Source organism: Akebia trifoliata, chromosome 10 (assembly GCF_017979445.1).
Source record: "Akebia trifoliata isolate Shusen 1 chromosome 10, ASM1797944v1, whole genome shotgun sequence".
Lineage (NCBI taxonomy): Eukaryota > Viridiplantae > Streptophyta > Magnoliopsida > Ranunculales > Lardizabalaceae > Akebia > Akebia trifoliata.
The window spans coordinates 14,732,377-14,795,161 of NC_141384.1; the positions used below are offsets into that span (position 1 = coordinate 14,732,377).

The following is a 62,785-nucleotide window of genomic DNA, read 5'->3' on the forward strand; positions in this document are numbered from 1 at the left end:
GGAAATATCGAATCCAAATGCACTATAAGTCTATGGTGACTAAGAAAGTGAGAAAGGTTAGACGTGGGTCTATCCCTGATTGGGATTGAACCTTTGATCAGACAAATTAATTTGATCATAAGATCAAATCTTTCTATATAAAGTGGTCTAGATCTTTAAAAGTGAAACCAATTAGTCCAACTGATTTGGTATTGATCAGTTTGATCCATTTGTCAATTGGGCCAACTGGTTTAATTGATTCAAATTGATCGGTATATTTCACTGATTGGGTCGGACAAATATAGTGGGTTTAGTTTGAACAGTCTGGATCAGTCTACCCACTTACCTGTTAGTTGGATTAAATAGAACAACCTGGGAACACCCATAGTCAGTTCAGGTCGTGACCTATAGGAAAGCTTCTAGACTCTAGGTTTATTACGTGCAATGCAATTTATCTGGCCACCCTTTCCCAAGTGCACCCATATACTTCTCAAACGTACTCAATCAGACGGTATGTGGTGACTTGGTTTGATATACCGTATAGGTGATAATCTAAGACTCCAACCCACATCTCTGAAGTCAAAAGTAGACAGTTTAATCCCGAGTTGAGAGGTGGCGCACGATGCTGAGCAAAGGCCTTCTTATATACCTCTCGTCTAGAATAAACATAATCTATCCCCCTCATACAGTAGGGTACAGCGGGGCATGATCCTGCTTAGACACTAATTTTGATCAAGAAGTGCAATTGGTGAACTTAGATTAACTTTGATATACTGTATAGGTACGAGTCTAGGGTTGTAGCTTTCATAAATTGTTTAGCATCCCATGGGGGGACCGACCACGTACTAGTACCACGTTGGTAATCGGGACATGTGACTATGTGGGTTATAATAGGTTAAAGGCTCAGGTCCCTCCAGCCTGGGTGCATCGATATACCTTTCAGAGTCACCTGATCAGACGGTACTGATGCCCCAATTTAGTATACCATAAGGTACGTGACTGGAGTTGTGGTTTTCATGAATGATGTCGCATCTCCGAAGAGACTGGGCCACGCACTAGTGCCATGTTGGCTATTAGGGACATGCAAGCGTGTAATGCAATAAATAAACGTGCTAGTGGTGTGTGCAGAGTAGGGTGGGGTGTGCCCGGGGTGTTTTTCAGATAAATGGGCCCGTGGGCCTGATCAGATTATCACAATATAGATTTCAAATATTAAACAAAATACAAACAATATCTATAATATTCAATTCAAGATCAAAGCATGCACATCATAGAGATATATCAGATCATGGCATATTAAATTGGCAATCACAGAATATTCAATCAGATTTAACATTGAACCGACATAGAATGAATCAAAATAATTTTTTTTTTGTTTTATCTTTATGGTCCAATCAAGGATCGCTTTGGGCGACCATAAACAACTCGAGATTTCAAAGAATATTAGATTGAGGATAGAATGATAGTTGTGAATATAAGAAGTTATGATTTTTTTCTTTTTTTGCCACATGGTGAGGTCCACAACAAATCATCTTTTTGAGAAACATGCATAGCAAACCTTTTTTGTTCAAAAAATCCCTTAAGTTTATTAAATTTGTCACTTAAGAAACTTTGGGGTAAGAATTTGGCTAGCCTGACTAATTCAGTAGGATTTTCAATCTTACTAAAAGTCGTTGGGCACGACTATCCAATGCCACAAATTTCATGGGGAATAAAAGGAAAAATTAAACGATTCCTAAAATTACAAATTTAAAATTCAGCAATTAAAACCCTAATGGCATGGGATTATAAGGAAAAAAATTGAGATTTTTACCAATGATTGAGATATAAAAGGCTCTTTTTTTTTATTTAAAAGGAAACATATTTTTTTTATTATACAAAAAATAGATTTTTTTATTATTAAAAAAACATATTTTTTTATTTAAGAAAAAAATAGAGATTTTTTTTTATTTAAACAAAAACAGATTTTTTTTTTAATTTAAAAAAAAACATATTTTTTTTTATTTAGAAAAACATATTTTTTTTTCAAAATCTAGAAGACCATAATATCAAAAAAAATTTATTCGTCAATCCAAGTGGGCCCAACGACATTGAGTAAGATGTGATATTTTACTAACTTTGTCATGGTAGCGTGACCCATAAAGTGGTTCCAAACCAAATTTGGCTTGCTGTGCAACAAATTTCAAAAGTATTTTGTGATACAAATTGCTAACACGCACACCTACTTATTTCTCATTATTTCTCTCTCTTGTTTGAACTAATGCACTCGTCTCCACTCCTCCTAACAGAAGTTCTCTTTCTATTTATTATTATTTTTTTTAATTTTTTAATTTTTTTTGGCTCACAAATCAGAGGAACAGGATAAATACCACATAGACTCCATTGTAGTAAATAGAAAATGACAAGCCATATTGTGCTGCTAGCAAACCAATAGGGGTAAAATACTAAAATCAGACTACTATAAAAGCACAATAATACTGGTCTAGTAAAGGATAAACAACAATAAGTTTTTAAAGTGGTTTCAATACATGTCCTTATCAACCCAATCCACCATTCCTCCCATTTAGCATCGAATACCATCTTCTTCAATGATACTTGATGAAGCCAATATCATTGGCATTGCTGCAGAAGCATTGCTTAAAGCACATGATCCTGGGCTTCCTAATGACCCATGCGGGTTTCGACAAACCCGGATTTCCCCCAAAATTCAATAGTAATCGATTCAACACCATACTTTTTAACCCTCTCACGTTGCAGGGACCGTTAATCACATTATAAAACAACTCTTCAAACAGAGCATCTATTTTGGCTAAAACTCGAAGTGCATAGGGTGAGATTATTAATGGCGAAAGTCTGAGGAGGTTTCGGGGTGCTGTAACGAATGTGAAATAGTGGTTTAATAGCAGAAAGCCATATGTCTGTGGGTTATTGGTGGGCTGGTATGGTTGATGGAATCATCGACAAGATTGGAGGGTATGCGGGCATTGAATATTCAGAAGGTAAAGAAACCGATGATGTGGGCATCGGAGGAGGGGCCAATTCTTGGTTGGAGGGTGTGTTTGTGCTCAATAGAGCCATCAATCTATAGGGTTATGGTTTAGGGAAGGGAGATTTGAAGGATTGAATAGTTTCTACATGTCGAATGGTCCAACTTGATTTGGATTCCCAGCCAAAGTCATGGAAGGAAAGGAGATTGATCGAGAAGAAGGAAAATCATTGAAACAGAGATTCCAAAGAGAGAAGAAGAGAGAGAGAGGGATGAAGGCATGAAAGATTTTTTTTTTTTCCTTTTTTTTTTTATAAAAAAAATGCCTCTTTAGTATACACAACACAAGCATAAAAAAAATATCCTCTAGTAGCAGCACCCAAAATAAATAAATAAAAAAAACTTCTTGGTATTAATAACAGCACATCACCCAGGCACACAAGAGAAAATATATTTTTGTTTTTGCAGCACACCACTCACGCACAGTAGCATGTTAAAAAAGAAAAAAAAAAGATAAAATAAATTTTTAAAAAAAATTATCGCTTCTTACTTCAATTCCCATTCCATCGTTAGTTCATTAATTTTTGAAATCTTAAACTATTTAGGGTCATCAAAAGTGACCCTCAATTGAACCATAAAAGAAATCAAAAATATCATACTCCAAATCCAAACGAATGATCTATAATCAAGCCACAAGAATAAAAATAAATAAATAAATAAAAAAAATAAACCAAACTAAATAAATAAATAAAAAAAACTAGGTCGATTTGGCAATGTTCCCATACTTGGGACCTTTCAAGTTTGATCCTCAATAATCCCCAGTAGAGTCGGCACATAAAGCTCCCTCGATCCGCGGGGTGCGCGGATCTACTTTTGATTTTTGAGGTTTGGGAGTCGCCACCAAGTTATTACGATCTAGGAATCAAATATTGACTCTAAAAGGTAAATAACACTAATCTACGAAAGAAAATACGGGTTCGGGGTTCATGTTACTAGGTTGGAAGGTGTTAGGCACCAACCCCACCCGGTAAACGCCGGTCTCTACTTTTTCTCAAGAAGAGTACATTGCTAAAAAGACATAAAAAATTTAAAAAATAATAAATATTTACCTTTACGAACGCAATGGTTTTATTCCCTCAGATTTGGCGGAGAGATCCCTTGATTAATATTCCTTGCTTCGTTTTGGCATTGAATTCGCTTCAGTTCTCTAAGACGAAGTACCTCCTTCTTAGATATGAATTTTTCTGATTAGTTTATAGATTTCTGGGTATTTTTGAAGGGTTTCTAGGTGTTTTTTGAGTTAAAGTTAGGGTATGGATGTTAGGTAAGGAGTTAGGAATTCAAAATTAGGGTTTAGGAGAGGCTAGGGAGCCTTTTTGACCTACTTTTTCTAAGATTTATTTTGACCTACGAAAATAAGTTGTAGAGGTCCCTATTTATAGATTTTTTAAAGTCCTTTTTAGATAGAGTTAATGTTTAATTATAATTAGATTAGATATAGTTAGTGTTTGATTAGAATTATTTTAGATAGAGTTAGTGTTTGATTATAATTCTATTAGAGTTAAGGTTTGACTTTGGTCTTATTAGATTGACTAGGTTTATTTAAATTAGGGTTTTTACTTAAGTTTTACTTGATTGACTTTATTAGGGTTTTGACTTAAGTCTTACTTGATTGGCTTTATTAGTTTAAAATTTTAATTTTAATTAAAATTTCACTTTACATTAATTAATATTTTAATTATTAATTTCAGAATTTTAAATTGTTAAAATTGAAAATTTACCGTTTTACCCCCAAAGAGGATTTTTGTGTTGAGAAGTCATTTTTCGATGTTCTGGGATGTTTTGGAATCGATTTTTCGTAAGGAATTCGATGAGATTATCGGTTTGTATCACTTATGAATTTTTTCGCATGAAATTATGGTGAACCCTATGAGGGGTATTTCATAATTTTGTCAAATTTTGTAAAAATTGACGAAATGACTTATTTGATTTCAATGTGTTATTTTACGTGTTCGAAAGGATTTTCCTAAGTGTAATGTAGGCTCTATGATTATTTTGATGTTAGGGGTATTTTGGTAATTTGATCACTTTTTAGTGATTTTTATCGTGAAGCTTCTGTTTGTCTAAAAATGATGATTTCTATATTTTTGGGGTCATATTTTCTTAACGTAGCGTGGTTTTTACAGTTTTGTTGATTTGAGATACTTCATCTAAATTTTTGAACATATCTAGTAACAAATAAAGTATTGGAATAATCATCCATCATTGGGAATCGTCGCAATTGGATTGACGAGTTGATTAATTAGGCGAATCCAAAAATGGGGTGTCTATAAGTAGTTATGTAATGAGGGTAAATGGGTAGTATTTTGATCCAAATGGTTTAGATCTTACCCAATCCATTTGCGTGGAGTGTTTGGTGAGATGAGATGAGTGATGTGAGGTGGAGAGAATAAGGGTGTAAGGAGTTAGGTGTTGGATTGTATGTTAGGTTGGTTGAAGATGTGAGGTATTTAGATTAGGAGAATGAGTTGTGTAAGGGGTTAGGTATTTGAGTTTTTGGGAGGATTGAGGGGATGATGACATATGACAAGCAGAATGAGAGATGAGGTGATTTAGATGAATTAATTGGAGAGAATGAGTATTGGATTGGAGATGAAAGGTGTAGGTTTTGTTTGTAGAAGTGGAATTATAAGAATTGATGAGAGGGGGTATGGGTTGTGATTTGAGTTGGTGGAGTGTTTAAAGAAAGGTGATGGGTTAGGGTGTAGGGGATATGGGTTGTGATGTGGGTGGTTGGTTGTGTTAGAGAAGGGTGAGGTGGGTAGGTTAGGGAAGGGTATGGGTTGAGGTGATTTTTAGAGAGAAGTGATGTGGGTAGATGGATGGTTAGAGAAAGGTGATGGGGGTAGGTGGTTAGATGAGGGAAGTGAGAAGGGATGATGACATGTGTCATCTTTGGTGATCAAAATGGTGATTGGTCGTGTGGATAGTAGTTTTTGGGTTAGGGTTATGGGTTAGATATGAATTGGATATGGATAAGGGTTTGTGGGCTTTTTAGTGTATTGGGCTTGGGTTGTGAAAGGTTTTGGGATTGGGTAAGGTTGTTTTAAGAATGGATTTTTGAGGGTGGGTAGGTTTTAGGGTTTAGGTGATATGGGATTGAATTTAGGTTAGGGGTAAGGTGAGAAATTGATTTTGGAAAATTGAGGGTTTGTGGGTTTTAAACGGGCTAAGGGTTTTTTTCGAATTTGAAGGTGGAGCGGTGAGATTTATGGACAGTAGTGGGTATCCCAATTCTCATTTTAATTTTATTTATCTTTTTAGGAATTTTGGGGATCATCAGGTTGATCAAAATGCCATATGTTGGCAAATTGGGCTTTTTAGGCCCATTGGCGACTTTTATTGAAAATCAAGTATTTTTGGATTCAGGAACAGAGTGGTGAAGGTAAGGGTACGCCAAGTCTTTCTAGATGGGGCCAGTAGACCATTAGGGGGTCTTAGGGGTCTCGATTCAACAAAAATGTCACTTTTGAATGATTTGGGCCGTTGGCAAATTTTATTGAAAAATTAGTATTTTTGGGCCCTTTCGAGTGGGGGCTCGTTCAAATTGGGGTGTCTACAGCTACCTAACACTCAACCCATTTGGGTTACAAATAACCCATTTAACCCCCATTCCCTAAATACCCTTCCATCCCTTTCAATTTACATATACCCCACTCTCAAACCCTAACCATTTTACTCATTTTCATCAATCCATCTCATTTGACCCCTAAAAATACTCTCCAAATCCTATAAAACCCCACTCATTCTCTACTCAAAAAACCTAATGAAAAATTAAGAAAAATCCACTTTCAACTCACTTCTCTACTCTCAACTACTTTCTACTCTACTCTCATACTCTAACATTATTCTAAAATACATCATCATATTTTACTAAGGACTTGAAGTAGAAGAAGAAGAATGAAGAAAAGAAGAAAAGATTTTAAAGCTTCAAGGTAGGGTCAAAAGATACACCCCCTCTCTATCTCTAACCTCTCCATATCCCTCTTCTACTATCCTCTTTCATCTCTTTAATTTTTATTTTAAAAAAGCTTCTAAGATGTAATGCTCCCCTTCCCTTATCTCCGGTAGATCGGATTTTGGTTTGGTCGAAATTATAAGGGTTGTAACCACCTTCAAAAGACAAAACCAATTCAACCCATCAAATTGTATTGAAGCACTCGGCATTCGGGTCCTTCTCGGCCCATGAGAATGGATCCGTAATCAAAGCCAACACTTTTAAAAATGTGTTATTCTCAAGGCTAAAGATCTATAAGGATCATCTCCTTCAATGGAATGATCCTATAATCAAGCCAAAAATAAATCCTTATTTATGGTACAAGTTATCGACACGTGGCACTTATTCTATTTTGCATTTTTCATCAAAAAATAGCCAAGTTGAGTTGAGGTTACCACCACTTGGTGGGGAGAAAAGGGTGCCTAACACCTTTTCTTTTCTCCAATCTAACCGCTTACCCCGATCTCAAGGTTAGATTGGCACCTTATCCATCGGGAGTCACTAAACGCCAAAAATGACACTTTTTCTAAAAAATGTACATCAGGTGACCTTTCACACCCTCTTACAATATGAATGGTGGCGACTCCAAACTTTCGTAGAAGTAGCACTCGTAATCGAGAATCACGCATCTACAGCTTGGCGTCTTCACTGGGTATCAAGGTTTTACCCTCATGTCAACTCAGCCATTTTGAAAAAATTACAAATGTTTTTATTTGTAAGCTAACATTGTTTGTTGCTTGTTATTTATGTTTTTTTTAGTACATGCTCATGTGGTAATATTTATTTATTTGTTTTCTTCCATTACATACTTGTAAGGGGGTCGATGAAAAAATGAATGAAAAGAATTCACGTGCGCTTCCGAGCATAACCCATTACACAAACCACTCCACCCACAATATATCTAACCCCGATGCCTAGTAGTTCTACGGCTTAAGATCATTATTTCAAGTATCAAGGATGAACACATCAAATTCGATCACCAATCAACGATGAGTGTACTCCGGTATGCATCGAGGTTTAAAGATCGAGTAACCACAAACCCACCTACTAGCCGCATGATGTACCCGATTAGATGAGCTAGTACACGTGCTCTCAAGCTTGTATCTACCCCTCAAGCAAAGTTGTATTTGTTTAAGTTTTTCTTTTCGAGGCCTCGAAGCTCAAGTTGTAAGCCCACGAAGGCAGATTGTATCGGCTTAGGTGTTTTTTTTTACTTATTTATTCCCCGAGGTAAGAGGGAAAAATCTGATTTTTTTAGTCATGCATATCATCAAAAAATAAATAAATAAATAAATAAATAAAAAATAAAAAATGTATTTTTTTACTGGCCCAAGCCAAAAATCAGAGGTAATGTGCCTCAATTTTGGAGTAACAAACATTAAAAAAAAATTAACAAAAAATTCGTACTAGTCCGTGTTTCAGGCACGGATAGGTATAAAATACCCTTATCCGTACTTGAAATACGGATATAAAAAAAGAAATTTTTTTTTGCTCATTTTGTTCCTAATATCAGTTTTGACAACTTTTGTTCTGAAGTTTATTTTTTTTTGAATTTTAAAGCCTCAAAATACTTAAATGAATCATTTTTGTAATTAAGTTCAAGGCCTACCACTTGTCATCATTTTAAATAGGATTTCAACTCTCCTGAGTGTCAATTTATGATCCAAATTGAGTCCAGTTATTCACTACCAAGACCCAATGTGGCGCACTATCGATCATAATCAAGTCCATCATCATCCATTACCAAATGTCAACTCGAATTGGATCCATGACCCATATCCACTTCAAATGGGTCCATGACCCGTATCCACTACCAAATGGGTCCACGACCCATATCCATTCAAAATGGGTCCACGACCCATATCCACTTCAAAAATGGGTTAACGACCCATATCCACTATAATTGGGTCTACGACTAATATCCACTTCCAAATGGGTCCATAACCCATATTCATTCAAAATGGGTCTACGACTCATATCCACTTCAAAATTGGATCTACGACCCATATCCATTTCAGATTTGGGTCCATGACCCATATCCATTTCCAAATGGGTCCATGACACATTCCATTCAAAATGGGTTCACAACCCTATCCACTTCAAAAATGGGTCCACAATCCATATCCACTCAAATTGGGCCCACGACCCATATCCACTTCAAATTTGGGTCCACGACCCATATCTAGTTTCAAATGGGTCCACAACCCATATCCATTTCAGATTTGGATCCACGACCCATATCTAATTTCAACCCAAACCATGATCTATCAAGATCAACAATCAATCCAATTAATCCATATATTTTCCAACAAATTAGATTTGAAAAAAATAATTTAACAATTAAAAGAAAACAACAAAAAAAAAAATATTTAGAAGTACTAATTGAAATTCTTGATCAAAGTCGGTGCCTAATAATGATCTTGCCCTGTTGATACGAGAGAAATAGACTACGTTTATTCAAGGAAATGATGCGATTTAAGAGTGTCTTGTGTCACCTCTTCCCTAGGGATCTGACTGGCCCGTATTGATTTCATAGAATTGGATTGGGGGGCTAACAAAAAAAACGTCTTTTCAACTCGACTTGTTTGCAGCAATCTACTTTTTCAAAATGTTATACCGACTCTATGTCGATGCCAGCTCCGTGGTGATGTAATCTTTTTTCAAAATGACTTACCGACTCCGTGTCTATGCCAGCCCCGTGCTGATGTAATTCCTTTTCAAAATGTTATACCAACTCCGTGTCGATGCCAGCCTAGTACTGATGTAATTTTTTTTTCTCAATGTCATACCGACTCTGTGTCGATGTCAACTCCGTGCTGATGTAATTCCCTTTTCAAAATATTATACTGACTCCGTGTCGATGCCAACCTCGTGCTGATGTAATTTTTTTTTCAATGTTATATTAGTTCCGTGCTGATGCCAGCTTCGTGCTGATGTAATCGCTTTTAAATTATACCTACTCCGTGTCGATGCCAGCTTCATACTTATGCTTTTTAATTATACCTACTCCGTGTCAATGCCAGCTCCGTGCTAATGTAATTTTTTTTAAATGTTTTACCGACTCCGTGTCAATGCCAGTCCTGTGCTAATGTAATTTCTTTTTCAAAATGTTTTACCCACTTCGTGTCGATGATAGTCCTGTGCTGATGTAATTTTTTTTTCAAAATATTTTACCGACTCCGTGTCGATGCCAGTCTTGTACTAATGTAATTTCTTTTTCAAAATGTTTTACTAACTCTGTGTCGATGCCAGTTCCGTGCTGATGTAATTTCTTTTTCGAAATGTTTTACCAACTCCGTGTTGTTGCCAGATCTGATTATTGTAATTTCTTTTTCAAAATGTTTTACTAACTCTGTGTCGATGCCAGCTCCATGCTGATGTAATTTCTTTTTTGAAATGTTTTACCAACTCCGTGTTGATGCCAGATCTGATTATTGTAATTCGTTTTCAAAATATTTTACTAACTCCGTGTCGATACCAGCTCGGTGCTGATGTAATTCTTTTTCTAGTTTTTACCAACTCCGTGTCGATGCTAACTCCACGCTGAGATAATTCTTTTTCTAGTTTTTACTTACTCCGTGTCGATGCCAGTTCTAACTGATGTAATTCTTTTTCAAAATGTTCTTCCAACTCTGTGTCGATGTCGGCTCCGTGCTGATGCTAGCTTCATGCTGATGTAATTATTTTTTCTCAAACTATCCAGCTCCATATTGACGAACCACACTTTTTAAATTTATTTAACTAAATTTTCCTTTTAAGTGCCATTTCAAATAATTACCAGACTTAATAAAACATCATGCATTTTTTTTATAAACAAGATAGTAATATTTGGTCTTCTGTACTCATAGGTGGCCAAATGAAAAAAGTACAAACAACCTGAGAAGCCTCCGTATTTTCTTCGATCATCATCAACTATGAACAACTCAGAAGACCCACAACCTGCGGGAAATGAACTAGCCGAGGCTAATGCAATGATAGTAAGGTTATTAGAAACAACGAAGGTAAGAAAGAATGTTGACGACCGTTTTGAGTAGTACTAACTTTCTACAAGCACAAGCCGTTCAGCACCAAGCATCTGGGTCAAACCTTGAACTCCCTGAGCAATCATGACCAAATCAACAGACCACTCCACCTCCTACTGTACCAGTATATCAGGGCCCTCCACTCTACATCCCACAGAATCAACCACCTCTAGTAGTGATCCCAGACGACGAGTGTGACTTCAGGGCTCCCGAAGACAAGAGTGCTATTAATGAAAAAATACCCCAAAAGATCGAATCTCTCCAAGAGGAAATGAGACGAATAAAGGGTACAAATACCTTGGGAGAACAAGATTTAGGGACATTTGCTTCTACCCCAACGCACAATTGCCGGTCAAATTCAAATGCCCAAAATTTGATAAGTACAATGGGATAGGGTGTCCTCTGTCACATCTGAAATTGTACTATAGATCGATGTGCCAATATGGCGAGGACGACAGATTGCTAATACAGTTGTTCCAGAGAAGTTTGACAGGGCCAACTCTTAAATAGTTATTTGGATTAGATCATTCGCTTCTAAAAAACTGGTAGGACTTGACTGAAATGTTCTGGCACAATTACAGGTTTAACATGGATGTTGGTCTAGACCGGAATGATATGGCTAGAATGATGAGGAAGCAGAGGGAAACAATGAAGGAATACACCCAAAGGTGGTGAGAGTCGACTTCCCAGGTACGGCCCATTATGACCAAATAAGAGATAAATACCATGCTTATCTCTACATTGGAACATTCATTCTACACCCACTTGGTGGGGCATACCACGGGCACTTTCTCCACTCGTGTTCAAGTAGCAAACCGGGTCGATGACGGTATCCGAACCGGTCTAATATTTGACTTCACAGCCCTAAGTGCAGTAGTAGGGACATCAGCATTGAAGAAACACTACAACAAATATGGCAATTAGGAACGGTTTATAACCGTTCCTCAGCCAGTATGAAACGGTTGGCGGACCGTCTCTAATCGAGGCGTCGTTAATGGATTTAAACAGCTTGGAGCCGTTCTAGATCTCAGGATTTGGAACGGTTAAAAATCGTTCCAAAACTTAGCATTTGGAACGACTTAAACCCGTTCCAAATCTAAAAGCACTAACTGAAAAAAAATAACTTAGACATCGATTAAAATCCAATGTCTATAAGAGTGATGTCTTAAGTATGAGATTTTAGATATCGATTACAAACCGATATCTAAAGTTGTCATAAATAGATATCTAAACATTTAAAAAAATTTAATTTAATTTTTTTTTTCTACGTACCTATCACTCACAATTAGAGAACATTGAGGCTCTCTATCACATTTATTTATACACAAAAAAAAGTTACAATTAGTAATAATTTTCAAAATTACCAAATACTTCATCATCAAAATTACAAAATGTCGCATAATACTACAAATAAACCGCAATCGTCCCTCATTTGAAGATCCATTGCTGGTTCAGCTGACAAGGGAACTACATTTGGTGGAATAGGTGGAGGTGGTGGCAAAGCTTCTGGTGCTTCTGCTTCGTCTACTCCAGGAGAATCCATGCTCAAAACCTTAAGAAAAGAAAGCAAGGCAACAATGTCAGAAGAAAACCTAAAACACCATGAAAATGCAATAACTATGAAGCCAATGACACTTATCAAGATCGGTAAACATAACTAACAAGACTATTCAATAACAGATGTTTTCCACCATAAAATTAGCTTACATGTTAGAAATCTCCATTATTCAAGCAAAATCTAGCTTAAATTCAAGAAATAGACAGAGATCGTTCTCAAATGGCTGTAGAAAAAAGTGAAAAACTTCAAGATGAAGAGAAACTGAGCATCATTTGTAGATTCGAGTTCAAACTACTAAAATCACACTAAAATATGAAACAAAACCTCAAGAACCTAAAGAACTACTCAAATTTCATGAATAAAAGGACAACGTAGTTGCTATTTCATACCGAATCTGCAGCAGCTTGTAGTATGACATGGTCGCCCCATTCACCCACCCTATTTTCATTCACATTTAAAGTAAGATAAAACATAACATGATATTGAGCTGATTATATCCCACCATTGCATAAGAGAATAATAGAATAGTTGAACCATGACTTTCAAAGTCCTTATAAAGGTAAGGCATCTATGAAACATCAAAGGCAAGTGAAATCTAACTTGATTAACAATCTAGAATTTCAATAACCAGATTCTGCAAATGTGTAATGCTTCAAAACCTAAAATAAATATCAGCCACATAAACCCAAAAATTACGAATATGTCATACAACCATAAAATCAGATCAGAGGAACAATCAATAAAAAATGATGAGGTGAAGAAGTTATAAGCCAATAGTGAGTGAGGTCAGGTGGCGGGGTGTATCATTCTTTTCCGTTGCTATCAATTCTAAATTGCATTCAACATACTCAGTAATTGTTCTGGATACTCCATATCTACAAATAGCATATACTAAGGTATATTTTCTCTTGAATATGAATGATTACTTCATCTATAACTAGAGCAAACAATAGACTCAAGGTCATTCCTTTATGCAAATAAATTGTAACGAAGAACTCATTTGTTTCCACTTCACATGCTCTTAAACAAGTCAACTTTTTTCATACATGTACTTACTAATGTTAATATATTCATTTGAGATGTAGCCTACGCAAAGTCTAGGCATTAATTTATTTGGACAATGTTATTTTTTATCCCAATTCTCATATTTAAAAAAAAAAAAAAGCCATATACATTCTTCCTCCATTCAATCATATGCCTGGACAATGTTTGATTAAGATTCATTTTAGGGGAGCTGCTAACCTAACATGACCCGTCTACTATATCAGAGCTTGAACCAACCATTTCACGTACAATAAACTACATAGGCAGAGTTGGAAATAGTAAAAATAAATAAAATAAAGTAATACTACAAAAATATATATTTATTGATAGATTCCAAAGTTATAGAACCTAAAAATGTAGACTTTAAACTAAGGCTTAAGGGGACCATTATAACAGTAATGTTTCATTGGCATCGAAGTCAATACTTTTTGCTGCTGATTTTTTGGATGGAACAACATATGGTTTATATCAGGGGTGTTCATGCCTTTCTTGTTTCTATAGCCCATTGAAGACATTTATAGAGTTTCAAACTTGAAATTGGGGATTAGAGGGAATACTTACTTTCTCTTTTTCTTTGTCTCGCTCTCCCTTTCTTCCTTTCTTCTTATCTTTCTTCTCCATTTCAGTTGCCTATAATATCAAACAGAATTAGACCACCATATAAGGGTTGGAGAAAAAACTCAAGGTAAAAACCAGCAACCAAGCTTAATTCCTAATTAACTGAAAAAATATGTAAGAGAAAGAATTGAAATAACCATAATGTAAATAGATACTTACAAAAAAAATGACAAAACATTGCTCAATCATATGTTTGTGCTTGGTCTCAGTATAAAGTGTCGAGAATCCTCAAGTAAATGAGGTTTTTCTTTATTTGTTATGTAACAATAGATAAAGAAATAACAATATATGCCAAAGTGCCAAATTTCCCAACCAACAACCAATGAATTGGTCTTTTCTTACACAAACTTTAGACAGAAATAAAACAATTAAGAAATATAATAGTTTCTTATAAAAATATTCATCAATAAAAATAGAATCTTACACTAATAACAGATCTATAACCAATCCATCTAAAAAGGTAACAACCTCACCCTAGAGAGAGCTCATGAGACTTCTCTTCACACCTCATGCAAATGGACTGTTCACCTAGGGAAAGGTAATCTCAATAATCTCAATATCATGGGGTCGATTATCATCTAAAAATCTAATATAAGTTCAAGTACTGTCCGACCATATGATAGGTCCCACCTAATATATCTCTAACTCATAAATAGAACATGATTAGATAACTTCTTTTTTTGTTGCTAAGTAACACGATTAGATAACTTGATCTGTCTCAATCTATTGAAGTTAAGTGCATCTGGTAGAAAGTCACAGAGAGAGAATGCTTGAAATAGATGATGTTGATTATCCCATTAAGTTCATTTTTCTTCTAGGAAACCCCTAGGGAATTACCTAGTTTGAATCCAGCCGAACTTTTGGCCCAAATCTACAACATGCGTGCCTGTGTAAATAATAACCATCACTTATAACACCCAGACTACAGATCTCTATTTTGCTTTAAAAGGCCATTCTTGTTATTCTGAAGAGCCCACTTGGGAAACAGCAATGCATAATAACCTAAAATGAAATACGACCAACAATGTGGACAAATACTTTTTCTCAAGTCGGCATAGAACTGATTGAGAATTGTTTCGTGATTAGCATGGATAAGCATTGGCAGAAACTGAAAAATAACACCAACTAGTCTACTAGGGGTGCATCCAAGCACTTCTAATATGTAAAAAAGAAGTGCAATGGCACTACCTTAGGTACACTAATAAAAAAAATGTCCACCATGTCGTGGTACATTGGATACCTATAATTTTGCACAGATATCTCCATTTCATTTGCAAATTCTGGTAAGGGCATTATCATTCAAACAAAATCCCAGGGCATATATAGCCCACTTTTTATGAAGCATGAAAATTAACAAACCAACGGATATATATATATATATCACAATGTGAGCACCAACCTGTTACCAGTGAGAGAAACAACTCTCAGTCTCTTAAGAAGCCTTTACCTTGCAAGTAGCACAGCTCCAAGAAGTTTGTCATTCTGCACATATCACAACCTATTGGCTCTACTACTTGTAATTGATGGTAAAACAAACCCTGTTTCCAACAACTATGTGTGTCCCGTCTGGTTTATATGTGATGTTGATGTTTTACCCACTGAGCTTCACATGATCAAGAAGTAACCAAGGTGGACATGCAAACTTGTACTAAGTTATCATATATACTTCAATGCAAATTGGATCACATTTATGTAATACATAAAAAGGCCTGTACTATGCAATCCTAGATATTGTTCAAGGAATAAATTGGTTGAAGAAAAACATGCATTGGTATTAAGGGATAAAACATGAAGTGTAATGAATCATATACTTTTATAAGCTGACATTTATTCAGAGGTGGCTGAAAGTTATAATGCAACTTGAAACTTTTATTAGAGCTCTTGCAAACCAACATGAAGTTTATGGTTCACAAAAGTCCATATTCTTGATCTTTGTTCAAGGGAAGTACTATTTGTTCAAGGGAGGAAAAATAGAGAGAATGGTAACAAATATAAAATAGAATCCTAAGAATAAATAATAGGGCTTGACCTCTATCAAGAATAGTTTCCATAGAGAACAACTTCTTCAACTGCTATGGATAGGACAGATTGAAGCACCTGAAATTTGACATCATACAAATGTAGCAGCCTCCAAAAAGGTTCAGATAAACAATATTTCAAGTTTCTCATTATCAATCAATGCTATCAATAAACAATATTTCAACAAGGGGAGCGTAGGATTCTGTAAACCTGACATGTAATGTTTTCATCAGAATAATGCCCTCTTAAGTGTACCTTGTCATTGAATCTACTAGCATTGCATATCCTCTTAAAGAGCTCATCACAAGCAACAAATTCTACGACTATGCCAAGATGAGTAGGTGTAAGTAGGATCTGCAAGAAATAACCCTTTTTAGTCCTAATTTCAAAGAATATAGAACCCACTACACAACACTTATTTTCCAAGAAAACAAAAGAGCAAATAAGTTAAAGCGTCTAGTTTATTTCTCTTCTTCAAGAGGACAACCTCATTACCTTAATAACATTAATTCTGTACACTTGCAAGTTTATAAAAACAGATGTAAGGCTTGAGTCAATTAAAGGGGAGGAATCTAAATCTATTATTTCTTAAATATTGAGACTGCATCAAATTCCTCGAAATGAAAGCTAGAATTGGGTTCTTTTTATACGACACAAATAACCTCTCAATCAACCTAACATCCTGTTAATCAATCACATCAACAATTGCAACAAAGAGTCTCAATTTCACGAACCTCACCCCGGTTTGCTATATTCATTTTGAGTTGAAGTTAATTTATTGGTAAGAGAAAGAAGCATAACAAAGAAGTTTGTGTGAAAAATAGATAATCCAACTAAAAGAATGACGTAAAATTTCCAATATTCATATGTTTATCCTAGGTTTGTTAACTTATTTTACCTCCTTAAAAAATGATAAAAGGAAAAAACTAGACAAATGAATAAGTTTTCAGGACTTTATTAAATATCAACTCATCTTTTTTTTTTTTTTCATTTGATCACAAGCATTCCCCTGTCAATAAGAAGAGGACTAAATGAAGAAGTTTTAAGAACTTTATTAAATATCAATTTCCATCGAATACAAAAGGAATGTGAATATACTAAGCAAATCCTGAATTCCTAAATATAACAAAAAAATAAAACATGACTAAAAGCAAAATACTTCTTGAATGTTAACACAACCAGGGTTCAAACTCATTGAACCCATCTATAGTAATCACTTACCCTCGCTTGCCTAGCAAAAAACAAGTAAAACCCAAAGTTGATGGTTGGAGAATAATGTTGTTGAGAAGGTCTTACTCTTGGTGGTGAGGGAGCTAGGAGGCAACGGAGCTCCAAGGCCTCCATTGAGTTTTTCAAGAGGTGTTGGCACATTTTGAACCGCAATGTCATGGAGGTGTTCAAAGTGTTCTGGTGAAAGTCTTTCACTGATTCAAAACATAATTCCATTTTTACAACTCTTGTTCCAAAGATAAAATATCCAACTCTCTCACAGATTATTGCCAAATCAGATTGATTGGTAGAATATGGAAGATTATTTAAAAAAAAAATTGCATCACGGATGAAAGGGTTGGCTTCGATCCTTTTTCCTTATCAAAAAGCCTTCTTGAAGCTCTTATTACTTGTTCGGTTGAACGATTGTAGACCAATCCCACATTAATAATATATATTATTGAATTGAAGTATATAAAACAAAATATGATATGCAAACAAGTGATAAAGATCTTCAAAAGATCAAAGAAGATATTTCGCTTCACGAACAACGTATAATAATTGGCTAGTATCTTAAAAATCATAAAAAGAATATCTCTTAAACACGTTTATCATTTCTTTCATAAATTTGACTAATTTATTTAAAACTAATATTATTTTCAGATCCTTTTTTATTATTTTGTTTTCAGAAATATTTAAGGTTTTAGAGCATTGGAATGCTCAACAGGAACTTTGTCACTCATGTAATTACGAAAAAATGATAAAATTCTAATTTATCCATTGAAAACATACCACATGCTTATTGGTTTCAAACTTCTCTCTTTAAGAGAAAATATACCAAGAAATCAGTAATAAAAACATTCAATTTGTGAAGAAAAAAAAATCAGAAGGATTCAAGAAGATATACGGTCGTTGGTTTGAAACCCCAGATTTATTAGCATCAAATCAGAGAAAATGAAAATGATGGATCAGAAGGAGAATTATAAATCAAAGAGGGATTAAATGCTTACATCTTGATAGAAGAAATGATGTACTTGATTCCAAATAGGATTTTGATGAAAATGGTGGATCAGAAGAAGATTAGAGTATCTTTTAGGGCTCTTCGGTAAAGGATCCTCACTCGCTCCTTCAAAGTAGCTCCTCGCTATGTAACGAGATCAAGATGAGAAAAATGAAATTGAAATACCTGATTTCAAATAGGATTTTGAAATCGAAGGTGAGAGATTGTTAGGGTTTTGTGAGAATTAAAAACGAGCTTCGTTAGGGTTTGAAATCGAAGATGGTGAGCAATTGGAGATGGGAGAAATCGATATAGAATAAAAAACTTGGGGAAATCGAAGATGAGAGAATTGAAGGTGAAAATTTATCTCCAGCTTTAGGGCTCGTTCTGTTTTATTTGTTCCTGTTGGAATGTGAAATTAAAATGGTTTTCTCTCGATCTTCCTGATCTAAAATCAGCTTGAAGAAACGATCTGTAATAGCGAAACGGCTTAACACCGTTTTCAATAAGAAACGGCTCCAAGCCGTATTAAAGTATTGTTTCTAAGTCACTTTTTTCTTGTAGTGAAATTAGTACCTTTAGTTAAGAAAAGATAGGAGAATCAAGTCAACAATGTACAACCCAGCCAACCTCTCTTTATTCAGGCACCAATTCAGAGGCCACAAGTACCACAAGTCCCTTGGACGCTAGTACCTCGAGCTGCCTGGGCTCTAGCACCGCATAATCATTTCTGGATGGTTCCTCCAAAAGCCATGCCAACACAGCCCGCACCACAATATGGGCAGAATCAGCAAACACGGCTTAATAGAGTTAACAGGGTGTTTACCAGATTACCAATGACACTGTCAAAACTACTTCTTACATTACTCGAAGGAAAGTACCTCACCAAAAGACCACCGAACCCAGAAGCTTCTAAAGGACTGGAATACAATCCTAACTTATTCTACGAGTTCCATATGGGTACACCAAGGCACTCTACTGATCAATGTTGGTAGCTCAAACACTAAGTACATAATCTTATTGATAGGAATGCCATTATATTGGAAGGTCAAGCAAACGAAGCTCTACAGCTAAACATCAATCAGAATTCTCTGCCTGTCCATAATGGAAGAGGTAACGGACCCACAGTAAACATGGTTATGAAAAAGGAATCCGGTTCAACCCTTCAGTGCTAATAGTTCCCATAGGGTCGAAAGTCAAAGTCCACCTAACCAAGAAGTCGGCAATCCCAACTGTTAATATTCTCCCCCGATACACTGAAGACTCCACCCCACTACCTCTCAGGATATCTGGCCTGCTTATCTATTTTAATGACCAATCTACAAGCTCCATCGCTCGACCTCTACTCATCATTCTATATACATCTCATAATCCTCAGAACTCATTATCTCGCCCACCTCTTCACATACCTTACACTTCATCCTTACGACTACCACTTGTCATTCCTTGTACTCTATCAACTCATCAAGCAACTCCTTCCACTACTTTCACATCCAAATCACAACCACCACCCCTCATCCTCCATGTAAAACTTGAACCACCCCCAATAACCATACACTCTCCCAAACAATTCCCCTACATTTCCAACCAGGTAGTCCCATGAAATATGAAATGAGCATTGTCACTTCAGCAGGAGTAGAAACAATGAAGAAAGCTATGGTAGTAGATATTGATCACATGACCAAGACTGGGGCATGCCGCAAAACACTGAAAAAGCAGTGAGGGTCGAAGAAAAGAATAAAGAAGTAGTAGAAGATAATGAGGAAAAGATAAGGGAGAAAGGAAAAGATAAAATGTTTGAGGAAGATATGTCAAGACAAAGAAAAGAACATAAAATGACAGACAAAGAGGCAACAGACTTCATCAAACTCATTCATAAAAGTAAGTCCAATATAGTCGAACAGCTGAACAAGACCCCAACACAGATCAGTATCTTAGGTCTCCTATAAAATTCAGAGGAACATCAGCAGGTAATTTTAAAGGTCTTAAGCGAGTCACACGTACTAGCAACTGATAACTCGATTTGTAACGACTTATTCTATGTAATTTTACTTGACATTTTGTTAATTTGAGAGTGATTTTATTTAATAATCATTTTTTTTATTGTTTTAGGTAATAAATGGCCAAGAATACAAAAAGAAAGCAATTCGGGGTGAAATCGAAAGAAAAGATGAAGTTTCGGAGAATGGAGTACAAGCGGCAGAGGCCGCTGCAGCAGTGGATACATGTCCGCCGCGGCGCTCGTATTTAAATCAACAAAGGCCCCAAGACAGAAGCTCGTCGCAGTAGCGGTGCGTACATTCCTACCGTGGCGTGCGACACTATCCCATTTTCTACACTTCGTCTCGTGTTTTAATCATATCGTTTAGATCCGATTTAAAGGGGATTTAACCCCAATTGTATTCAGAACATATGGAGGCTATAAGTAGTTGATTTTTAAGATTTATTAATATCTTGGAGGGTAGAGAAGAAGGGGGAGACGAGATCAAGTGATTGCTACGGCAATCTCAAATTTTACTGGTTTATTCTTCCTTTCTTTTATGTTTAATTTCAAGATGTTTGTTTCGTATTTCGTTATGAACTAAATTTCGTTTCTAGGATTGAGATGTAACTCAGATACAATTTCGTAGTTGTTCTACTCAAATTCAATTCTTTGTTTTGCAATTACTTATTTGTGTGTCTATTTTGAGTTTAATGTTGTCAATTCTGAAGGCCAAAGTTTTGATTGATTTATTGATCTAGGTTTATAATGAGAATTAGAATCTAGGTTAGATCAATAAAATAGATCACGTTGAAATGAATGAACGGTAGAGGTACTTTAGCATGTTCTAAGAGGTTAGTAATTCAGTTTACGATAATTCCATAGATTTTATGACTCTTTGGTATTTAAATTCACATAGAGATATGTTGAGTTAATATTTAAAGGAGTAATCTAGCATATTTCGAGAGAAAACACTAGTTAGTATAGGGAATAAAACTTTCAAATAAGGCAAAGTAGGAATTACTTTGAATAATCAATTACGTAGGAGTATCTGTAGTGAAGTCGAAAGCCCTAGGTTTTTAATCCGTAAGAATCCATTCTTTCTTATTTCATTATTATTTCAATTTGCAATTCTACAATTCTCGATTCATCAAATAGTAATTTAAGTGATTATTTTTGGTACTTAATAACTTAATCCTCGTGGGAACGATATCTTATATTAGTACTTGAAACGATTAGTGCACTTGCTAGCATAAATCAGACGCATCAAGTTTTTGGCGCCGCTGCCGGGGATTAAAGATTACTAATATTAATACAAATTGCTTTTATTACTAATTTGATTTTTATTTATTCTTACTTTATTCTTTTTTCTCTTTTTAGGTTTTTCTTAGTGTATGAGATGGACAAGTAGCTTGAAGTTAGTGCCAATCGACCTTGATATCAATAAGACACTTAGAAGACTAAATAGGGAGCGCAAGCAAAGAACTAAACAAGGAGTTTTAGCAATGGCGGAAGAAGAGAATAATGGTGGTGGTGGAGATGCAGTCCCAAATAGAGCATTAAGGATTACTATATTCCTAATGTGGGTGTCTCTAGCATTCGAAGGCCACCTATTCAAGCAAACAATTTTGAGATCAAGCCTGCCATCATTCAGATGATACAATCTTCGGTTCAGTTTGGGGGGTTGGCTAATGATGATCCAAATCTGCATAGTGCAAATTTTTTGGAAATTTGTGATACATTCAAGTACAATGGGGTGGTTGATGATGCCATAAGACTGCGTTTATTTTCATTCTCATTGAACAACAAGGCTAAGGCATGGTTGACCTCGCTACCTTTAGGAACCATTACTACATGGGATGGGCTGGTTAATGCCTTTCTGACTAAGTACTTTCCACCAGCGAAATCTACGAAGATGAGGAACGATATAACCAATTTTCTACAGCAAGATCAAGAATCTCTCTATGAATCTTGGGAGAGGTTTAAAGATCTCTTAAGGAAGCGCCCGCACCATGGACTACCGTTATGGATGCAAGTACAAACATTTTATAACGGTTTGCTCTCAAACACTCAAACCATGGTGGATGCAGCAAGTGGATGAGCATTCTTCAACAAGACACCGGAGGAAGGATATGAACTTATTGAAGTCATGGCTAGTAACAACTTCCTGAAATCTGATAGGAATACACAGAAAAGGACAGTCGGAGTTCATGACATTGATGCTTTTACTAATTTGGCTACTCAAGTTGCTATTTTAAATAATAATTTTAAAAAAATGAATGTTGCTGCAGTTTCTAATGTAGTTTGTGATAATTGTGCAGGGAATCATCCTACTTTGGAGTGTCAAGGCCCATATGAAGCAAATTCTTCCGAACAAGTGAATTATGTGGCCAACAATCAAAGACAATACAATCCTAACTCCAATTACTACAATCAAGGGTGGAGGAATCATCCTAACTTCTCATGGAGCAACAATGTGAATATGCAAAAACCGCCTTTTTCTTTTCAATCTCAAGAGAAGAAACCAATCATAGAAGAGGTCTTCACCCAATTCATGCAAAATACCAATGCATTCATTGATGATACCCAAGCCAATTTCAGAAATCAAGGTGCAAGTATTCGCAACCTTGAACATCAAGTTGGAGAGATTTCCAAGTTATTGACGGAAAGAGCTCAAGGAGCACTCCCAAGTAATACTGAGAAGAATCCCAAGGAGCATGTGAAAGCTATAACTCTTAGAAGTGGGAAGGAGTTAGAACAATCAAAGTGGGGTAGCAAGCAAGCAAATGAGGATGAAACTGCTCTTCTTAAAGATCAAGATGCTACCGCTCCTATTCAACAACCTATTCCACAACCATCTTCTAATCCCATTCCTTTTCCTCAAAGATTACAAAAGTAAAATTTAGATAAGCAATTTTCTAAATTTATTGATATTTTTAAAAGCTTACATATTAATCTTCCTTTTGTAGATATGCTGGAGCAAATGCCGAAATATGCCAAGTTCTTGAAGGAAATTCTATCAAACAAGAGGAAATTGGTGGATAATGAAAAGGTTATGCTCACGGAAGAATGTAGTGTTATTCTTCAAAGAAAACTTCCCCAAAAGCTAAAAGATCCAGGGAGTTTCACTATTCCTTGCACTATTGGTGATTTTAATTTTGATAGAGTTTTATGTGATCTTGGTGCAAGTATTAATTTGATGCCTCTCTCTATTTTCAGGAAACTCGGTTTAGGAGAAGTGAAGCCTATTACGGTATCCTTGCAACTTGCAGATAGATCTATCAAGCATCCTAGAGGCATTATTGAGGATGCTTTGGTAAAAGTGGACAAATTCATATTTCCTGCTGATTTTATCATTTTGGATATGGAAGAAGACAAGGATGTTCCACTCATATTGGGAAGACCTTTCCTCGCTACAGGTAGAACTCTCATAGATGTTCATCAAGGTAAGTTGATTTTAAGGGTTCAAGATGAACAAGTAACTTTCAATATTTTTGAGGCTATGAAATTTCCTTCCGATGTTGATGCATGTTTTGCAATAAGTGTTTTGGATAGGGTAGTAGCTGAAAATTTTAATGAATCTTTTCCTCCCTTACCTTTGGAAAATTGCATATTAAATAGTAGAACTTTAGGAACTCTAAGTGATGACAAAGATATAATTGAATGTGTGAATAATCTTAATGCTTTGCCACTTTGTGAGTTTCCAAAAAGGCTTAAATTTAAAGAGTTAGGAGTTGTGCATGTTAATGAACCATCATCTAAAAAGGAACCTCCTAAACTTGAACTTAAACAATTGCCATCACATCTTAGGTATGCTTTCTTAGAAGAGTCTTGTTATTATCCTGTTATTATTAACTCTTCTTTGAATAATTTGGAGGAGGAAAAGTTATTGAGGGTTTTAAGGGAGCATAGGAAAGATATTGGATGGACTATTGATGATATCAAGGGAATTAGCCCATCTATTTGTATGCACAAGATTTTGATGAAAGAGAGCTACAAGTCATTGGTGCAATCTCAAAGAAGATTAAATCCTTCCATGCAAGAAGTCGTGAAAAAGGAGGCTGTGAAGCTTATGGATGCAGGTATAATTTATCCAATCTCGGATAGTTCATGGGTAAGTCCGGTCCAAGTGGTTCCTAAGAAAAGTGGTATGACCGTAGTGAAGAATGACAATAATGAGCTTATACCCATAAGAACGATGACCGAATGGAGAGTTTGTATAGATTACCGGAAACTCAATAATGCCACAAGAAAGGATCACTTTCCTTTGCCCTTCATTGACCAAATGGTGGAGAGACTTTCCGGGCATGACTATTATTGTTTCTTAGATGGATATTCGGGCTATAATCAAATTCCAATAGCACCGGAGGATCAAGAGAAGACCACTTTTACATGTCCATATGGAACCTTTGCTTATAGAAGAATGCCATTCGGATTGTGCAACGCCCCTGCTATTTTTAACGTTGCATGATGTCAATTTTTTTCGATATGGTTGAAAAATACATTGAAGTGTTCATGGATGATTTTTTATTTTTGTTCTTCTTTTGATAATTATCTTTCTAATCTCTCTTTGGTTTTGCAGCGATGTGTTGACACAAACTTGGTCTTGAATTGGGAAAAATGCCATTTTATGGTAAAAGAAGGAATTGTGCTGGGACATCGAATTTCTGTTAAAGGAATTGAGGTGGACCGAGCAAAAATTGATGTAATTGAGAAGCTTCCACCGCCTAGCAATGTTAAGGAAGTTAGAAGTTTTCTTGGACATGTAGGATTTTACAGAGATTTATTAAAGATTTTTCTAAAATTGCTAAACCTCTTTGTGAATTGTTGGTGAAAGATGCAGTTTTTGATTTTTCCAAAGAATGTTTAGATGCTTTTGAAACTCTTAAAGTGAAATTGATATATTCTCCTATTATTGCTGCACCCGATTGGGAATTGCCTTTTACTTTGATGTGTGATGCTAGTGAATATGCTATAGGTGTATTTTTAGGACAGCGAAAAGATAAGGTCTTTCATGTGATTTACTATGCTAGCAAAGTTTTAAATGAGGCTCAATTGAATTATGCAACTACCGAAAAAGAGTTTTTAGCAGTTGTTTATGCTTTTGACAAATTTCGATCTTATTTAATAGGTTCTAAAGTGATTGTCTACACCGATCATTCGGCTTTGAGGTATTTATTTGCTAAAAAAGATGCAAAGCCAAGGTTGCTAAGATGGATTTTACTTTTGCAGGAATTTGACTTAGAAATCAAGGACAAGAAAGGAACCGAAAATGTAGTTACAGATCATCTTTCTAGGATGGAGCATGTGCAGCCAAATGAAGAAGTTGATGGGGATATTAACGAGAAATTTTTGGATGAGCAGTTGTTTGCAGTTGGAGAAGCCCCATGGTATGCTGATTTTGTCAACTATTTGGCTAGGGGGATTGTGCCTACTGAACTCACCCACCAAAAGAGGAAGAAGTTCTTTTCAGATATTAAGTATTTTATATGGGATGATCCATTCTTTTATAAGATGTGTGGTGATCGTATAACTAGAAGATGTGTGCCGAAAGAGGAGATGGAAAGTATTCTTCAACATTGTCATTCTCGCGAAGTTAGAGGACACTTTGGAGCAACCAAGACAGTAGTAAAAATTTTACAATCAGGATTTTATTGGCCTACTCTTTTTAAAGATTCATATAATTTTGTTGCCAATTGTGATAAATGTCAAAGGGTTGGGAATATATCTAGGAAAAATGAGATGCCTTTAACAAATATTTTGGAAATTGAATTGTTTGATGTTTGGGGTATTGATTTTATGGGTCCTTTTCCATCTTCTTTTTCTAATCGTTTTATTTTGGTTGCTGTAGATTATGTGTCCAAGTGGGTTGAAGCTGTAGCATTGTCAACCAATGATGCTCGGGTGGTGGTGAGATTTTTTAAGAAGTATATTTTTGCAAGATTTGGAACACCAAGAGCTATCATAAGTGATGGAGGATCATACTTCAGTAACAAATAATTTGATTCACTTCTGAGCAAATATGGAGTGACACATAGGGTGGCTACACCTTATCATCCGCAGACAAGTGGTCAAGTTGAGGTATCCAACCGTGAGCTAAAAAGGATTCTAGAGAAGACAGTCAATTCTTCAAGGAAGGATTGGTCAAGCAAATTGGATGATGCTCTATGGGCCTACCGGACAGCGTTCAAGACACCTATTGGAATGTCTCCATATCAATTGGTTTATGGAAAATCTTGTCATCTCCCAGTTTAGTTGGAACATAGATCATATTGGGCTGTTAAGTTCTTGAATTTCAATTTACAGGTTGCAGGGGAGAAGAGACTATTACAACTAAATGAGATGGAAGAGTTCCGGAACGATGCTTATGAGAATGCTAGGATCTACAAGGAAAAGACGAAGAGATGGCGTGATAGGCACATTCACAAACGGGAATTCAAAGAAGGACAACAAGTTCTCCTCTTCAATTCAAGACTTAAACTTTTTTCCGGGAAAATTAAGATCACGGTGGTCCGGTCCTTTTATTGTCAACAAGGTCTTACCATCAGGGGTAATAGAAGTCAAGCATCCGTCGAAAGGGATTTTTACAGTAAACAGGCAACGATTGAAGCACCACTTCAGAGGGAACTTTAGTACCGAGCGGGTGTCCATTTTGCTCTCAATTCCGAAGTGAAGATTTAAGAAAGTCTAGCTAAAGACTTAAATTTTAGCGCTTCTTGGGAGGCAACCCGATTTATTTCCAAAAATTAAAATTTCAAGGATTTAGGATTTCATTAATTTATTTTAGTTTATTTTAGTTGTTATTTTATTTTATTAGGTAGTTTAGGATTTGTTTTATGTTATTTGTTTTGATTTTAATTATGTTTGTTTTATTTTTCAGGAGAATAAAGGATTTCAGTGCTGCCCAGTTAATTCCGCCGCAGCGGTGGGTACATGTACGCTGCAGCGGTTTCTCAAAATCAGAAAAGACGCCAAGCCCCAAATTGAAGAATTAGGGCAAAAACCGCGGCGCGAGTCGCGAAATTGAAATTTTAAGGGGTTAAACCCGTCATTTGCTTCAAACCTCTCACATTCTCTCCGCCTCTTTCTCTTCTTTTCTCCGAAAACCTCTCATTTTCCTTCACCTCTTCATCTTCCTCAACCTTCTACCTCCCCTAACTCTATTTAAATCCACAACATTTCTTTCATTTGTTCATATCACTCTCACTATTCTTGTTCTTCTTAGAAAAATGAAAGATTGCTACTAAGATTGGGGGAAAGAAGGTGATTGCATTGAAGTTTGGATTCAATATTTGAAGAAGAGGTTTGAGGTTTGCAAAAGTGGTAAGGGTTTTCTTCTCTCTTGATTGAAATTCTGTGTTTGGTTGATTTCTGATTAGAAGAATTTTATTTGGGTTATAATGGCTTCATCAAGTACTTCTAAAAAGAAGAAATCTGGGGTTGTTTATGATAAAAAGAAATTTATTAGTGAAGATGCACAGAATAGGTTCTATGAATCGGTAACTGGTAGAAATCCCATAGCAAAAAGGGGATTAACTGTCACAGCTGTAGGATATCCTCGTATTAGGGAGATTATAGAGGAGAGGAAATGGGAAACGTTTTGTGAACAACCTAAGCATGCAATAGTACCAGTTCTGAGGGAATTCTATGCCAATGCTCCTGAACATAATAATAGAAAGGTGTTTGTTAGAGGAAAACAGGTCGATTTTAGTGGGGAGGCTATCAACAAATTTTTTAATTTACCTGATATTACAAAAGATGATTATAATAGATTGAATGGGAGAAAAATATATTATCTCAAGAGATATTGCAAGAGATTGCTATACCAGGTACCCAATGGAAGCTAATAGAAGAAAAACCTGTGACATTTCCGAGCATTGGGCTCACTAGGGACTGTAAGGCTTGGTACTATTTTTTGGCGACTAGAATGATGCCAGTAAAGCATTTTGGTGATATTAATAAGGAAAGGGTAATTCTCTTGTACTTCATTGTGACTGGAAAATCTATTGATGTGGGGAAATTCATATCTTCTCATATTATACAGTGTTATAAGCACACTTCCATGTCATTATTTTATCCTTCCTTGATCACTGCTTTCTGTGTTGCTGTTGGGGTCCAATTTGGGGCAGATGAGGAGACTTTAACTCCTATGGCTGCACTTTCTAACAGTAAAGTACAAGGTATGAAAGGGGTTGACAGAATGGCACCAGTTGTTCAGAGTCAATAGGCAAGACCACAGTCTTCCAGATCTCTCACTATGGCTGAGCGGATGGAGAGGTCGGAAGAAAGGGTTAATCAGCAAGGTGAGCAGCTCCAGCAGTTTACAGAGTATCAGTATGCCTACAACAGCACTCTTGAGTTGATGATGAGGTAGTTAGCAGTGGGGATAGCAGTGGACATGTCACTGTTTCCAAGTCTTCTCAAGAACCATTGCAAGGAATTGGCGGTCCGATGACTAGGGCAAGGACAAAGAGAATGGAAGAGGCATTGCAAGGCTTGATTGTGGAAGTCCAATACAAAGAAGCCATTCTAGATGATTCTAAGTCTAACTTCGGAGATATCAAAGTTTCATCAAGGATGGTCAACTATCTTTTTATGCAAAAGATCAATTTGGAAGATCAATTTGAATGCAAGGGTTAATTGGGAATTTTTATGTTCTAATTGTCCTTAGTTTGAATTCTTTATTTCCTAAGGACTAATTAGACTTTCTTTATTTTTCCAAGGACTAATTAGAATTAATCTTGATCTAATTTGTCTATAAAAAGGCACCTCATTTTGTAATTGAGACACAATTGATAATTTACATCTTATGAGATTTTGAAGTTTATTCAAAGAAACTTTAGTTTTGTTTCATGTTTTCTTTATGGGTTCTTTATGAGTTTTCATTCGAGTTCTTGAAGAAAAGACATGACTCTTCGACTTATCAAGGAAGTGATCAATCCTTGTGGTGTCATTAGATTGAGGTTTTAAGGACTTAGTTTCCTTGGGGTTTTAGTCCGATCAACATTTTAATTTGTATTAAAACAATCTAGAACGTTCGAAGCCTTCGAATAAAAGGGTCCTAGAAGAGATCATCAAGAGAAGGTCTTAATCCAAGAAGGTTCACATCATTTGGTATCAGAGCTCCAAGATTGCTGGAAAAAAATGAGTCATCATTAAGAGAATTCTTCGAAGATTGGGTTACGTGACATTCAATTGGAGATTCAACAAAGTAGACCTTGTACCCCAACAAAATTCATATCAATTCAAAGCCAACGATGGCTAGAAACCAGGTTTTTATTATTTCAAAACATTCTTGATACGTTCTTGTTGGAAACCATGAACATTCATTGAATTTCGTAGTTGTTCTTACATAGTTCTTTGTGAATTTTGCATTTTCTTTGTGGTATTTTCTTTGTGAATTCTGAAATTTTTCTTGCTAAAATTATAAATTGTGATTGATCATCAACAATCAATCTAAGATATACAAGCTACATGATCATCTTTGTTTTTAAAAGATTCAGATTTTAATTTCGTGTACAAGAACAAACCAAAGTTGCTGTCCACAACTTGATTTGTTGCTGAAACACAGCCACAACAGCCATGTTTTTTTTTAATTTCTTACTAATCTAAGTTGCTTCCACATTAATTCTAATAGATGTTGTTGTATCTTCTTCTTGCTGGATTAAAGAAAAAGAAAGAAATGGTATCATGTTGAAAAAACTGACATTGTTGTTTTGCTGTGTTGTTCATTGAAAAAAAAAATTCTGGAATTCAGCCACCACGTGTTATTGGTTATTCTATTTTGCTGAATTGGAAATCAATGTTCGATCTTCAACAATATTTCTAATTCCTTACATGTACATCTGCAAATTGAACTTCTTGAATTCCGTTCGTAGAGTTGTTTTAATAGTCTTTCATTGACAAAAAAAAAAAAAAAGAGGTTCATCGAACTTTGATTTCAGAAAATCTTTAGGTGGTATATTTGTTGCTGCTGTTTTGTGTTGTTCATCGACTTTCGATGGTAAATCATCATTCGGAGTTTACGTTGTTTTTTAACAGAATTTGAACACCAATTCCATCATCAAAGTTGCTGTATATTCTCGTCAAACTCTCAATCCATATTTGCTGAGCATACACGTTGCTGTATTTGCTGGAACTTAATCAACAATTCCATTATTGGGTTGCGATTAAACGATCCAAGTATGAATATCTGAATGTTATTTCCAGCAACATCAGATCTGACCAAGAAAGATCTCTGTTCTTTCTTTGGTGGATTTCTTGTTAAAAAAAAAAAAAAACTATAATTCCGCCATTCACCATTGCTGAATTTCGTCAAAGTGATTGGAAACATTGCTGAATTTCAGCCACAACATGTACTTGCTGATTTGCTTGTTGTTCTTAAACGTTTTCTTGCTGGAATTTTTATTTTTATTTTTTATGGTCATTGTCTTGCTGGGTCATGAACTTGAATAATTTCTTACTGATTGTTCTTGCTGGAATTTAGAATAAAACGTTCATTCTTGCTAAAAACAAAACTCAACCACAACGTATGCTGAAATTACAGATAGAACGTGAGACATAAGTTTGTTTTAAATTCTGAATTTTTTTTTTTTTTTTTTTTTTTGATTTCTGATTTTTAAATCTATTAACAAGTTGTTCAAGTCAAATTATATTTTGGGCTGAGAGATTTGTTTGAAATGCTGATTTATCTTTGCTGATTGCTTTTTTTTTTTTTTTGCTTTTTTTCTTTTTTTTTTTTTTTTTTTGTTCATTTCTGCCATAATGTGTCTATACAAATATACCATTCAAACAAACCACGTTGCTGAATTATTGTTGCATATCCGATCTTATCAGAATAATATATATATAAAAAAAAAAGGATGGCTATTCTCTGTTTGTAGTTGCAGAAAATTGATAAATTGGAGCTATTAACTTCGAACGACCATAACTTTTGATCCGGATATTGGAACGACTATTAGTGCATATCAAATCGAAGCTCTTTTCGAGATCTACAAGTTGAACAAGGATAACCATGTTCCACGCCGTTTCGACCTCCAATTCTATCATTTTTATCACTTTTCGTGACTTACAAGATTGTTGTATTCTTTTGTTGTTTTCGTTTATTTAAACTTATAGGGTTTCAACCATGAGTAAGGAAGGAGGAGAATCACATGAGACCGACCTAAAATTATTCATTAAGGCCGTTCATGACCAATTTAAATTGTTGAATTCAAGGTTGGACAATATGGAATCCTCTAATGAATCTAAACCATATCGAAGACATGAGTTCGACAGAGAAGAAGATATTCATTCCGAAATGGAGAGAGTACATTATCGACGGGATAAGAAAGTAGATTTCAAAGAAGACAACAATTTGGGTAGCATAAAGATGACGATTCCGACCTTTCACGGAAAGAATGATCCTGAATTATATTTGGAGTGGGAAAAAAAAGTTGAGCACGTTTTTTATTGTCATAATTATTCCGAGGATAAAAAAAATAAAGCTAGCCGCCGTGGAATTTACAAACTATGCTAGTATATGGTGGGATCAATTGGTGATCAATAGGCGTAGAAATGGTGAGAGACCTATTCGATCATGGGATGAGATGAAGTCAGTGATGCGTAAAAGATTTATTCCTAGCCATTACTATCGAGATTTGTATATCAAATTGCAAGGGTTGGTTCAAGGTTTCATGAGTGTAGAGGATTATTATAAAGAAATGGAGATTGCCATGATTAGAGCAAGCATAGAGGAATATAGAGAAGCAACCATGGCTAGATTCATTGCCGGATTGAACAAAGAGATTGCTGATATGGTTGAGTTGCACCATTATGTGGAGATGGAAGAGTTACTGCACAAAGCCATTAAAGTGGAAAAGCAAATCAATTCTAGAAGGTTCAGATCTGGATCATCTTCTAATAATCCATGGAGACCAAATTGGAAGGACAACGAAATTCCTTTCAAACCAAAAGAAGACGCAAAGTCAAAGCCTTCGGTTTCTATTCCTAAAGATAGACCTGAAACAAAGCCTCTTATTAAGTCACGTCAGATTAAGTGTTTTAGGTGCCAAGAGTTTGGACACATTGCTTCTGAATGCCCAAACAAAAGGGTTATGGTTGTATTGACAAACGGAGACATTGAAAGTGCTAGTTCAAGTGACAACGAGATGCCTCCATTAGAGGATTGTTCTGATGTTGAAGTAGAAGAGCCTGTGCATGGTGATTTACTTGTCACCAGGAGAGCTTTGAGTATACAGGCTAAGGATGAAGGAGATGAGGAGCAACGTGAGCATATTTTTCACACAAGATGCCACGTGAAGGATAAAGTCTGTACATTGATTATTGATAGTGGGAGTTGTACCAATGTTGCTAGTACCTTGTTGGTAGAGAAGTTGAATTTGAAATGGCAGAAACATCCTAAACCGTATAAGCTACAATGGCTAAATGATTGTGGAGAAGTGAAGGTAAACAAGCAAGTTCGGGTTCCTTTCTCAATAGGCAAGTATGTGGATGAGGTTATTTGTGATGTGGCACCGATGCATGCTGGTCATATATTGCTCGGTCGACCGTGGCAATTTGATAGGAGAGTGTCGCATGATGGGTATAAAAATCGTTATTCTTTTGTAATGAACAATCGAAAAATTTATTGGCCCCTCTCAAACCTTTGCAAGCTTATGAAGACCAGGTTAGGATAGCAAGTGAGTGCAAAAAGAGAGAGAAACAAAAGTGTGAGCAAAAAGGAGAGCAAAGTTAGGAACATGGAGAGAAGAATAAGGTACTGAGTGTACTTGCTAACAAGTTCTAGTTCTTATGTACAAAGATATTTATTTTTCCACTACCGATCTTAACTTATCTTTGCCTAGTGTTGTTGTGTCTTTATTGCAGGATTTTGAGGATCTTTTTCCCGAGGAGATTCCACATGGTTTACCTCCTTTAAGAGGAATTGAGCACCAAATAGACCTGCTTATAGAGCTAATCCCGAGGAAACAAAGGAGATACAGAGGCAAGTGGATGAACTATTGTAGAAGGGATTTGTAAGGGAAAGTCTCAGCCCATGTTCGGTTCCTGTTCTCTTAGTACCAAAGAAAGATGGAACATAGCGCATGTGTGTGGATTGTCGAGCTATTAATAAGATAACGGTAAAATATAGGCATCCTATCCCTAGGTTAGATGAGATATTTGATGAATTGCATAGCTCTCATTTGTTTTCTAAAATTGATCTAAAGAATGGGTATTATCAGATTCGCATGAAAGAGGGAGATGAAAACTGCATTTAAAACTAGATATAGGTTGTATGAATGGTTAGTAATGCCCTTCGGTTTAACTAACGCACCTAGTACATTCATGAGATTAATGAACCATGTCTTGCGTGCTTTCATGGGAAAATTTGTGGTAGTTTACTTTGATGATATTTTAGTCTATAGCAAAAATGTTGATGACCATGTGAAGCATTTGCATGCTGTATTTAGTGTGTTAAGAGAACACCAATTATATGTTAATCTTAAGAAATGCACATTTTGTATGGAATCTGTTGTGTTTCTTGGATTTGTTGTTAGTTCGCAGGGAATTAGTGTTGATGAGGAAAAGGTAAGGGCAATAAAGGATTGGCCTACACCTAAGAATGCGAACGAGGTAAGAAGTTTTCATGGTTTAGCAAGTTTTTATCGAAGGTTTGTTAAGGATTTTAGTTCTATTGCTGCACCTTTGAATGAACTTGTTAAAAAGAATGTTGTTTTTAATTGGGTTAATGTGCATGATCAGGCTTTCCAAACTTTGAAAGATAAGTTAACTAATGCACCTTTGTTGTGTTTGCCTAACTTTGATAAAGCTTTTGAAATAGAGTGTGATGCATCCGGGATTGGAGTAGGAGCTATTTTGATGCAGGATTCTAAGCCAATAGCTTATTTTAGTGAAAAGCTAAGTGGGGCAGCATTGAATTATCCTACTTATGACAAAGAGCTTTATGCACTAGTGAGAACTCTTCGAACATGGCAACATTATTTATGGCCAAGGGAATTTATCATTTATTCTGATCATGAGAGCTTGAAATTCCTGAAGACCCAAGGTAAGCTTAATAAAAGACATGCTAAATGGTTGGAGTTTATAGAAACATTTCCTTATGTAATTAAATATAAACGTGGGAAGGAAAATGTTGTGGCCGATGCATTATCAAGAAGGTACGTATTACTTACTTCATTGCAAACTAAATTACTTGGTTTTGAATTAATTAAAGATTTGTATGCCAATGATTCTGATTTCAGCCAAGTATGGAATGCATGTGCTAAGTGTGCGTCTGGTGACTTTTATAGGCATGAAGGATTTCTTTTCAAGAAAGATAAATTGTGCGTGCCTAATTGTTCTGTTCGTGAATTACTTGTAAGGAAAAGTCATGGGGGAGGTTTAATGGGTCATTTTGGTGTCCTAAAAACTTTAGATATCTTACGTGAGCATTTTTATTGGCCCCATATAAAGCATGATGTTCAATCTATTTGTGACAAGTGCATTACATGTAGGCAAGCAAAGTCTAAAATTTGACCGCATGGCTTGTATACCCCTTTACCTGTACCTAATCAGCCTTGGATTGATATTTCTATGGATTTTGTTTTAGGATTGCCAAGGACTCAAAATGGTAAAGATAGTATATTTGTTGTTGTTGATAGGTTTAGTAAGATGGCCCATTTTATTGCATGTACTAAAACCAATGACGCAACACATATTGCTGATTTGTTCTTCAAGGAGGTAGTTCGATTGCATGGGCTACCTAAATCAATTGTTAGTGACAGAGATGTTAAGTTCCTTAGTTATTTTTGGCGTACTTTATGGAGTAAGTTAGGAACTAAGCTTCTATTTTCTACTGTTGCACATCCTCAAACGGATGGCCAAACTGAAGTAGTTAATAGAACACTCACTACCTTGTTGCGTGCTATCATTCAAAAAAATTTAAAACAATGGGAGAAGTGTTTACCACATATTGAGTTCGCATATAATAGGACTATTCATTCAACTACTTCATTTTCTCCATTTGAAATTGTTTATGATTTTAATCCTTTAACGCCTGTGGATATTTTACCTTTGCCTACTAATGAACATGCTAATCTTGATGGTAAGAAAAAGGCAGATTTTGTGAAAAATTTACATGCCAAAGTTCGAGCTAACATTGACAGAAAGAATGAGCAGTATGCTAAGCAAGCCAATAAGGGTCGCTTGAAAGTTATTTTCCATCCTGGAGATTGGGTTTGGGTGCACTTGCGTAAGGAGCGGTTTCCTACCCAAAGGAAATCAAAATTGCAGCCTTGAGGAGATGGTCCATTTCAAGTCTTGGAACGGATCAATGATAACGCCTACAAAGTTGATTTGCCAAGCGATTATGGTAATGTTAGTGCAACTTTTAATGTTGCTGATTTATCCTTGTTTAATGTAGGTGATTCGAGGACGAATCTTTTCGAAGAGGGGGAGAATAATGGAGATCGAGTTGCTGTTTCCAAGTCTTCTCAAGAACCATTGCAAGGAATTGGCGGTCCGATGACTAGGGCAAGGACAAAGAGAATGGAAGAGGCATTGCAAGGCTTGATTGTGGAAGTCCAATACAAAGAGGCCATTCTAGAAGATTCTAAGGCTAACTTCGGAGATATCAAAGTTTCATCAAGGATGGTCAACTATCTTTTTATGCAAAAGATCAATTTGGAAGATCAATTTGAATGCAAGGGTTAATTGGGAATTTTTATGTTCTAATTGTCCTTAGTTTGAATTCTTTATTTCCTAAGGACTAATTAGACTTTCTTTATTTTTCCAAGGACTAATTAGAATTAATCTTGATCTAATTTGTCTATAAAAAGGCACCTCAATTTGTAATTGAGACACAATTGATAATTTACATCTTATGAGATTTTGAAGTTTATTCAAAGAAACTTTAGTTTTGTTTCATGTTTTCTTTATGGGTTCTTTATGAGTTTTCATTCGAGTTCTTGAAGAAAAAACATGACTCTTCGACTTATCAAGGAAGCGATCAATCCTTGTGGTGTCATTAGATTGAGGTTTCAAGGACTTAGTTTCCTTGGGGTTTTAGTCCGATCAACATTTTAATTTGTATTAAAACAATCTAGAACGTTCAAAGCCTTCGAATAAAAGGGTTCCTAGAAGAGATCATCAAGAGAAGGTCTTAATCCAAGAAGGTTCACATCAGTTTCCTAACATGCCAGTTTATCCAGGAAAGTCACATGGAGAAGGACTGGAGTCTTCTCGGGCAGAGGACTTAGATGGAGATGAGGGTGATGAAGCAGCTAAGGAGGAGGAGATGTAGTCTCTATGTTTATTTTATTTTACTTTTCTGTCTATTTTTCTGTTTTAGATTTCAATTTTATTTTCTGGATTTATTAGTTATGTTTTATTTTATTTTGGATATTTGAACTAAGTATCAGTTTTCTTTGTGTGAGTTAACGACTTAACATTGGTTGCAAGTTTTTTTTTTTCTTTTTCTTGTTAGGATACTGCTTGAAAAGAAAGGAGAAAATGTCGTTGTACCCGAGATAAATCGAGAAGGGAGTTATTCTATCCCCTAATTTCCTTAGTTTAGTTTGTTTGCTTTTATTCATTGAGGGCAATGACGATACTTAAGTTTGGGGGGGAGAAAATAATTTGATTCTTTTATTCTTTGAGTTGTTAGCTACATTAAAGTCATACTATCATTCTTTTCATTCTTCTATTTTTCATTTTTTTTTTATTATTCTTTTCTATTCTTTTATTTATTTTCTGCATTAAAATTTTCAACTTTTGAGTATTTCTTTTGTTTTCGAGTCAATTCATAAAGTCAATGATGATAACTTGATTACTATGATATGTGGCTGTTGAGTTGGAATTCGATATTACTTAGACTTTGAGGATAGCTTAGACATTTGTTTTGTTTGAATTGGATATTCAATATTGGTCTAGTATGGTAATTTTGAATAATGATCATGTTTTGCTACTTAGAGACATTTTATTTAGACATTTGTGAATGAAAAATAGGCTTCAACAGATTTTAGAACTTGGCTGATTGTCGCTCGAGGCGAAATCCTAGACTTTCATGTTGCTTAGGAAATGATTTAGGCTATCTTTGGACCGTTTGAGCTTTTCTTGCCTACCTTAATTATTTTTATCTGCTAATTACCTATTTGAGCTATTTATTTATTTTTTAGCCTTAATTTTCTTTCTTTAAACTTATTTTCCTACCTGGTTTTTAGCCTAAACACTTATCTTTACCTTTAATGAGAATATTCACTTGTGTGTGATTTGTTGAGATTGAAGAGAAAAAAAAAATCTATTGTAAAGGGTGAAAAGGATAGAAAAAAAAATGTTGTTGACCCCGGTGATAATCAAAGATAAGTTAGGGGGTCTTGAAGAAAAATGAAGGAGGAATACAAGTTTGAAGAAAATGTTCTACATTTATTTATTTTGCAAAAAATAAAAAAAAAAAAAAAAAAAGAATTTGATGGTAGTAGTGGTGAAAGTGTGCGAAAGTGTTATAGCACAAAAGAAAGAAGGAAAGTATGAAAAGTGAAGTTGTGATGTTGATGTTAGTATTCTTAAGCTCTTTAAAATGTTACATTTTGTTCGATTGTGAGTATTCTCATTCTTTGAATTATCCTATCCATTATTTTTGAGCCAATACCTAAACCTGACATTACAAGCTTAATTAAGACCTTTTGATCCGAGGTGGCATGATGAGTTTACATTAGTGGAGAGTGACAAGAAAGCCAAGCTTATGAGATTTGATGTTTCATTGCTATTTAGAGGTCAAATTTGTTTGCATTGTTTTTATAAAATTATCCGGGTGGTAGAATTAATTGTTTTAGAGATTGTTTACTTGGATTTTTCAGAGGATTGATGATTTGAATGGGATGAAAGTTTGGGTGATTTTTCTGGCTTTTGTAATGTCCAATAAATTCTTGACGTCTTATGTTATCAGTGATTTTTGAGACACTATTATGAATTGTGCTTGTTAAATGAAACTTGTTCTTGAAAGTTGAAGAATCTGAAGTTAGTTTTGATTCAATTCATTCTAGGTTAGGTTTATTTCTGTTTTTGCTCAAGGACTAGCAAATGTTAAGTTTGGGGGAATTTGATAAGTCGGTTTGTAACGACTTATTCTATGTAATTTTACTTGACATTTTGTTAATTTGAGAGTGATTTTATTTAGTAATCGTTCTTTTTATTGTTTTAGGTAATAAATGGCCAAGAATACGAAAAGGAAGCAATTCGGGGTGAAATTGGAAGAAAAGATGAAGTTTCGGAGAATGGAGTACAAGAGACAGAGGCCGCCGCAGCAGTGGATACATGTCCGCCGCGGCGCTCGTATTTAAATCAACAAAGGCCCCAAGACAGAAGCTCGCCGCCGCAGCGGTGGGTACATTCCTGCCGCGGCGCGTGGCGCGATCCCATTTTCTGCACTTCGTCTCGTGTTTTAATCATATCGTTTAAATCCGATTTAAAGGGGATTTAACCCCAATTGTATTCAAGAAGTATGGAGACTATAAGTAGTTGATTTTTAGGGTTTATTAATATCTTGGAGGCTAGAGAAGAAGGGGGAGAGGAAATCAAGTGATTGCTACGGCAATCTCGAATTTTACTGGTTTATTCTTCCTTTCTTCTATGTTTAATTTCAAGATGTTTGTTTCGTATTTCGTTATGAACTAAATTTCGTTTCTAGGGTTGAGATGTAACTCAGATACAATTTCGTAGTTGTTCTACTCAAATTCAATTCTTTGTTTTGCAATTACTTATTTGTGTGTCTATTTTGAATTTAATGCTGTCAATTCAGAAGGCCAAAGTTTTGATTGATTTATTGATCTAGGTTTATAATGAGAATTAGAATCTAGGTTAGATCAATAAAATAGATCACGTTGGAATGAATGAACGGTAGAGGTACTTTAGCATGTTCTAAGAGGTTAGTAATTCAGTTTACGATAATTCCATAGATTTTATGACTCTTTGGTATTTAAATTCACATAGGGATATGCTGAGTTAATATTTAAAGGAGTAATCTAGCGTATTTCGAGAGAAAACACTAGTTAGTATAGGGAATTAAACTTCCAAATAAGGCAAAGCAGGAATTACTTTGAGTAATCAATTACGTAGGAGTATCTGTAGTGAAGTCGAAAGCCCTAGGTTTTTAATCCATAAGAATCCATTCTTTCTTATTTCATTGTTATTTCAGTTTGCAATTCTACAATTCTCGATTCATCAAATAGTAATTTAAGTGATTATTTTTGGTACTTAGTAACTTAATCCTCGTGGGAACGATATCTTATATTAGTACTTGAAACGATTACTGCACTTGCTAGCATAAATCAAACGCATCAGCAACCACTTCACCAGCACAACTAGAGTAGATAGTGGGGCAAATCATGGCCCCTAACCCAATTGTCTTCACAGAAAGCGAACTTATTCATGAAGGACACGGACACATTGAACCACTAAACATCATGGTTATGTGTAAAGACATGATGGTTGCCAGAATGTTAATTGATAATGGCTCAACCTTAAATTTTTGTCCTTTAGAGATCTTCCGCAAGTTGAATGCAGACTGGTCCCACATCAAGCCTAACAACAAAGTAGTCTAAGGATTCGATAGCTCAAAGAGGGACTCTCTCAGAGAAATTGGTTTGCTAGTCACCATCGGATCTTGTACTTTTGGAGTTACCTTTGAGGTCATGGACATGCCAGAAATGTTCAATCTTCTGTTAGGGAGGCCATGGATTCACATTGTAGGGGTAGTACCGTCTTCTCTACACCATAGGGTCAAGTTCATAATAGGATAAAATATGAAATTAGTTTTAGTAAAGAATTTAATCCCAACTGGCCGAACTCTAGACGTACCATTCATAGACGTGGAGATGACAAAGGACAAAGCAATGTACAACTCGTACCAATTCACTACTGTCAATCAAGTTGAAAAAGGAAAGGAAAGAGCAAAAATAGAGTTGTCAAAGGTAAATTTGATGATTGGACGAATAATGAAGGAAACCGGCTACCGACCCAAGTAGGGTTTGAGGACGAGAGGAAAATGGAGAATCACTCTAATCATCGCAAGCAAACACATACCTTATTTCGGTCTCGACCTCAGACCCACAAAAAAAGATATTACTGATATGAACGACAAGAAAAGAGAACTCCGTTAGCAAGATGACATAATCGAGAGCCAAATGTCTAGAATCTAGGTAAGGTTCCTAATATCATTGTCAGCTTTCCTAGGTCGCAAGCCAGACCCGACAACATGGTTGAACAACTGCCAACAAAGCCAGCAAGGAAGCCAAAAACTATAAGCTTCAAACAAAAGTATGTGCAGAAAAACTTGATGGTTGAGTCCCAGCCCTCCTTCGTGGACGACGTTAATATTCTATTCAATAGGGATTTCATCGAGGATTTACAAGAGACAACAATAGAACCCGCAAAAGCAAAAGTTGTCGCAAGCAAAGAAAATAATTCACCATTCCCAATCAGTATGACTGGGCATCAGTCGTAATTCCACCCAACTTGGGAGGACCTAAGCCCGGCCTTGACAATTGTCAGCCTGAAGTGATGGTCATCTTCGAACCGTCTGAACAACCACCTTCTCACCTCATTTACCCCATCAAAGAAGGGGGACTTCTGAACAATTGGGAGGAATTCCCTATCACCCTTGAGGCTGTCATAACCTCTAAAAAAAATACCGTTGGACAAATTCAATTTGCCCGAGGATCATAACGAGCCCTCATCCTTGGGTGAAGACTATTTTGAGGGCTCCTTATCTTTACTAATGCATGATTATTCTTCTTATTTCAGATGTCCGAAAAATAGCACCCAAAAATTAGAAAAAATCAAATAGCACTCAAAAATCAAAAAAATTAAAAATTGTTCAAAAAACAAAAAAATCAAAAAACTTTCAAAATCTCAAAAAATAGATATTTTTCAAAAATCAAAAAAAGAGTTTTCCTATAATTTAAGGTATTTGTCTCAATCGAATGAACTGTTGGATAGAACAGAATATGAAAGGGATGAGTATGACTTTGATCTCGAACTTGACTTCGACCTCATCGAAATCGAAGAAAAGTTAGATGATGAAGTCGAATACCCTCCGAAAGAAATCAAAGACCTCTAGAATGACATGAATAAGGTGTTCAGTAAAACATTAAGGATACAGACTCGGTTAATCTTGGCACTGAAGATAACCCACGTGTTGTAAAAATCAGAGTCTTGTTAATAACTCAGCAAAAAAAAGAAATGATCAAATTGCTTCATGACTATTAAGACATCTTCACCTGGTCTTACAGAGATATGCCCGATTTAGACACAAATCTCATTGTTCACAAACTACCAATTGCTCTTGGGAGCAAACCGATTAAGTAAAAGTTGAGAAGACTCGAGCTAGAATGGACACTCAAGGTCAAAGATGAAGTAATAAAACAGTTCCAAGTAGGATTTCTCGTAGTCTCCACGTACCTCGAATGACTAGCCAATGTCGTTCCGATACCGAAGAAGGACGGGAAAATGCAAATGTGTGTCGACTATCGGGATTTGAACAAAGCCACCCCTAATAATGATTTTCCACTACCTTATATCGACATTATAGTCCATAACACAGCGTGGCATGGCATGCTCTCATTCATGGACGACTTCTCTAGCTACAATCAGATAAGAATGGTAGAAGAATATCAGAAGAAGACAACATTCATCACACCCTAAGGTATTTTTCATTATAAAGTCATGCCATTCAGGCTTAAGAACGCTGATGCAACTTATCAACGTGCAATGACGGCTTTATTCCATGATATGATCCACAAAGAGATGGAGGTTTATGTTAATGACATGATCATTAAGTCTAGCTTGGAGGAAGACCATCTGATAAACTTGAGAAATTTATTTGATCGACTAAGGAAGTACAATTTGAGGCTCAATCCGACAAAATGTGCCTTTGGGGAAATGTCAGGCAAATTGTTAGGCTTCATTGTTAGTAGAAGTGGCATTGAGATAGATCCAACAAAGACCAAATACATTCTCAAGATGAAGGCACTAGTGTCAGAAAGGGAAGTTAGAGTATTTTTGGGCAGAATACAGTATATCAGCAGATTCATCACGTAACTCACACCTATCTACTAACTAGTCTCTAAGCTACTAAAAAAATATGTATCAAAAGCATGGAACGAAAACTATCAATAAGCTTTTGACAAGATAAATAAATATTTACTCAATCCGCCAGTTTTAGTAACTCCTACATCAGGACGACCCTTACTAATGTAGAGCTCGGTGCAAGAAACGTATATGGGCTGTGTACTTGGGCAATATGACGAGTCAGGTCGAAAAGAGCAAGTCATCTACTATCTTAGTAAGAAATTCACCGATTATGAGGCAAAATACTCAACACTCGAGAAGACCTATGGGGCCCTAGTCTGGGCATATCAACGATTGCGCCATTACCTTTTCAGCTATTCAACTATGCTTATCACTCGAATGGACCCTCTCAAGTATCTTTTCGAAAAGCCAGCACTGACAAGTCGTACTGCAAAGTAGCAATTACTATTATCTAAATTTGACATCACCTATGTCACTCAAAAAGCCATCAAGGGGCAAGTCATTGCCGACTACTTAGCTGAGCATCCCTTACTTGACTACGAGCTATTAAAAATGAATTTCCCAGATAAAACCATCTTGTTGATCGAGGTTGAAGAAGGTGACGAAAAACGAGGTTGGAAGATGTACTTCAACGGAGCTATGAATCAGAAAGGAAATGAAATATGGGCAGTTTTGATCAAACGTGATGGATCTCACATTCCAATCGCCATCCGACTAAAATTCCAATGTTCCAATAACGAGGCAGAATATGAAGCATGTATCGTAGGATTGAAGGCAGCAATCGACTTGGAAGTGGATGAAATCAATGTATTCGGGGATTCAAGTCTAGTAGTCTATCAGGAAACTGAAGAATGGAAGACTCGGGAACAAAAATTAGTCTCTTTCCATGAATACCTTGAGGAATTGAGCTCAAACTTCACCAGGATCTCATTCACTTACATGCCTAGAGCAAAAAATCAGTTTGCTGATGCATTGGCCATGCTTGCTTCCATGATCAGTATCTTAGAAAACCTAGTCATCGATCCTATCGAAATTGATGTCCAAGATGAGCCAGCCTATTGTTTACTAGTGGATATAGTAGAGCCTAGGGAGAAATCATGGTATTCAGACATCAATGCATACTTAGAAGATCGAACCATCCCGTCAAATATAACGATAAATAAATGAAGGACCATCTAGAAATTGGCAGGTCAATTCTTCTTAAGTAACGAGACTATGTTTAAAATATCACATCACAAGGTTCTTCTCCATTACGTTACAGAAGCAGAGGCTAAATGATTGATCGAGACTGTACATGGTGGAGTCTGTGAACCTCACATAAATGGTAACATGCTTGCCAAGAAGATCATGAGAATGAGATACTACTGGACTACAATGGAAAGTGATTGCTATCAGCGCGTTCGTAAATGCCATCTCTAACAGATCTATGCCAATAAGATCAACACTTCACCTTCAAAATTACATATCATGACTACCCCTTGGCCCTTCTCACTCTAAGGCATGGACGTTATTGGACAGATATTGCCGAAAGCAACGAATTGGCACCGCTTCATCTTAGTAGCTATAGATTACTTTACTAAGTGGGTAGAAGCTGCATCATATGCTAACGTCATGAAAAGCAATGTCTTGAAGTTTGTTAAAAATAACATCATTTGTCGGTATGGGCTTCCTAGCAAATAAATAACTGACAATGCCAAAAACTTCAAAAACAAGGATATGATCAAGATGTGCAAAGACTTCCAGATCACTTATCACAACTTTGTAACTTACAGACCCAAAATGAACAGAGTAGTTGAGGCTGCCAATAAGAATATTAAAACAATCATCGAGAAGATGATAGTCACCTACAAGGATTAGCACGACATGTTGCCTTTCACCCTTCATGCTTATCGAACTTCAGTTCGAACCTCAACTAGGGCAACTCCGTACTCATTGGTATATGTAATGGAAGCGGTCTTACCCATTGAGATTGAGATTCTCTCCCTCTGAATCTTAAAAGAAGTTGAGTTAGATGAAACAGAATGGGTTCAAGCTCGATTTGATCAACTAAATCTGATAGAGGAGAAGCGCCTTGCAGCTATTTGCTACAGACATATCTATCAGCGACTAATAGCTTGTGCCTATAACAAAAAGGTCAAACTTAGAGATTCTCACCAGGAGACCTTATTTTGAAAAAGATTCTACTAATCCAAGAAGATACTAGAGGGAAATTCAGACCAAACTATGAGGGATCATTCATTGTGCAAAAGGTAATGATAGGTGGAGCTCTAATTCTTACAGAAATAGACGAACAAGTTTTACTTCAACCGATCAATTCTAACACTATCAAGAAATATTACGCTTGAGATCTGATCCTGAGATGACGAAAAATCATATTTGCTATCCGAAACTAACTATCAACCCTAGTCAACCCATTTGAGCCATCACATTCATTTCTTAACCTAAGACTGGGGCAAGTCAACAATCACAAAACAAATAAGAAGAAAAAAAAAGACAAAAAAAAAGACAAAAAGAAAAGAAAATCAGAAAATAAAAAAGAGAACATCAAAGTACTCTTGGCCCGCATGAGGATAAATTGTGAACAGTTAAAAATACAAAAAAAATCAAAAAGTCAAAAACTAGAACACTTGATCTTGAGTTCGACCCAAATCTCCAACCTAAACAAGTTTGAGATACGTTGGGAGGAGTCATAGAACCCCTTTTCGAAATAAAAATAGGCAAATTTCACGTCTAACCCACTCTAGATAGATCCAGACCTTAAACTTTTCGTATTTTTTCCACTACCCTTAACCTAAGCCAACGTTTCGTCCCACCCAAAGTTCTTTTGGATCAAGAAATGTTCTAAGGCATCACGATGACGATGACAGCACCAATGATCTTGTAACTTGATCTGGACCTCAAGTCTTATTAGTTATTGGAAGACTCGAGAGGGGAATCTAGATCGAATATTTAAAGAGTACTTGAAGCGTAAAGTAGCCGATCTCATGGCTCAACTTGAGTTGTCGAACCACGAATCATCGTCAACAAACTTGAGAGGAGAATCTAGATCGATCACTCAACAAATTGTGCCATTACAAAGTACAGTCGTCGATTTTACAACTCAACTTGAGTCACCAAGCCACAAAGACACAGAGGCTCCAAGTAGGAGTTGAATGTAAAAATTTTAAAAAATACAAGCATAGTCTGAAACGGGATAGTGAAAACCCGAAAGGGCGCTATGAGTAAAAAAAATCAGACTATGGCAAGATCAAAGTCACCGGTACGATGAAAACCAAAAGGGAGTCGATGCGCAAAATGTGGCAACCGGGTCTGGTGAAAACTATAATTGACACCAAGGTGTAGACACCCCATTTTTGCATTCGCCTGATTAATCAACTCGTCAACCCAATCGCAACGGTTCCCAATGATGGATGTTGTTTCCATTACTTTATTTTGTCACCAGATGGGTTTCAGAGATCCGAATAAGGTATCTTGAACTGACAAAACTGTAGAAACCACGCTACGCTAGGAAAATATAACCCCAAAAGCTTAGAAATCATCATTTTTCAGATAAAAAGAAGCTTTACGATAAAAATCACTAAAAAATGATCAAATTACCAAAATACCCCTAACATCAAAACAACCCTAGAGCCTACGTTACGATTAGGAAAATCCATTCAAACACATAAAATAACAAATCAAAACCAAATAAATCATTTAACCAATGTTCACAGAATTCGACAACATTACGAGAATGCCCCTCATAAAGTTCATGACCATTTCACACAAAAAATTTCATAAATGACACAAACTAATATTTTCATTGAATTCCTTACGAAAAATCAATTCTAAAACATCCTAGAACATTAAAAATCGACTTAAAACGTCAAAAGTCCTCTCTGGGGGCAAAACGGTAATTTCATAATTTTCATAATTAAAATTTTTGAAATTAATAAATAAAATATTAAATAATTAAAGTGAAACATTAATGAAATTAATTTAAAAATTTGAACTAAAAAAATCGATCAATTGGGCTCTCATGGAAAATTGTTGAGGGTTCGTGAGATATTTCTTTAAGGACCCCTCCATTTGGGGGTCCAAAGAATTAAAGATATAATAGAGGAGGGTTCTCCAAAAATTTAAAGTCAATCAAGCAAGACTAAAGTCAAGGTATTAAAGTCAATCAAGTAAGACTAAAGTCAAAATTAAAGTCAATTAAGCAAGACTAAAGTCAAGATATTAAAAGTCAATCAATTAAGACTAAAGTCAAAATATTAAAAGTCAATCAAATAAGATCAAAAGTTAAAATCCTAATAGAGTTCTAATTAAATAATAACTCTATTTAATAGAGTTCTAACTAAAATACAACTCTACCTAAAACAATTCTAATTAAAACACAACTCTACCTAAAACAATTCTAACTAAAACACAACTCTAATTAAAAAAACTCTAATTAAACACTAACTCTATCTAAATCAACCCTTAAAAAAATCTATAAATAGGGGTACTCATACCCTATTTTCGGATCAAATCAAAAACCCTAAGAGAAGTAGGTCAAAAAGCCTCCCATAAACCCTAGTTTTGAACCCAACTCCTTACCTAACACCCATATTTCGATTTTAGCCTTAAAAACACCTAGAAGCCCTTCAAAAATACCCCAAAATCGATAATAAAATTTGAAGAATCCAGATCTAAGGAAGAGATACCTTGCCTTGGAGATCCGAAATCAGATTCGGAGACAGCACGAAGTAAGGAAAACGGTACAAGGAGCAGTTTTATTGAATCTGAGGGAATAGAACCGTTGCGTTCAAAGGTAAAGTCTCTTTTATTTTATTTTATTATTTTTTTTTTCCTTTCTTTTTCTATCTAGGTTTTTGTTAGCAATGTAGACTTATTTGGGTTAAGTACAGACCGGCATTGGCCGGGCGGGGTTGGTGCCTAACACCTTCCAACCCCGTAATGTGATCCCCGGATTCAGTTTCTCTTCGTAGATTAGTTTATTTACCTTTTAGAGTCAAAATTTGGTTCCTAGACCGTAATAACTAGGTGGCGACTCCCAAACCTCAAGGGTCAAAAATGGATCCGTGCACCCCACGGATCAAGGGCGTTTTCAGTGGCGACTCTACTGGGGACTATTGAGGATCAAACTTGAAAAACCCCAAGTATGGGAGAATTGCTAAGATGACCTAGTTTTTTTATTATTTAGTTCAATTTATTTTATTTATTTATTTATTTTTGTGACTTAATTGTAGATGATTTTGGGTATTGCATTTTTTTTCCAATTAAGGATCACTTTTTGATGACCCCTAAATAATGAAATATTCAAATTGACATATGAAAATGATGGAATGATGAAGGTTGGGATAGTAATGTTAAAACGTTTTTACAAAATATTCTATTAAAAATTAAGTTTGAGAACCTCTTAATAAAATGTAGATCTCATCGAGTAGATTAATTTAGAATCTGAGTTCACTCAATTTCGTTATCGGAAGCCTTAGATATCATCGATGCAAGTTCAATCTATAAATCTGGAATTGTTGCTGAATGAAGGTTGGGACAGCAATGTTAAAACGTTTTTATAGAATATTCTAGTAAGAATTAAGTCTGGGAATCTTGAATAAAACGTAGATCTCATCGAGTAGATTAATTTAGAACCTGAGTTCACTCAATTTCGTTATCGGAAGTCTTAGATATCATCGATGCAAGTTCAATCTGTAAATCTGGAATTGTTTCTGAATAAAGGTTGGGACAGCAATGTTAAAACGTTTTTACAGAACATTCTAGTGAGAACTAAGTCTGGGCACCTGTTAATAAAATGTAGATCTCATCGACTAGATAAATTTAGAACTTGAGTTCACTCGATTTCGTTATCGAGAGCCTTAGATATCATCGATGTAAGTTCGGATTGTATTTTCCTAATTCACAGAAAATCCAAATTTATCTAATGTTAACACAATTAATGTTCCTGAGAGTGAGCTCATCTCAACCATTGTCATTCTATCATCAATGTAACATCTATTGGAATCTCGATTTATTTTGGATCACCAAAAAGTAACCCTTGATTGGACCATAGACAACAAATTTGTGGGTCTTTTAAATGTTGGATCAGATTAATTATTATTTGTGTTATATGCCCATATAATGTGCCATGATCTCTATAGATATATTTGTGATGTGTTTGCTTTCATCTTAATTTCGATGTGATGGGTTTTGTATTATTTTCTTGATCAATATTCATTTGATATCCATATGTGATGACATAATCTGGCCCATGGGCCCATGTGTTTGAAAAAGGCCCCGGGCACAACCCACCCTATTTTGCACACACCACATGCACGTTTACTGTTTTGCATACTTACACGTCCTATACAACTCCAGTCACGTAGCTTAGGGTATATCAAACTGGGGCATCAATACCGTCTGATCAGGTGATTCTGAGAGATATATTGATGCATCCAGGCTGGAGCGACCTGAGCCTTTTACCTATTGTGAGCCACACAGTCACATGTCCCGATTGCCAACGTAGTACTAGTACGTGGTCGGTCCCCTCGTGGGATGCCAAACCATTTATGAAAGCTAGAACTCTTGACTCGTACTCATAGGTATGTAAAAGATAATCTAAGTATATCAATTGCACTTCTTGGTCGAAATCAGTGCCTAAGCGAGATCTTGCCCCGCAGTACCCTACTGTACAAGGGGGATAGACTACGTCTATTCTAGACGAGAGGTATTTAAGTGGGCCCTTGCTCAGCATCGTGCGCCATCTCTCAACTGGAGATCAAACTGGTTGTTTTTTGCTTCAGAGAAGTGGATTGAGGTTTTAGATTATCACCTATACGGTATATCAAACCAAGTCACCACGTATCGAAAGGTATATAGGAGTGCTTGGGCAAGGGTGGCTAGATAAAAATGCATTGCACGTAGTAAGCTTAGAGTCTAGAAACCTTTCCTGTAGGTCACGACTCGAACTTATCGTGGGTGTTCCCAGGTTGTTTATTGAATGGAACCTTTGGATTGATGAATGTATGTGAATGATGTGAATAATGAGATCAGAGTGTATGATTGTCCCCAAGGATCAAAAATGTTATTTTTGAAAATTAAAATGGGTGCACCAACCCAATAAAAAATCCATTTTAAACTTGACCCAGTCCATCTCGATCAAACGATCATTATGGGCTGAGCCATTTAAATGAAAATGAAATTCAAACTTTTTTCTGATTCGGATTTTAAACCCATTTTAAAAGAAGAAAAATGTTTTCTAGAAGAAAAATGTTTTTCAAAAGTAAAATATTTTCCGGAAGAATAATATTTTCCAAAAGGAAATGCTTTCCCAAAAAAATTTCTAAAAGAAAATGTTTTCTAAAAAAAAGAAAAGGAAGAAAAATATTTTTCAAAAAAAAATGATTTACAAAAAATCTATTTTTGCATGAAAAATTATTGAAATATGTTTGTGGAAGTTGTTATTCAATGAAAATATTATTTGTCAATATTTTTCAAGAGTGCAATAAAATTATTTTTCTAAATAATCATTACATTAATGAATTGTTTAATGGATTGGTGCATAGAATTCAATAAAATCTCAGGATTCGTTTAAAATGTTATCAAGGGGGTAATCCTGGAATTGATTAAATTCACCTTCAATGAGGTTTAAGGGATATCATTATATCTAAGCTCAATCGTCCATCATCTAGCTAGGGTTGTAAATCCGGTCAGTTAGAGTAAACGTCAATATCAAGTCAACAGTGAGAAATGACCTTAAAATTTTTCAACATCGCCCAGTTGTTCTTTGAAGATCACAGTGCCTCAGTCCTACCGGTTGTAAGCAATGTCTCATTCCTCTGTCCTAATCAAGCCTGGTGTGGGTAGTTGTCTTGAGTTTTCATGAGTCATTTGGGTTAGCTCGAGTCCTTTTTTTCAGCAAGGCCATGTCTTCTTTAAATTGAGTCTACTCTTTTCCTGTTGAGTTGAGTTAGTTTATCGAGTTTATAGAGGTGTCTGTCGCCCCTTCTGAATTTGATTGGATAAAGAAAATTTTTGAATACCTCGAGCGCATTAACGAATTAACTAATAACTGGCTTCAAGGAGAAATTCCTCTAATAAGGAACCCCCTCTTAAATGAGAAGATAAATGTCTTGCTCGAGGAAGCAAAGGTCATTGACCTCGGAACAAAAATAATTCCCAAGAAATTCAGATTGGAACTAACTTATCCCCAGAGAAGCACAAAGAGATGATGAATTTATTCAGAAAATTCAAAAGACTTGCTTACATGGTCCTATGAGGATATGTCGGTTAAATTTGGAGTGTTGTTCAACATGAAATATATACCCATCCTGTGAGAACACCACATATACAAACCAGAATTGACTGACATAGTCAGAGGAGGGATTATAAAATGTATCAGTGCTGGAATTTTAAAATCGATGGAATAGTTGAAGCAGCTAGTAAAAATCTCAAGACAATCATCGTGAAAATGTGTCAATCACACATCACACCGGGATTGGCCAGGAAAGTTACCATTCGCATTATGGACATATTACACTTCAATATAGTCTTCTACTAGAGTCACTCTAGTATGGTATGGAAGCAATCTTACCGGTTAAAAGGGAAAATCCTGTATCTCAAGGTCTTGATGGAAGTTAATTGTTAGAAACAGATTGGGTCTATCAATGGAGATGAGTCACTCGCATCTTTGACAAGAAAGTCAAAGTTCATCACTTATAAGTCAAGGATCTAAGCATCAGACTATCCAAAAAATTTTGAGTACTCTTCCTCGATCATAGAAAGTTTGAACTCAATTGGAGAGATTCAATCATTAAGGAAATATTATCTGGAAAAACTGTTAGACTTCAAGATCATGATGGAATCGAATTATTAGAGTCAACCAACCTTGATCGGATCAAACTATACTACACTTAAGGAGGCCATCTTTGGCCGAATCAATTTTCCTGCTACCCTGTTCATTATCTCCTTTCTCAGCTCTTTGCAGCCTTTTAAAAAAAAATGATGCCTTTTTCTTTCTCAGTCCGATCACCTAACCTAGGGGAGGAAAAATCCGAACTACGTTTTGGTCTGATCCCAAAAATTTGGGGTACATAGGCAACCTGAGAAGTTATTTCAGGCCCGACCACATCAAAATAATAAAAAATGGATTCCCCGACAAAGAAAAAAATCTAAAAAGAAAAAAATTCAAAAGAAAAAATTGTCAAAGTGGGGAAGAAAATTCAAGGAAAAAGAAAATAATTTAAAAGAAAATGCCACACAAGGGGCATTTGGGTTTTTGAGCCTCAAGATTCCTTTCTTTTTATGCCCAGTCCTAAGCCTACATATAAAAGTCCTCCTAAGTATCGTGTGAAAAAAGTCAAGGAAGGTAGTAAAGCATGATCAGACAGTAACTCCAGAAGTTCAGAAGAGAAGAAGAAGAAAAAAAAAAGTCTACTAAGTTGAAAAACCTGAAAAAGGTGGCTTAGGCAAAAATTAAGGCAAGCTCGCAAGGTTGAAAATCTGAAATGACGACCTTGGCAATAATCAGAGCAAAGAAAAGAGAAAAAAATTGTAAGCTCGCTAGATCGAAAACCTAAAAAGGCGATCTAGACAAAAGCTAGAGCATGCTCGCTAGATTGAAAACTTGAAAAGGCAATCTAGGCAAAACTTAGAGCAATCAAAGAAATCTCAGTTGAGTTGAGAAGCTGAAAAGACAGTCCGAGCAAAAGCATCAGAAGTCCGAATGATCAAGTTTCAGTTTGAGCCAAATATAGACTCAGGGGATACAAATATTTTGTCTATGATTGATCTGAAGAGTTTCATGTCCCTAACTGAACCGACGGGGAGAAAGAACAAATTCTATGATGAATTTCAGAAAGAAATATTTTGTTCCAATTTCTTTGAACCTGACTCAAAATCTTCAATATAAAAAGTCAAAATTAAAAGTTAAACCTTTATTACGCTTGCGGTAATCAAGGATTTCAAACTTTCATAACAAGGGTACTTCCTTTTTCTAAAGAGTACAATTTCCTCCCTTACACTAGGGGCATTTGTTTTCAAATTATGTTCAATTATCCCCAGTGTAATAATCCCTATCAAACTAGGGGCATTTTGGTTCTAAAGCCTGGTCAATTTCAACCCCAAAGGATAAGGTGAACTTTGAATTAAAGATTACCCTCTTGATAGCAATTTTGAAAACTCCTCAGATTCAAAGAGAGTTAAAATGTTTACCGGACCTTCATAAAATCCAACTTTTTATTAAAAAAAAAAAAATCAAATGCGAAGTTAATCCCCCGTTTGTTCCCTCAAAGCTTGTTCATTATTCTTGCACCCTGGGCAGGTAGAATAGAACTTCCTAAAAAAGAAAAAAAATTAGTTCATTACTCTTTCACTCCGAGTAGGTAGAGTAGAACTTTCCAAAAAAATTAGTTCATTACTCTTTCACTACGAGTAGATAGAGTAGAACTTCCAAAAAAAAAATTAGTTCATTACTCTTTCACCTTGGGTAGGTAGAGTAGGACTCCCAAAAAACTTAGTTCATTACTCTTTCACTTCGAGTAAGTAGAGTAGAACTTCCAAAAAAAAAATTAGTTCATTACTCTTTCATCCTGGGCAGGTAGAGTAGGACTCCCAAAAAAATTAGTTCATTACTCTTTCACTCCGAGTAGGTAGAGTAGAACTTCCCAAAATAATTAGTTCATTACTCTTTCACCCTGTGCAGGTAGAGTAGGACTCCCAAAACAATTAGTTCATTACTCTTTCACTCCGAGTAGGTAGAGTAGAACTTCCCAAAATATTAGTTCATTACTCTTTCACCCTGGGCAGGTAGAGTAGGACTCTCAAAAAGCTTAGTTCATTACTCTTTCACACCGAGTATGTAGAGTAGAAATTTCCAAAAAAAATAAAATTAGTTCATTTCTCTTTCACCTTGGACAGGTAGAGTAGGACTCCTAAAAAATTAGTTCATTACTCTTTAACTCCGAGTAGGTAGAGTAGAACTTCCCAAAAAAATTAGTTCATTACTCTTTTACCCTGGGCAGGTAGAGTAGAACTCTCAAAAAGCTTAGTTCATTACTTTTTCTCTCATAGTAGGTAGAGTAGAACTTTCCCAAAAAAAAAAAAAATTAGTTCATTACTCTTTCACCCTGGGCAGGTAGAGTAGGACTCCCAAAAAAATTAGTTCATTACTCTTTCACTCTGAGTAGGTAGAGTAGAACTTCCCAAAAAAATTAATTCATTACTCTTTCACCCTGGGCAGGTAGAGTAGGACTTTCAAAAAATTAGTTTATTACTCATTCACCTAGGGTAGGTAGAGGAAGACATTCAAATTTTGCTCAGATTATGCTCACTTTGCTCAAATTATGCTCAGTTTACGCTCAGATTATGCTTAGTTTTTCTCTCTCAATCTTTGCTCAGTTTCACACAATACATACACTCACACTTACACTTTTTTGTCAGGGAGAATTCTTTAAAATTCAAGGATCTGACACTGTCAGTAAGAGCTCACGCTCAAGGACCTGACAACTTTTTAGTTCGGAGAGAGTTTTACGCTCAAGGATCAGAACATCCTGACGAATTGCTAAATCAGGCTGCAAAATGAACTGTCACTAACTTTGGCATTTGGATATCTCACTATCTACCAAAATAGATTTGCTATCTAGTTTGCTTCAACCCTCTTTCAAAGAGGGGCATCTGTAGACACCCCATTTTTGCATTCGCCTGATTAATCAACTCGTCAACCCGATCGTAACGGTTCCCAATGATGGATGTTGTTTCCATTGCTTTATTTTGTTACCAGATGGGTTTCAGAGATCCGAATGAGGTATCTTGAACTGACAAAACTGTAGAAACCACGTTACGCTAGGAAAATATAATCCTAAAAGCTTAGAAATCATCATTTTCAAATAAAAAGAAGCTTCACGATAAAAATCACTAAAAAATGACCAAATTACCAAAATACCCCTAACATCAAAACAACCCTAGAGCCTACATTACGATTAGGAAAATCCATTCAAACATATAAAATAACAAATCGAAACTAAATAAATCATTTAGCCAATGTTCACAGAATTCGACAACATTACGAAAATGCCCCTCATAAGGTTCATGACCATTTCACACAAAAAAATTCATAAATGACACAAACTAATAATTTCATTGAATTCCTTACGAAAAATCGATTCTAAAACATCCTAGAACATTAAAAATCGACTTAAAACGTCAAAAGTCCTCTCCGGGGGCAAAACGGTAATTTCATAATTTTCATAATTAAAATTTTTGAAATTAATAAATAAAATATTAAATAATTAAAGTGAAACATTAATGAAATTAATTTAAAATTTTGAACTAAAAAAATCGATCAATCGGACTCTCATGAAAAATTGTTGAGGGTTCGTGAGATATTTCTTTAAGGACCCCTCCATTTGGGGGTCCAAAGAATTAAAGATATAATAGAGGAGGGCTCTCCAAAAATTTAAAGTCAATCAAGCAAGACTAAATTCAAGGTATTAAAGTCAATCAATTAAGACTAAAGTCAAAATTAAAGTCAATTAAGAAAGACTAAAGTCAAGATATTAAAACTCAATCAATTAAGACTAAAGTCAAAATATTAAAAGTCAATCAAATAAGATCAAAAGTCAAAATCCTAATAGAGTTCTAATTAAATAATAACTCTATTTAATAGAGTTCTAACTAAAATACAACTCTACCTAAAACAATTCTAATTAAAACACAACTCTACTTAAAACAATTCTAACTAAAACACAACTCTAATTAAAAAAACTCTAATTAAACACTAATTCTATCTAAATCAACCCCTAAAAAAAATCTATAAATAGGGGTTCTCACACCCTATTTTCGGATCAAATCAAAAACCCTAAGAGAATTAGGTCAAAAAGCCTCCCTAGCCTCCCATAAACCCTAATTTTGAAGTCTCAACTCCTTACTTAACACCCATACTTCGATTTTAGCCTTAAAAACACCTAGAAGCCCTTCAAAAACACCTCAAAATCGATAACAAAATTCGAAGAATCCAGATCTAAGGAAGAGATACCTTGTCTCGGAGATCCGAAATCAGATCCAGAGACAGCACGAGGTTAGGAAAATGGTACAAAGAGCAGTTTTATTGAATCTGAGGGAATAGAACCGTTGCGTTCAAAGGTAAAGTCTCTTTTATTTTATTTTATTTTTTTTTCCTTTCTTTTTCTATCTAGATTTTTGTTAGCAATGTAGACTTATTTGGGTTAAGTAGAGACCGGCATTGGCTGGGCGGGGTTGGTGCCTAACACCTTCCAACCCCGTAATGTGATCCTCGGATTCAGTTTTTCTTCGTAGATTAGTTTATTTGCCTTTTAGAGTCAAAATTTGGTTCCTAGACCGTAATAACTAGGTGGCAACTCCCAAACCTCAAGGGTCAAAAGTGGATCCGTGCACCCCGCGGATCGAGGGCGCTTTCACAAGGGTAATAAAGAAAAATAAAATAAATAAATAAATAAAAAGAACTCCTGGCTCGCATGAGTATAAACTATGAACGATGAAAAATTTTCTGAAATCCCAAGTCCCACGCTTAATTGATACTGGGACACTAGGGATGACTCTAAAATAGTCGAAGAGCTATTGACATTTATATCCTCTGTAGTCGGTAAAAACACAGACATCATTGAAGTAACAAAGGTTTTTCAAAAGTTTTCATATTCTGTATCTACAATGTTTATTCGACAAAGACAAATCGTAAAAATTCAAATATTTTCAAAACTACTATTTTTGCCTATGATGAAAAATCTAGGTTTTATTCAAACTTCATATTCTCAAAGCAATAAATACACCTGAGGCCAAGTAAGTAAAAAACTTATTTTCTTTTTATTTCAAAAAACTTCACATTACATTTGTTGCTAATAAAAAGAAAATACAAAAAAAATATGGTGCCAATCACACGTCTCGACAAGAAACGAAGAAATAATCAAGTCTTTTTTTCAAGGCACGAATTCGAGTATCTTGCCCTATCATCACCACCTCAACGTCCAAAGCATCACGACTTACTAGGTAAGGCATGAAGGCATTGAAGCAGGGACCCTAAGCAAGCCTTTCCCGCAGATCACCAATCTCAACCCTCAAAATGGAAGATTCCTTACTCTTCAAAGACTCAACTCGAGCTACCTAGGTCTTCATTTCATTCTCAGAATGTAGCCAAAGCATCTCAATCTGCTTATGAGACACCTTCACTCTTCCATTTGATCATGGTGATAGAGGGTCTCAAGGCAGCAGTAGAGATGGAAGTCGACGGGATCAATGTATTTGGGGACTCCAGTCTAATTGTCTACAAAATTCCAAGGAATGGCAGACACAAGAACAGAGACGTCCCGTACTACGGGTATATTGAAGAACTAAGTAATAATTTATCTCGAATCACTTTCAATTACATGTCAAGGGCCAAAAACTAGTTTGCATATGTACTTGCAATCTTGGCCTCTATGATCAGAGTCACTGAAGAAACAACTATTGATCCCTTGGAGATTAGGATTTAAGATGAGCTAGCTTACTGTTTACCAATTGAGATAAAGCAGAAATGGAAACTCCATGATCTTTTGACATCATGACTTATTTAGAAAATAGAACCTACCCTCTAGAGGTTATAGAAGTTGAAAAGAGAATAATTCAATGATTAACATGATAGTTTTCTTAAGCAATAAGACACTCTACAAGCGATCACACCACGAGGTCTTCCTTCGAGAAGTTTCCCATAGAGGGGTCTATGATCCTCACATGAATAGGCACATGTTAACGAGAAAAATAACGAGTGAAAGCGCCATCGATCCGTGGGGTGCGCGGATCCGCTTTTGACCCTTGAGGTTTGGGAGTCGCCACCTAGTTGTTAAGGTCTAGGAACCAAACTGACTCTAAAAAAGGCAAACTAATCTACGAAAGAGAAAAAGAGTCCGGGGATCACGTTACGGGGTGGGAAGGTGTTAGGCACCAACCCCGCCCGGCCAAAGCCGGTCTCTACTAACTTCCAAATAAATCACATTGCTAAAAACCTAGATAAAATAAAAATAAAAAATTTCATACATTTCCGATAGTAAGGATTTTGTTCCCTCAGATCTGACAAAAATAGCTCCTTGCACCGTACTCCCTTGCTTCGTTCTATCTCCGGATTTGATTTCGGATCTCCGAGGCAAGGTATCTCCTTATTTTTGGATCTGAACTCGTCAAGTTTGTTGCGGATTTTAGGATGTTTTTGGAAGGCTTTTAGGTGTTTTCTAGGCTAAAATTGAAGGAGGGATATTAGGTAAGGAGTTGGGACTCCAAAACTAGGGTTTATGGGAGGCTAGGGGGGCTTCTAGACCTACTTCTCTTAGGGTTTATGATTTGATACGAAAATAGGGTGTGAGCACCTCTATTTATAGATGTTTTTAGGGGTTGATTTGGATAGAGTTAGTATTTAATTAGAGTTTTTTTAATTAGAGTTGTGTTTTAGTTAGACTTGTTTTAGGTAGAATTGTGTTTTAATTAGAATTATTTTAGGTAGAATTGTTTTTAAGTTAGAACTCTATTAGATTGAGTTATTATTTAATTAGAACTCTATTATGACTTTTGGTCTTATTTGATTGACTTTTAATGTTTTGACTTTAGTCTTAATTGATTGACTTTTAATATCTTGACTTCAGTCTTGCTTAATTGACTTTAATTTTGACTTTAGTCTCACTTGATTGACTTTAATACCTTGACCTTAGTCTTGCTTGATTGACTTTAAATTTTGGGAGAACCCCCCTCTAAAATATCTTAAATTCTTTGGACCCCCAAATGGAGGGGTCCTTAAAGAAATATCTCACGAACCCTCAACAATTTTACTTGAAAATCCGATTGATCGATTTCTTCGGTTCAAAATTTTAAATTAATTTCATTAATGTTTCACTTTAATTATTTAATGTTTTATTTATTAATTTCAAATTTTTTAATTATGAAAATTGTGAAATTACCGTTTTGCCCCCGGAGAGGACTTTTCACGTTTTAAGTCGATTTTTAATGTTCTAGGATGTTTTAGAATCGATTTTTCGTAAGGAATTCAATGGAAGTATTAGCTTGTGTCATTTATGAAATTTTTATGTGAAATGGTCATGAACTTTATGAGGGGCATTTTCGTAATTTTGTTGAATTCTGTTAAAATTGGTGAAATGATTTATTTGGTTCCGATTTGTTATTTTATGTGTTCGAGAGAGTTTTCCTAAGCGTAACGTAGGCTCTAGGGTTGTTTTGAGGTTAGGGGTATTTTGGTAATTTGGTCAATTTTTAGTGATTTTTATCGTGAAACTTCTTTTTGGTCTGCAAGATGATGATTTCTATATTTCTGGGGTCGTATTTTCCTAACGTAGCGTGGTTTCTAAGGTTTTGTCAATTCGAGATACCTAATCCGGATTTTTGAAACATATCGGATAACAAAATAAAGCAATGGAATACACATCCATCATTGGGAATCATTGCGATCGGGTTGACGAGTTGATTAATCAGGCGGATGCAAAAATGGGGTGTCTACACGAGTAGGGGCTATTACTGGTCTATAATGGAAAGTGACTATTTTCAGCACATTAAGAAATGTATTTATATAAGATATATGCCAATGAGATCAAGCACCACCAAATGAACTCTAACACATGACATCACCATGGCCTTTCTTGCTTTGGGGCATAGACGTCATTGGTTCAATCAATCCTAAAGCATCAAATGGTAACAAATTTATCTTGGTTGCTATTAACTACTTCACTAAATGGGTGGAAGTCATGTCTTATATAAACGTTACAAAAGGGCAAGTTATCAAATTTTTTAAACAAAATATCATTTGCAAATATGGTTTACCTAGCGCCATTGTATCAGATAATGATCTCAATATGAAGAACAAAGACATAAAAAAGCTCTATGAAGTTTTTTAGATAAAACCCCATAAATCGATGACTTATAGACTGTGCTTGAGTAGCCATTTTCTATAAGTTATCAATTAAATCGGTAATTCAAAGTTGTGTTTTGCAAAACATTTCTAGCTCGTACAAATAGGGGTTTAGTTTATTTTTTTGTAGTTCTTTGCACGCAATTCCTACAAAGAAGGGCAGCTGTAGACACCCCAATTTGAACGGGCTCCCACTCAAAAGGGCCCACAAATATTAGATTTTCAATCAAATTGGTCGACGGGCCTAGAAAGCCCGATTCATAGAAATGCGATATTTTAATCGAATCAAAGGTCTCTAAGACCCCTTAAGGGACTAATGGATCCACCAAAAGGACTTGACCTACCCCATACCTTCCCCACTTTCACCGCGCCACCCTCAAAATTGGATTACCTCAAGCCCGCTCAAAGCCCACGAACCCTCAACTCACAAAATGCATTTCTCACCCCATTCAATCTAACCTAAATTCTAAAACATGCCAACCATTAAATCCCATCCTAAAATGAACCCTAACATATTCTAATAACCTAAAGCCTTCACAAAATCCTGTAAGACCCCGTGCTTGGGTAGTTATTTTCTGCAAGTCATTGATCCACTCAGTGTTTTCAAGTCGTGTTTTGACAAAATTTTCTGGCCCGTAGAAATAAAGGTTCAGTCTATTCTTTACAGTTCTTTGCATGTAATTTATGCAAAGAAGGGCAGCCGTATACACCACAATTTGAACAAGCCCTCACTCGAAAGGACCCAAAAACATCTACCTTTACAATAAGATTTGTCAACAGGCCTCAAAAGTCCAAATCACTAAAACATGACATTTTTGATCAATTTAAGGGCTCCTAAGACCCCTAAAGGTCTAAAGGACACACAATATATAAACTTGGCGTACTTCCACCTTTCACCGTTCCTCCCTCGGGATCGTAAATACTCCAAGTCCGTTCAAGGCCTACAAACTCTCAACTCCCAAAAAATCATTTTTCACCTTATCCAACCTAACCTAGACTTAATCCCACATCACCTAAACCTTAAAACACACCCACCCTAAAAAACTCATCCTAAAATATACCCTAACCAATCCCAAATAACCTAAAACCCTTCCGAACCTAAGCCCAACACACCAAAAGACAAACCAATTGAAATCCACATCCATAATCCACAATCCATAACCCATAAACCACTATCCACATCAACCAATCACCCAAGATCATCATGGTAGGACACATGTCATCACCCCAACTCACACCACTCATCCAACTACCTACCCCATCACCTTTTTTTTTAAATCATCCACCCAAATCTCAACTCATACCATTCTTTAACTTACCCCCATCACCTTTCTCTAAAAAAACATATATCCCCATCTCAACCCATATCCTTCTTTAACCCACCCTTATCATTCCTTACAAATCCATTTTCACAAACCAAACCCACACCCCTCCTCTTCAATCAAATACTCCTTCTCTCCAATCAACCCATTTAAACATCTAATTTCCATCCATTTTTGACACATGTCACCACCTCTTTCACCTTCTCAAAATCCAATAAACTAATCCCTTACACAACCCATTCTTCTAACATAAACGTACTCCATTCAACCTACCTAACACTCAATCAACAAACCACTCCCATTCTCTTACACCAAACACCACTCCCCTTCCCCTCACCTAACACTCAACCCAAATGGATTGAAGGATCCAACCCATTTGCGTCACAAATGACCCACTTAAACTACCTTACACAAATACCCTTCCACTACCTTCAATTTATAAATACCCTCTCTCATAAACCTCAAACCATTCTACTTATTTTCAATATTTTATCCCACTTTACCTTCAAAAGTAACCTTCCAATCTTATAAATATCCCCCTCCCCTTCGAAAATGGGGACCCAAGTCTTAAAAAAAAATCTTCTCTCAATTCTCTTCTATTCTATTCTCATATTATCATTTTACTTTAAAAACATATTTTCATACTTCACTAAGGACTCAAAAAGGACCTAAGAAAAGGAAGAAGAAGAAGAATGAATGAATGAAAGAAGGAAAGAAGTTAAGGGTCAAAGGAAGTATTGTAACCCCTCTCTCTCCCTTCTCCATCTTCCTCTTTTACCTCCCCCTCTCACTTATTTAATTTTTTTTTAAAAAAAACCCCTAAGATGTGACGTTTCCCCTCTCTTATCTCCAGTAGATTGAACCTTGGTTCGGTCGAAAGTATAGGGGGTTGTAACCACTTTCAAAATAAAATTGATTTTAAAACCTTCCAAATCATTTTGAGGCAATTAGTATTTGGATTCTTCTCTACTCATGATAATGGACCCATAATCATAGCCAACATTTTTCAAAAGCATCTGTTGTTTCCAAGGCTAATGTCTACAATGATCATCTCCTTCGATGAGATGATCTTTATAGGTTAAAATCAATAGCAAATCCCTACTTAGGGTATAAGTTGTCAACATGTGGCACTTTTCTTCTATTTACGTTTTCATCCAAAACGATTGAGTTATTTTGAGGTTACCATCACTTGGTAGAGAGAAAGGGGTGCCTAACACCTTCCCTTTTCTTTAATTGAGCCACTTACTCCGACCTTAAGTTGATCGACACCTTATCCATACGAGAGTCACTAAATGCCAAAAATGATACTTTTTTCTAAAATGTACCCCGGGTGACCATTCATGCATCTATACTATTTTTAAATCTTTAAAATTTTCAACCAGAGTTTGCAAATTCTTATTGTAAGATAGGATTTTTCTATAGCCTTTCCAACTTGGTGGTAATTTGGAGATAATTACACCCACTTGGAAACTTTCGGGAAGTTTAATATTTTCTTCCTCCATCTCAGTAACAATAAATTGCAACTGTTGAACTTGTTTAAGAATAGGCTTATTTTCTGTCATTTTAAAATTAAAGTATATAGAAACTAAAAAAGTTTTTGTACTCGCATCTTTGATTAAATATTTTTTCTCTAATGAGTCTTATAGATACCCCAATTTGAACGGGCCCCTACTCGTAAGGGCCTAAAAATATCGATTTTTCAACAAAATTTGCCAACGGGCCTCAAAGGCCCAAATCATTAAAAAAATGATATTTCGATCGAACCGAGGTTCCTAAGACCCCCTAAGGGTCTAATGGGCCCACCAAAAAGAATTGGGATACTCACCACCTTCCCACCTACACCGCTCCACTCTCGAACCCTAAAAACACCTGATTCTCAATAAAAGTCGCCAACGGGCCTAAAAAGCCCAATTCGCCAACATGTGGCACTTTGATCAAATCGAGGATTCCTAAAATCCCTAAAAAAATAAATAAATGCAAAATGAGAATTGGGATGCCCACCACTCTCTACAACCTTCACCGCTC

General features: G+C 35.8%; 1 protein-coding gene, 1 long non-coding RNA gene and 1 other non-coding gene across 7 annotated transcripts; 1 reads left to right on the top strand and 2 right to left on the bottom strand.

Annotated features, from left to right (window-relative positions):
- Positions 1-12,989: 12,989 nt before the first annotated feature.
- LOC147393169 (uncharacterized) lies at positions 12,990-18,978 on the bottom strand. 5 transcript variants are annotated; one of them, XR_015182246.1, is made up of 6 exons: positions 18,503-18,978; positions 17,580-17,707; positions 16,539-16,637; positions 15,664-15,862; positions 14,208-14,276; positions 12,991-13,040 (listed from the first exon to the last, which is right to left on the bottom strand). It is a non-coding gene; the product is annotated as an uncharacterized LOC147393169 (long non-coding RNA). The 5 variants fall into 5 exon arrangements; XR_015182245.1 differs by having other exon boundaries at positions 15,664-16,361; XR_015182244.1 differs by lacking the exon at positions 15,664-15,862 and having other exon boundaries at positions 12,990-13,040.
- A 3,407-nt stretch (positions 18,979-22,385) lies between these two features.
- LOC147393170 (small nucleolar RNA R71) lies at positions 22,386-22,492 on the bottom strand. Its single transcript, XR_015182471.1, has one exon. It is a non-coding gene; the product is annotated as a small nucleolar RNA R71 (small nucleolar RNA).
- Positions 22,493-43,093: 20,601 nt separating this feature from the next.
- LOC147393171 (uncharacterized) lies at positions 43,094-43,708 on the top strand. The gene has a single exon (XM_086455069.1). The coding sequence runs from the start codon at positions 43,094-43,096 to the stop codon at positions 43,706-43,708; it is 615 nt and encodes a 204-aa protein (XP_086311195.1).
- Positions 43,709-62,785: the final 19,077 nt, after the last annotated feature.

Bases quoted from the DNA above. Each gene is read 5' to 3' on its own strand.
- LOC147393171 (XM_086455069.1), top strand. From the start codon at position 43,094: ATGAATTTCCCAGATAAAACCATCTTGTTGATCGAGGTTGAAGAAGGT.